At 44.6% G+C, this 72,089-nt stretch overlaps 3 protein-coding genes across 4 annotated transcripts; 2 read left to right on the forward strand and 1 right to left on the reverse strand.

Annotated features, from left to right (window-relative positions):
- Positions 1–23,880: 23,880 nt before the first annotated feature.
- Positions 23,881–32,683, forward strand: LOC123097818 (pentatricopeptide repeat-containing protein At5g02830, chloroplastic). The gene is made up of 12 exons (XM_044519648.1): positions 23,881–24,540; positions 25,927–26,014; positions 26,222–26,426; positions 27,420–27,527; positions 28,820–28,984; positions 29,066–29,623; positions 30,140–30,205; positions 30,311–30,391; positions 30,691–30,788; positions 31,465–31,675; positions 31,912–31,972; positions 32,078–32,683. Exons 1-12 carry the CDS (start codon positions 23,946–23,948, stop codon positions 32,359–32,361), a joined length of 2,520 nt encoding a protein of 839 aa, XP_044375583.1. The 5' UTR covers positions 23,881–23,945; the 3' UTR covers positions 32,362–32,683.
- A 353-nt stretch (positions 32,684–33,036) lies between these two features.
- Positions 33,037–40,020, reverse strand: LOC123097819 (DNA topoisomerase 6 subunit A3). 2 transcript variants are annotated; one of them, XM_044519651.1, is made up of 11 exons: positions 39,678–40,020; positions 39,428–39,578; positions 39,294–39,339; positions 38,865–38,924; positions 38,319–38,355; positions 37,397–37,476; positions 37,228–37,319; positions 37,063–37,123; positions 35,894–35,923; positions 33,757–34,986; positions 33,037–33,460 (listed from the first exon to the last, which is right to left on the reverse strand). In XM_044519651.1, the coding sequence occupies exons 1-10, from the start codon at positions 39,868–39,870 to the stop codon at positions 33,775–33,777; spliced, it is 1,962 nt and encodes a 653-aa protein (XP_044375586.1). In that variant the 5' UTR covers positions 39,871–40,020; the 3' UTR covers positions 33,037–33,460; positions 33,757–33,774. The 2 variants fall into 2 exon arrangements, with proteins under 2 accessions (XP_044375586.1, XP_044375584.1); XM_044519649.1 differs by lacking the exons at positions 35,894–35,923; positions 37,063–37,123; positions 37,228–37,319; ... (4 more) ...; positions 39,428–39,578; positions 39,678–40,020 and having other exon boundaries at positions 33,037–33,454; positions 33,757–35,220.
- A 50-nt stretch (positions 40,021–40,070) lies between these two features.
- On the forward strand, positions 40,071–46,643 carry LOC123097820 (uncharacterized protein YKR070W). The gene is made up of 11 exons (XM_044519652.1): positions 40,071–40,364; positions 40,947–40,982; positions 41,624–41,697; positions 41,849–41,889; positions 42,011–42,082; positions 42,428–42,629; positions 42,812–42,907; positions 43,715–43,782; positions 43,874–44,075; positions 44,280–44,363; positions 46,243–46,643. The coding sequence occupies exons 1-11, from the start codon at positions 40,148–40,150 to the stop codon at positions 46,300–46,302; spliced, it is 1,152 nt and encodes a 383-aa protein (XP_044375587.1). The 5' UTR covers positions 40,071–40,147; the 3' UTR covers positions 46,303–46,643.
- Positions 46,644–72,089: the final 25,446 nt, after the last annotated feature.

A 72,089-nucleotide genomic window follows, 5' to 3' on the forward strand; every position in this document is an offset into this window, starting at 1 on the left:
TGTCCGGCTTATTTTTAGAGGACGGGGAAAATTTATTTCGGGATTTTTGGAGTCCGTTTAGTATTTCTTTTCTTTCTTTTTCTGAACGTCGGAATTATTTAAAAAAATCAAACCGACTCCGGGCCGTACCCGAGCGGGACTCCGCCCGGGGGGCCTTTATAAGCCGCCCCGCCCCGAGCCGCCGAAGCCCACCAGCGCGGCGAGCCTGCCCCGCGCCCGAAACCCTAACCCTAGCCGCCGCCAACGCCGCCGCCGACCCGCCGCCCGCGTCGCCTCGCCGAAGCCGCCCGCCGCCACCGCCGTCGCCGGAGCCGCCGGAGGTAGCCGCGCCGCCGCCGCCGGTTTTCTTTGGAAAACCGTACGGTTTTTTTCAAGAACCGCGATTTTTTTTTTTAGATCGTTTTTTTCGGTTTAGTTATATAGCGAACGCTCGTTCGTTCGTTCGTTTTAATGAACGATTTTCACCGTTTAACCGCAGACAGCGAACGCTCGTTCGTTAGCCTGTTCGTCAGTTTTTCTTTTTCTCGGATTTTCCGCGATTATTTTCGATCGCGATTTCTGATCCGATTTTCGTTCTAATATAACTTTTCGCTCGTTTATCGGAATCAGGCGATTCAAGCGCCTAGAGTTTCTTCTCGAAACCCTCTTTCTGTTTAACCAACTTGAACAAGATTTTGCTACTGTAAAATTTGACTTTAGTTCAAATTAGTAAACGAAGCTTGTTTCTTTCGTCGTTTGAGTTTTGTTGTTTCGTTTGATTTGATTCTTTTTGCAAACTGGAGTTCTTAAGTTGAACTTTCTGGTTATATCTTTTATTTGAGTTTTACCCGTGCTTTTGCTTGATTGCTTATTGTATGCTTGTTTGTTTGCGATAGAGTACCCGGAGTGCGAAGCGTGCTACTACGAGTCTCTAGGTTTCGCGGATCATCAGCAAGGCAAGTAACACTTTGATCATACCTCTTACTACCCAGTTTTATTGCATTAGATCAATCCTCAAACAATTGCATGGTTAGGATCTGAATTAAATTGTGGGTTTGGGAAGTAGATGAGGTAGTACCTATTCACCTGTTTATTATCAAACCTTGGGAGTTACTTCTACGCTATGCTTATATTGCTATGCTATGCTCGTAGACGTGGATTGGGTTTGAGTGTATCCATGACAGTTGTGAGATTGTTAATTAATGGTTCAACTTAAGGTGGCAACTTAAATACACATCTGGGTGGATTGAGGCACCTGGGGAATCCAGTGATTGCCTGTATTTTTTTGGAAATCCCGGGGTACCGTGTGATTCTCCTATGGACTGCCACCCAGGCTCAAAGGGATCATGAGATTATTCATACTAGAAACTTCCGTGTGCAGCCACAAGCTATTATGGGCTCTAGCATAGTTGATTAAGTCGTGTGAACTCTTACAGTGGTAGACTAGCAGATGTAGGGGATGTAGGTGGTACGGTCTACCCATCGTAAGGTGCTAACGCTTCTGAAAGACTATGTCTCGGTCATCCGTTTCTCAAACATCATGTAGTGCGAGAAATCAAACGGAGGAGATCGAGTCTTGTGGGGAAAAGTGCGCAAACCTCTGCAGAGTGTACAAACTAATCATGGTTAGCCGTGTCCCCGGTTATGGACATCTTGAGTATCTGGTTCTTGGATTATCATGTTGATCTCATCACTACTTAATTAATTTGATTGGGTTGTTAATGATTACTTTTAATTGGGATTGAGAGGGGGTTTACCTTCTCAATATTTTTCAACAAACTTTGTAGTTAAATAAAACTTATTCCTTTGCAGTAGGGAAAAATTGGCTTTTCGCAAAAACATATTAACCCTACAGCCTCCACCAGCCATATATGCATGTAGTGATAGCATTATTCTGTTCATTATCCTTTGTGTTACATTGCCAGCATATTCCATGTGCTGACCCATTTGCGGGCTGCAACGTATCATGTTGCAGACTTTTTAGACGACGAGTAAGGAGCCTTAGGCCGTGGTCTTTCACTCAGTGATGCCGTTGGAGTTGATGGACTCACTTTATCTTCCAAGCCTTCCGCTGTTATCGTTTTAGATGGCCTTAAGCCATATTTATTGTAATAAGTTCTCTTTTGAGACATTCGATGTAATAAGTGTGTGATTGCTACTCTGTTATAAATCCTCCAAGTACTGTGTGTGTCAGCATTACCGATCCAGGGATGACAATTATGCATAGAGATCCGACTGTTTGAGGTCTGGTCGCTACAGAGGGCGAATAAAATGGCAAGGGTGAAGTGGGGGAGAGGAAAACGAGAGGCAAATGGCAAATAATGTAATGCGGGAGGTAAGGGTTTGTGATGGGTACTTGGTATGTTGACTTTTGCGTAGTCCTCCCCGGCAACGGCGCCAGAAATCCTTCTTGCTACCTCTTGAGCACTACGTTGGTTTTCCCTTGAAGAGGAAAGGGTGATGCAGCAAAGTAGCGTAAGTATTTCCCTCAGTTTTTGAGAACCAAGGTATCAATCCAGTAGGAGGCTACACGCAAGTCCCTCGCACCTACACAAACAAATAAATCCTCGCAACCAACACGATAAGGGGTTGTCAATCCCTACACGGTCACTTACGGGAGTGAGATCTGATAGATATGATAGGATAATATTTTTGGTATTTTGTGATAGAGATGCAAAGTAAAGTAAACAAAATAAAAACTTCGCCAGAAATAGCTTGTTGTCGGGAGATTAATATGATGGAAAATAGACCCGGGGGCCATAGGTTTCACTAGTGGCTTTTCTCAAGAGCATAAGTATTTTACGGTGGGCGAACAAATTACTGTTGAGGAATTGACAGAATTGAGCATAGTTATGAGAATATCTAGGTATGATCTTGTATATAGGCATCACGTCCGAGACAAGTAGACCGACTCCTGCCTGCATCTACTACTATTACTCCACACATCGACCGCTATCCAGCATGCATCTAGAGTATTAAGTTCATAAGAACAGAGTAACGCTTTAAGCAAGATGACATGATGTAGAGGGATAAATTCATGCAATATGATAAAAAACCATCTTGTTATCCTCGATGGCAACAATACAATACGTGCCTTGCTGCCCCTACTGTCACTGGGAAAGGACACCACAAGATTGAACCCAAAGCTAAGCACTTCTCCCATTGCAAGAAAGATCAATCTAGTAGGCCAAACCAAACTGATAATTCGAAGAGACTTGCAAAGATAACCAATCATACATAAAAGAATTCAGAGAAGATTCAAATATTGTTCATAGATAAACTTGATCATAAACCCACAATTCATCGGTCTCAACAAACACACCGCAAAAGAAGATTACATCGAATAGATCTCCACAAGAGAGGGGAGAACATTGTATTGAGATCCAAAAAGAGAGAGGAAGCCATCTAGCTAATAACTATGGACCTGGAGGTCTGAGGTAAACTACTCACACTTCATCGGAGAGGCTATGGTGTTGATGTAGAAGCCCTCCGTGATCGATGCCCCCTCCGGCGGAGCTCCGGAACAGGCCCCAAGATGGGATCTCACAGGTACAGAAGGTTGCGGCGGTGGAATTAGGTTTTTGGCTCCGTATCTGATTGTTTGGGGGTACGTAGGTATATATAGGAGGAAGGAGTACGTCGGTGGAGCAACGTGGGGCCCACGAGGGTGGAGGGCGCGCCCCCTACCTCGTGGCTTCCTGCTTGATTTCTTGACGTAGGGTCCAAGTCCTCTGGATCATGTTCGTTCCGAAAATCACGTTCCCGAAGGTTTCATTCCGTTTGGACTCCGTTTGATATTCTTTTTCTGCCAAACTCTGAAATAGGCAAAAAACAACAATTCTGGGCTGGGCCTCCAGTTAATAGGTTAGTCCCAAAAATAATATAAAAGTGAATAATAAAGCCCAATAATGCCAAAACAGAAGATAATATAGCATGGAGCAATCAAAAATTATAGATACGTTGGAGACGTATCACGGCTACTCCACCTCGGAGTACAGTAGCGACGACGATGATTTTGCGGAGCCCGCGTTGTCGACGGAGCAGAGGTTGCGGATGGTGCGGATTTGGGTTGCCAACCCTAGCACCGCCCATCAGTGGAGTCATGGCATCGGTGGTGTGCTGTAAGTGCTCCACTCTTCCATTTTTGCTAACTGAAATTGGGGATTAGGGTTAGGGTTTACTGCCTCCATGTTTAGCACTCTAATTGCTACTGCTGCATATGATTTACATTGTTGTTGCTGAGTCCAAATTAGGATTAGGTGTTAACTAACTAGAGCAGAGTAGCATTATTCTGTTAACTACTTCTTTGAAAATACAAAACTTCAGTTTGATGTCATAGGGTTAACTACCCATTCTGTAATTAGTTGTTTACACTGTATAGTATCATTATGCCTTGCTGTCATATTCTTAGTTTATTCATAATATGTTTGATTTGTAGTAATTGTGTTTATTGGAATTGTTGACTAGGGCTAAGGGTAAATAAAAGCTGTGTTTATATGTTAACTTAAACAAAGCTTTGTTTATATGTTAACTTAAACAAAGCTTTGTTAACATATCTGAGAATAGTAAAACAAAGCTTAAATGTTAACTAAAAAAGTCTTTTATGCTTATGGTAAACTTGGGTATTGAATATCTGTTAACCTATCTGTTAAGTAAAATTGTTTATTAGCCATGGTTAAATTGTTAACCATTTTTGTCTGTTATTTCATTGCAGTTTGTATGATGACATTTTGGATGTTAGGTTCCATTTTGATGCTTCAGAAATGTTTAGCTGAAGCTCTGCAGTTTAGATGTAACATATCTGAATATGATTGCAGTGATGGAAACCCAAGGATTTAGTGAATATGATATGTTGTTTCACATTGAGAATCCAGATTTAGGGGAGAAAGGATTGGAGATCGTAGAGAGTAATGCTGAGTTGCAAATAGTAAAGATGCAGGTTGAGGAGTGTAAGGTTCTAAATTTGCTAGTGAGGGCATGTCCTCCTCCTTGCAGCCAGTTTGAGAGGCAAGAATTGTCCACAGTTGTGTATGAAGAGCTTGTGTTATATGATCTCAGTGAGCCACCCATCTATGTTGTTGATCAAGAAGGAGTTGTCTTTGAAAGTCAGAGTAGCAGCTGTAGTGCAGCTCATGGTACTGGTGTTTGCACACAAGAGAGCAAGAATGTAAAAGGAAAGCTGAAAGCTGTTTTGGAGCTAGAAGAAGAAGAAGGATATGAGGGCAGTGGTGGTTCTGATTGTGAAGGTGAAGATGACAGTGATGGAAACCCTTTTTATATGGGTGATGCTGATGACATAGAGATGGATGAGGGAAAGAGACAGAGAGAGTATGATGAAATAGAAGAGGAAGAAACAGATGATGAAGAATCTGAGGAGGAAGAAGTGGTGCATTATGAGGGTGACAGAGAGGTTGAGGAACTTTTTCAAATGGATGAAGATGACAAAGTTGTTTCACAGGATGAAGAAACTATCATTGTACATGAAGAGAATAAGAAGAGGAAACAGAAGCTTCTAGTTAGGAGAGGGCCTACAACAAGGTCACATTCAAGTGTAGTACAAGAGGAGGAGCCTGATTTCAAACCTTCATCTGATGAAGAAGAGAAAGGATTGTTGAAGGAGGCTGATGATGATGGTTTTGAGCCATTGTCATTTGTGCTGCCAAAGTAAAGGAAGAGCAGGGCAAAGCAGAGGCCTCCTAGAAAATGGTATAATGAGAAAATGGAGCAACCTCATGAGCAATTATGTCTAAAGATGTGTTTCAAGGATCAACATCAATTCAGAGAGGCCTTGTTGAACTTACACATCACTCAAGGCAGAAACTTCAAATATCACAGGAACTTAGATCAAAGGATAATTGTAGAATGCACCCAAAAACATTGCAACTTCTTTATGGTGGCAGCAGTTATAAAAGGTGAAACTACATTTGTAATTAAGAAAATGAGAATTGAGCACACTTGCCCTATTAGTACAGAGACAACAAGGGTAAGTGCCAAGTGGCTTGCCAACAAGTATGAGTCACTGTTTAGATCTGATCTAACAACTGGCATTCAGACTTTGATTGATACTTGCATGGAGAAGTATGGTGTGGATGTGCCCAAGTCAATGGCATATAGGGCAAAGAACCTAGCTATTGATGTTGTGTTAGGAGACCACAAAAAGCAATACCCTAGGTTGAAAGACTATGCTCAGACAGTGATGGATACAAACCCTGGGAGTAGAGTAGTAGTCACTACTGTAACTCCAATACCCACTGAAAAAATCCACCATCTAGGCCCAAGATTCCATGCCATGTTCTATTGCATCAATGGAGCAAGGGAGGAGTTTCTCAAGGGGTGCAGACCCTTCATTGGTCAGTTTTTTCACCTTGTGCATTAGTTAAATATTGTTTTATCTTTAAATGCATTTCAGTGTTTTAGATATTGAATTTGCTTGCTCATTCAGGTGTTGATGGGTGCTTCATCAAGTTAACTACTAGTGCTCAACTACTTGCTGCCACTGGTAGAGATGGCAACAACAATATATACCCACTAGCATTTGGTATTGTTGGGCAAGAGGACACACCTAGCTGGTGTTGGTTTCTACACCAACTAAAAATCTGCCTAGGAGGAGAAGTGGGAGAGTTTGGTCCATATACAATAATGTCAGATAGACAAAAGGTATGTGCTTGCATCATCTCACCTTGTTCTTATATGGTTGTTTTGTGCTAGATAGTAGCTTAGCTAGTTTAACTGTGTGTCCTAGGGCCTACTAAATGCAGTGAATGTTGTCTTTCCTAAGTGCAACCAAAGGTTCTGCCTTAGGCATATATATGCAAACTTCCAAAATGCTGGGTTTAGGGGGGAAGATCTGAAGAAGTATATGGATAATGCTGCCTATGCATATAGTGAACACAAATTTAACATTGCAATGAATGACCCGAGAACTGAATGTGAGGAAGCTTGGAAGTGGCTTTGTGCAATACCCAAGAAAACATGGGCAAGACATGCATTTGACACAAACTGCAAGACTGGCCTTGTAGTTAACAATTTGTCTGAGGTGTTCAACAAGTATGTCCTAGATGTTAGGAAGAAACCAATTAGGACAATGTGTGATGGAATAAAGGATAAGCAGATGGTGAGGTGGCATAGGAATAGGGAGAGTGGAAAGAAAGCTAGATGGGAGATAACACCCCATTATAGTGAGACGCTAGAGGTTGAGAAGGAGAGGGCCAAATTTTGCAAACCTATTCAAGCTGGTGTGGACTTGTGGCAAGTTACAAGTGGGCACCAAACCCATGCTGTTAACTTGCAAGTTCACACATGTGGGTGCAGAAAATGGGACCTCACTGGCATCCCATGTAACCATGCCATCTCAGCAATAAACAAGGGCAAAAGAAAACCAGAGGATTATGTCAGCAAATTCTTCAAGAAACAATTCTATGTGGCAGCTTATGAACCAATGATCTATCTAGTTCCTGGTGAGCATGATTGGACAAGGACCCCTGGTCCAGACATTGACCCACCTGCATTTAAAGTGAAGAGGGGAAGAAAGAAAGAGAAGAGGATCAAGGGGAGATTTGAAGTTCCAAAGCCAAAGGACACATCAAGAATGGGGACTATAACATGTGGCAATTGCGGACTGCAAGGACATAGGTACACAAGCTGCATGAAACAGTTGAAGCCTGAGCTGGCTTTGAGGAAGAACAAACATGTGGTAAACCTCTTTTAAGTACTAACATGTTTTCCTTCTTGTACATTCCATTATTTTACTATTTGCTAACTCATTTCCATGTTTATGCAAGCCTCTTGCAAGGAATTCAAGTGCTGGTGCTGCTGCTCCTACACCAGCACCAAGAGCTTCTCATCAAGCTCCTACAACAGCACCAATTGCTGCAACAGGAGGTGCTGGAAGAGGTGCTCCAGCTGCAGCTGCTGGGAGAGGTGTTGCAACAGGTGTTGGGAGGGGTGCTGCAATAGGTGCTGGGAGAGGTGCTGCACCAAGTGGTGGGAGAGGTGCTGGGAGAGGGAGAGGTGCATTCTATGCCCCAAGGCAATCTGCTCCCTCCACATCTACTGCTCCTCCACCTTCTGGTGGTAGAAACAGTGGATGGAGGGCCTACTTCTATGCAAGTGGTAACCACTAAATGGCACATGTGCCATGTAATGTTCAAAACTAGATACTTCATGTGTGTTCTTGCATCCTATGGTACAATGTGATCTTGCTGGTGCTCTTAGTGTACTTTGCTGGTGCTCTTATTGTACTTTGCTGGTGTACTTTAAGAATCAATGCCATATATGGCTTTTGTTCATGTGGATGGATGGATCTATTTATTAGTTAATGTCATTTCTGGAGCTGGCTTTTGTTCATGTGGATGGATGTGATCTTGCTATTTATTAGTGGATGGATGTGGATGGAATGGACTATGTTCATGTGGATGGTTCTTTTTATGTCTTTTTATGATTGATATGTTGATGAGAATGGTGCATATAATTGGAAAGAGTAACTCTGTTGCTGGATATATTGCTCAATATATTGCTAGATACGTTGTTGGATATGTTGTTAAGGTCTAGGCTAAAAAAGAAGCACTTTGGGTTTTGGGTGGCTCGGGGTCGACGGAACCACCTAAAAGAATCAATTAGGGTTTTGGTGGCTCGGGGTCGACGAAAACACCTAAAACTATCATCTAGGGTCTAGGGTAGCTCGGGGTCGACGAAACCACCTAAACCTATCAATTAGGGTTTTGGTGGCTAGGGGTCGACGAGAACACCTAAACCTATCATCTAGGGTTTAGGTGGCTCTGGGTGGCCCGAGGTCGACGAAACCACCTAAACCTATCAATTAAGGTTTGGGACAATTGCATTTTTACCCCTAGTTGGTTCTTACCCACGGGTTTTGCCCTTACTTTTCGAGCTTGCTCAGTTTTGCCCTTACTTTTTCCGTCGAGGTCCCTCGAATGCCCTTTGACCGTTTGACCAAAACTTTGAAAATTCATAACTAATTCATATGAACTCAGAAAAATGCAAATAAGATATCAAAATGTTCAGATAAACATTACCTTTATGTGCATATCATTTGCATTCAGGACAAAAGCACCCTTTAAACTACATGAGGTAATTAATGTTATTAACATTATTAAAAATAAAAAGGTATAAACAATATTGTTTTCATGAATAAAAATTACATGCAAATGTAGGTGATGTTTTCTGAACATCCTGATATCTTATTTGCATTTTTCTGAGTTCGTATCAACTTGTTATGAAGTTTCCAAATAATGGTCAAAGTCGTTAGAACATTCTTAACAAGATGATACGAACTCAGAAAAATGCAAATAAGATATCTGGATGTTCAGAAAACATCACCTACATTTGCATGTAATTTTTATTCATGAAAAAATATTGTTTATACCTTTTTATTTTTAATAATGTTAATAACATTAATTACCTCAGGTAGTTTAAAGGGTGCTTTTGTCCTGAATGCAAATGATATGGACATGAAGGTAATGTTTATCTGAACATTTTGATATCTTATTTTAATTTTTCTGAGTTCATATGAATTAGTTATGAATTTTCAAAGTTTTGGTCAAACGGTCAAAGGGCATTCGAGGGACCACGATGGAAAAAGTAAGGGCAAAACTAAGCAAGCTCGAAAAGTAAGGGCAAAACCCGTGGGTAGGAACCAACTAGGGGTAAAAACGCAAATGTCCCTTAAGGTTTTGGTGGCTCGGGGTCGACGAAAACACCTAAACCTATCAATTAGGCTCTAGGGTGGCTTGGGGTTGACGAAACCACCTAAACCTATCAATTAGGGTTTTGGTGGCTCGGGGCGATGAAAACACCTAAACCTATCATCTAGGGTCTAGGGTGGCTCGGGGTCAACGAAACCACCTGAACCTATCAATTAGGGTTTTGGTGGCTCGGGGTCGACAAAACCACCAAAACCTATCAATTAGGGTTTTGGTGGCTCGGGGTCGACGAAAACACCTAAACCTATCAATTAGGGTTTTGGTGGCTCGGGGTTGATGAAAACACCTAAACCTATCAATTAGGCTCTAGGGTGGCTCGGGGTCGACGAAACCACCTAAACTATCAATTAAGGTTTCGGTGGCTCGGGGTCGACGAAAACACCTAAACCTATCAATTAGGCTCTAGGGTGGCTCGGGGTCAACGAAACCACCTAAACCTATCAATTAGGGTTTTGGTGGCTCGGGGGCAACGAAAACACCTAAACCTATCATCTAGGGTCTAGGGTGGCTCGGGGTCGACGAAACCACCTAAAAGAATCAATTAGGGTTTTGGTAGCTCGGGGTCGACGAAACCACCTAAACCTATCAATTAGGGTTTTGGTGGCTCGGGGTCGACAAAACCACCTAAACCTATCAATTAGGGTTTTGGTGGCTCGGGGTCGACGAAAACACCTAAACCTATCAATTAGGGTTTTGGTGGCTCGGGGTCGACGAAAACACCTAAACCTATCATTTAGGCTCTAGGGTGGCTCGGGGTCGACGAAACCACCTAAACCTATCAATTAAGGTTTTGGTGGCTCGGGGTCGACGAAAACACCTAAACCTATCAATTAGGCTCTAGGGCGGCTCGGGGTCGACGAAACCACCTAAACCTATCAATTACGGTTTTGGTTGCTCGGGGGCGATGAAAACACCTAAACCTATCATCTAGGGTCTAGGGTGGCTCGGGGTCGACGAAACCACCTAAAAGAGTCAATTAGGGTTTTGGTGGCTCGGGGGCGACGAAAACACCTAAACCTATCATCTAGGGTCTAGGGTGGCTCGGGGTCGACGCAACCACCTAAACCTATCAAGTAGGGTTTTGGTGGCTAGGGGTCGATGAGGGAGTCCTGGACTAAGGGGTCCTCGGGCGTCCGGCCTATTATCAATGGGCCGGACTGATGGGCTGTGAAGACATGAAGGCCGAAGGCTGTACCCGTGTCAGGATTGGACTCTCCTTGGCGTGGAAGGCAAGCTTGGCGACCAACTATCAAGATTCCTTCTTATGTAACCGACTCTGTGTAACCCTAGACCCCCCCGGTGTCTATATAAACCGGAGGGTGTAGTCCGGAAAGGATATACTCATTACCATAGTCATACAGGCTAAGCTTCTAGGGTTTAGCCATTACGATCTCTTGGTAGATCAACTCTTGTAATACTCATATTCATCAAGATCAATCAAGCAGGAAGTAGGGTATTACCTCCGTAGAGAGGGCCCGAACCTGGGTAAACATCGTGTCCCCCGTCTCCTGTAACCATCGACCTTAGACGCACAGTCCGGGACCCCCTACCCGAGATCCGCCGGTTTTGACACCGACATTGGTGCTTTCATTGAGAGTTCCACTGTGCCATCGACGAAAGGTTCGATGGCCCCTTCAATCATCGATAGTGACGTTGTCCAAGGAGAAACCTTCCTCCCCGGACAGATTTTCGTATTCGGTGGCTTCGTACTGCGGGCCAACTCGCTTGGCCATCTGGAGCAGATCGATAGCTACGCCCCTGGCCACCAGGTCAGATTCGGAAGCTTGAACTATGTCGCGGATATCCGTGGAGACTTGATCTTCAATGGATTTGAGACCACGGCGATCGCCCCCCCTCGCTCCTATGAACATGCCTTAAATCTGTCATCGGACCATATTCAGGAGATGGTTCCTGTAACTGCTGCGGCCTTAGATCCGGAGCAAATCACGCCATCCGAAGCCACGGAGTCCGCGGCGTTGGAGCCACACACAGACTCAACACCTGGGAATATCTGTGTCAACGGAATTCTGGACTTGTTTCCGGCTATAAGTTCCGAACCGCATACGCCTGCGGACACCGAGCTGGATCAGTCATCGATCTTTGAGTTCAGTGCCGCAGACGTCTTCCAACACTCGCCCTTGGGCGATGTGCTAAATTCATTGAAAAACCTGTCCTTGGCGGGGGACTCACAGCCGAACTATGTCCGGTTCGAACTAGAGGCTGATGATGGAGAATTTCGCTTCCCACCCGCCACCCACTTCATAGCCACCGTCGAGGACTTAACCGACATGCTTGATTATGGCCCCGAAGACATCGACGGTATGGACGACGATGCTGACAAGGAGCAAGGCCAAGACCCGCCATTCACTGGACGTTGGACGGCCACCTCTTCATACAATGTGTACATGGTTGACACACCTAAAAAAGCTAGCGACGATGACAAAGAAGAACCAGCTGCGAATAAACCTTCTGAGACACAGTCCAAGCGCCGGCGCCCTAAACGCCGTTCTAAGTCACGTCGCTCAAAAGACAGCAACACTGGCACCGGAGAAAATAGTACTCCGGACGACGCCGAAAACAATGAAGACCCTATTGGAGCAACATCCGAACAGGAGGAACAAGACAACGGGCAAGTTAACCCTGATAAACAGGCCATGCCCAACGACCCGGATGATGATAGTTACCGTCCACCCTCTGAGGATGAGGAGAGCCTCGGCAACGAGGATTTCATCATGCCTGAAGCACCCCTCGAGCAGGAGCGCTTCAAGCGCCAGCTAATAGCTACTGCAAAAAGCCTGAAGAAAAAGCAGCAGCAGCTTCAAGCCGATCAAGACCTACTCATTGACAGATGGACTGATGTCCTGGCGGCCGAAGAATACGGCCTCAAGCGTCCAGCCAAGAGTTACCCGAAACGCAGACTGCTACCTCAGTTCGATGAGGAGGCGCCGGAGCCCATACCTCCCTCGCGCAATGCGGAACGACCACCACGTGGTCGGGATAGTGCGGCGGACCGACCACCCCGCGGTCAGGGAAAAAGGGTAACTCAAGCCAAACAGCAGCCTGCCCCACCGCCTCGTAAAAAATAGAGACAAAACAGCTCGGGACTATACATACGACCTTCGGCAGGACCTGGACAGTAGAGCAGGTCACACCAGATCAATCTACGGGTCGCGAGGACGCCTCTCGACTCGCAACGACGGCTACCTATTCGGACGTGACAAACCTAGTCATGCCCGAGCCGACAACCACAGGCGGACTTCATCGGAGGTGCGCCGCGACGCGGCCCGATATAGAGGCGCCGCACACCCTCTCTGCTTCACAGATGAAGTACTAGATCATGAATTCCCCGAGGGGTTCAAGCCCGTCAATATTGAATCATACGACGGAACAACCGATCCCGCAGTATGGATCGAGGATTTTATTCTCCACATCCATATGGCTCGAGGAGACGATCTCCACGCCATCAAATACCTCCCACTAAAACTAAAAGGGCCAGCTAGACACTGTTTAAATAGCATGCCTGAAAATTCCATCGGCAGCTGGGAGGACTTGGAAGAAGCTTTTCTTGACAACTTCCAAGGCACTTATGTCCGGCCACCAGACGCCGATGACTTAAGTCATATAGTTCAACAACTTGGAGAATCAGCCAGAAAATTCTGGACTAGGTTCCTAACCAAAAAGAACCAGATCGTTGACTGTCCAGATGCCGAAGCCCTAGCGGCTTTCAAACACAGCATCCGTGACGAATGGCTCGCCCGCCACCTCGGCCAAGAAAAGCCGAAATCCATGGCAGCCCTCACGGCACTCATGACCCGCTTTTGTGCAGGTGAGGATAGCTGGCTGGCTCGTAGCAAAACCACAGCCAGCGAGGCAGGCCCCTCCGAGGCCAAAAACAGCACCGGCAAGCTCCGGCGCAATAGACACAAACGCCAAAGCAATGGCGATAACACCGATGACACTACGGTTCATGCCAGATTCAGTGGCTCCAAGTCTGGCCAGTGGTAGAAGCCCTACAAAAGGAACAGCGAGGGACCATCCATCTTGGACCGCATACTCGACCATCCGTGCCAGATACATGGCACCCCAGACAAACAAGCCAATCATACCAACAGAGATTGTTGGGTTTTTAAATAGGCCGGCAAGTTAAATGCCGAGAACAAGGAAAAGGGATCACAAAGTGAGGACGATGACGAAGAGCCCCGGTAGCCGAACACTGGGGGGCAGAAGAAATTTCCCCCTCAAGTCAAAACGGTGAACATGATATACGCTACACACATCCCCAAAAGGGAGCGCAAGCGCGCACTCAAGGACGTCTACGCGGTAGAGCCAGTCGCCCCAAAATTCAACCCGTGGTCGTCATTCCCGATCACCTTCGATCATCGAGATCATCCAACTAGTATTCGCCATGGCGGCTTGGCCGCACTGGTTCTCGACCCAATCATCGACAGATTTCACCTAACACGAGTCCTAATGGACGGGGGCAGCAGCCTCAACCTGCTCTATCAGGATACAGTGCGCAAGATGGGCATTAATCCCTCACGAATCAAACCCACAAAGACTACCTTTAAGGGAGTCATACCAGACGTAGAGGCCCGTTGTACGGGCTCAGTCACGCTGGAAGTGGTCTTCGGTTCCCCAGACAACTTCCGAAGCGAAGAGCTAATCTTCGATATCGTCCCCTTCCGCAGCGGCTACCACACACTGCTCGGACGAACGGCGTTTGCTAGATTCAACGCGGTGCCACACTACGCTTATCTCAAGCTCAAGATGCCCGGTCCACGTGGCGTCATAACAGTCAATGGAAACAACGAACGCTCCCTCCGCACAGAGGAGCACACAGCCGCCCTAGCAGCAGAGGTACAGAGCGGCCTTCTCAAGCAGAACTATAATCCGGCTGCCGAGCCCCTGGACACCACCAAGAGGGTCCGGACCACACTGCAACAGGACAGCTCGGCTCGTCAAGAGCTCGATTAGCAATACGGCCTCCGTCCCAGTCCCGATGAGGTAGCGGCATTCGCACCACGCGTACATAATTACGCACTCAAAATCCCATGGGCATCGACGGAGGCACAGCTAGCTTGTAGTCCATAGTTCGGCTACACCGATCCTGGACTCACTTTTATCTTTACTATTTCCTTTTTTAGGTCTCTTTTATACAGGCCTCCTTCGATGGCCTGATTACTGGTCCTGTCAAAGGACAAGTACACCAGATTGGCACAGAGCACATGCATACTGGGGAAGCCCTAGAGGACAATCCAACGATCACTCTACCTGTTTTTCAGTACCCAAATGCAGCTCTCCTTTGGTTATGGCATGTTAAATAGCCGGTTGCTTCTTGCACTATTTGTATAAATGCGCTTTGACGCATTAACCCAACTATAATGGAAACAGTTCACGGCCAAGTCAAGGGGCCCCAGATACTACCTCTGCTCTCTTTCTGTTTTCCTTTGCCATTAATTACTTATATTCTCGCACCTGTGCACTTTGGCACGTTTCATATTCGCCAGAGGCTCCCCATCGCCCCATAATACGGCAACAAAGTCCGAACACTTCTTATAGATAAGTTCGGCACCCCGAATTTAGCATTATATGCATTGGCTCCAAATCATGTCTTTGGTCAATAGTTGGGTTGCCCGGCTCCTGTGCTTGCTACCCTACGTTCTGCTACATCGGCTAGGGTAGTAAAGGGAGAACTACTACGATTGTGCCCTGGTCTAAACCAGATGAGCACCTCAGTAGAGAAAGCCGAAAACTGACTGTCATGATGCGGCGAGAGCTGGTCAGCTGTTCGGAGGTCACAAATCGTTGGAGATTTTTTCCGCATTCCACGAAGGATCGGTACTTCTCGATCAGACGCTGACAGCACTCTGGTTCGTATACCAGGTGCTGGGCCCATGTTTTATTATAAAACTCCTATGGCTAAGTGTGGGCGTTTAAGCCGCATAGTCTGATTGCCTGGTTCGTTGCGCTAGACAACTCCTTCAAGGACCATATAATTGGATAAAGATTGTTTAGATTCCATCCCGAACACCTCCGTACTACCTACGTGAGGGAAGAAGCTGACGACTGGCCAACCCTCAGATTTCATACAACACGGCCGCACAGGAGGAAACAATTAAAATATAGCAAGAATTATATTACAAACCGGCTTTGTTTTTATCATACAAGGCAAGGATAAAACACGAGTGTATTCATTCGAACACAATGTCCTGCCAGCATTGCGCTGCTGCAAGTCGAGACCCTTCTAGGACATCCGCAAAATATCGCTCGGGTGTGCGGTGCTCCTTGCCCTCTGGCGGCCCCCTGGCCACCTCGACGGCGTCCATCTTTGCCCACCACATCTTGCAACGGGCGAAGGCCATGCGGGCACCTTCGATGCAGACTGATCGCTTGACGATGTCTAGCCGCGGACAGGCTTCCACCACCCGCTTCACGAGGCCAAAATAGCTGCTAGGTATAGCTTTGGCTGGCCACAGCCGGATTATCAAATCCTTCATGGCCAGTTCGGCCACCCTGTGCAGCTCGACCAACTGTTTCAGTTGATCGGCAAAGGGCACTGGATGTTCTGGCACAACATACTGCGACCAGAACAGCTTCTCCGTGGAATTCCCTTCTCTGGCTCGGAAGAACTCCGCAGCATCGGACACGCTACGTGGTAGATCCGCAAAATCCCCTGGGCAACTCCGAATCCGGGTTAGTAAAAGGTACTTCCTCTCTGCATACTTGCTTTGCATGTTAAAAGCCTTACCCGCTGCGACCTTCTTGGCCTCCTGCATCTCTTGAAGAGCGTCCCGGGCCTCATTCGTGCAGTCTCCGAGCTCTGGCGAGCCTTGGTAAGTTCGGTCTCTTGAACCGACGCATCGCGCTCCAAGGCTTCACACTTCTTCACCGCGTCCTGGAGCTCCTGCTGGACCTCGCTGACCCGGGCCTTGAGCTTCTTACGGGCGGCTTGCTGCTGGACAGCCTTCCCCTCGGCTTCGGCCAGGGCATTTTTCAGGGCCTCGACCTCGGTCACCGCCCCTACACATATTATGACACTCCGGTCAATACTCACCGCTTATTCTTTCTGAATACACAGCAAGTCGTCACTCACCTTGCTTCTCCTGGAGCTGAATCTTCACCTCGCCGAGCTTGTTCTCAGCCCGCTCCAACCTCTGCTTCAGTTCAGAGACTTCGGCAGCATGCGAGGTCGCGGCCAACAGCGGCGCCTGCTCATTCATACATATCAAGTTAGTCTCCTACAAAGGGTTGATCCTCTGTCCGGCCTTTCTTTCCGAACACCGGACAGTGTCTCAGGGGCTACTGTCAGCACGGGGTGTTCTCTTTCTACGTGACTTACCTCAAAACCTGTCAACAAATTGTTGCAGGCCTCGTTTAGTCCGCTCTTGACAGACTGAACCTTCTCGATCACCGTACCCATAAGGACACGGTGCTCGTCCACAATGGAGGCGCCTCGTAGCGCCTCCATCAGGTTATCCGGTGCCCCTGGTTGGACAGGGGCCATCGGTGGAATTGGCGCACCCCCCTCCTTCGAAGAAAGGTGCGCGCTGGATTCTGGGGCTGCATCGGTCCCCGGAATCGTATTCGGCTGAGGGCCGAACTGAATACGTCCCTCCTCGCCAGTCTCCATGGGGACCTGCTCCCCCATGTGTTCGGCAGCGGAGGTCTCGCCTAGCGGTGCCTCCTGGACAGCGTCCTGGGCCCCTCCCCGGCTCGGAGCGGTCCTCCGGGACAACACTTCGGTGTCGTCCTTGGCCTCGGGGGAATAAGCGGGCGGCGGCGACATGCTGGCCATTTCCGCCGGATCCAACGAACCTCCAGATGAGGATCGCTGGATGCTGTCACGGGCCGGACTGCAATAGCACAATTAACCACGTCAAAACAATAAAAAGGAGAGGCCTGGTACACTTGTATACGTGAGTCATAGTACTTATGATGCGGCCCGACGCTTAGTGCGGAGGCGTCGCTCCGGACTGTTGTCAACGTCCCACGCGGTGTTGACCGCAAGGGCGCCCTTCCCCTTCTTGGGCGTTCCCGCCTCCAGATTCGTGGAGGCCCCCTTTTCTTCTTTCCCTCCTCAAGGGGAGGGTTCTTCTCCTCCTCCTCCTCCTCTTCCTCGTCATCGTCCTCAGGGACGGAGGAATGGGCTTCTTCATCTTCGGATGTCATGTCCGAAGCGCCCTTGCGATGGGGGCCACTTTTGGCCCCCTTGGCCTTCTTCTCCGGCGCCTTATATGGTCCCGGCACCAGCATCTTCACCAGACGTGGGATGACCGGTTCTTCAGGCAGCAGAGCCGGACACTGGATCTGCTTCGCCCTCTCCATCCAATCCTGAAAAAGTAAATGATAAAAGCTCAGACATCATTCTCGAAACAAACAAGTAGGGGATACGTTAAAAATAACATACCTCGCTGGCGAGGTGTTTAATGTTGTGCCCACGGTCTGAATTTGTGGCCGGCGGTTTCTCGTTGCCCTTGAAGAGCAACTTGCACCTTCGTGAGTGGTTTCGAAGAGCCTCACCAGGGTTTGATGCTTCTTCGGATTAAACTCCCACAGAGGGCAACTTCTGCGCTGGCACGGGAGGATCCGGCGAACCAGCATCACCTGAATTACATCGACCAGCTTGAGGTTCTTGGCTATCATGCTTTGAACGCGTGTCTGCAGTGCAATCAGCTCATCGGGCGAACACCAGTTCGGACTCTTCTCGACCCAGGAGGTGAGTCGCATGGGAGCGCCGGAGCGGAATTCGGCAGCTGCGGCCCAGGTGGTGCCGCGGGGTTCCGTGATGTAGAACCACTCTTTCTGCCACTCCTTTACTGTATCCACAAAAGTGCCTTTCGGTCAGGAGACGTTGGACGGCTTACTCACCATGGCTCCTCCGCACTCCGCGTGCTGGCCATCCACCACCTTCGGCTTCACGTTGAAGACTTTGAGCCACAGCCCGAAGTGGGGTTGGATGCGGAGAAAGGCCTCACACACGACGATAAATGCCGAGATGTTGAGGAAGGAGTTCGGGGACAGATCGTGAAAATCTATCTCGTAATAATACATCAGCTCGCGGACGAAAGGGTGGAGTGGGAACCCTAGTCCGCGGAAGAAATGAGGGATGAGTACCACCCTCTCGTTGGGCTTCGGCGTGGGGACGACTTGTCCCTCGGCCGACAGACGGTGGGCGATTTCCTTCGCCAAGTATCCAGCCGCCCGAAGCTCAGTAATGTCCTCCTCCTTGACGGAAGAGACCATCCACTTGCCCTGACCTCCGGATCCGGACATGGTTGAGTGCTAACTCGAGCGGAAAGGAGATGAGAACTTGAGCGCTGGAGCTCGAGATTAGAAGGGCGGAGATAGAGAGAAGGCGTGGGAGAGGGAGTCCTTATCCCCTTATAAAGGCAGTAAATATTGAACGCCTCCCCACTCGCCTTAGAATTCGCCTATTCCCAAGGGTTGTATAAACGGCACAGCTGGGTTACCCATGCCCGCATTGATAAAAATCCCACGATAAGGGGACACGATCTCTGCTTTGACAAGACGTGCCAATGACAACCGCGTCTCGGGACGTGGAGCGGCGGACACAAAAACGGTTCGGAATTATGACCGGTCGGGCATGATGTCATGCTACAAAAATTTGTCAGCGGATTAGATTCGTGTAAAATTATATTCTCTCTGTGGTTGAGTATGGTGTGTGTGACAGGTCCGGATACTATCATCGCGTCCGAATACTATCTTGGAGTTCGGAAAAAAGGGAACCCGCCTTGCAATGCCGAAGACAATTTGCGCGCCGGACTCCTCGTCATTGAAGCCAGGTTCAAGGGCTACTGAGGGAGTCCTCGACTAAGGGGTTCTCAGGCGCCCGGCCTATTATCAATGGGCCGGACTGGTGGGCTGTGAAGACATGAAGGCCGAAGGCTGTACCCGTGTCCGGATTGGACTCTCCTTGGCGTGGAAGGCAAGCTTGGCGACCAACTATGAAGATTCCTTCTTATGTAACCGACTCTGTGTAACCCTAGACCCCCCCGGTGTCTATATAAACTGGAGGGTGTAGTCCGGAAAGGATATACTCATTACCATAGTCATACAGGCTAAGCTTCTAGGGTTTAGCCATTACGATCTCGTGGTAGATCAACTCTTGTAATACTCGTATTCATCAAGATCAATCAAGCAGGAAGTAGGGTATTACCTCCGTAGAGAGGGCCCGAACATGGGTAAACATCATGTCCCCCGTCTCCTGTAACCATCGACCTTAGACGCACAGTTCGGGACGCCCTACCCGAGATCCGCCGGTTTTGACACCGACAGTCGACGAGATCACCTAAACCTATCAATTAGGCTCTAGGGTGGCTCGGGGTCGACGAAACCACCTAAAAGAATCAATTGGGGTTTTGGGTGGCAACATAACAAAAGAATGATGAGGAAGCATTTAAGCATAAGAAACTATTCCTTTTGCAAATGCATTTAAGCATTAGTATAACATAAGCATTTTCCAATGCTTTGTATGTCATCATTTTCAGCAACAAACTAGCAACCATTTTCAGCAACAAACTAGCAACCATTTTTCAGCATCAGTATAACATAAGCAAACAATACTTACTGGAGTTCAACACATTATAGGCATACACAACCATTGTTCACAATGCATAGTGGAGTTCAAATGCACAATCCATCCTTTTCTCACAAAAGGATGAATAGCATAACTACTAGGTACATAAACAGCCAGAGTTCACAATTACTAGAACCATACATTACACAACCATAATTCTAAGTTACTAGGTCATTGCACAACCATCCTTCCCAAAAGGTCTGCAATGCCCACTAATCTCACTTCATCTTGTTCAGTTCTGTAAGATGGCCTGGATCCCCTTGATCTTCCCCTTAAGCATTTCCTCTGCCTTCATGAGCTCACTAATCTTAAGCTCTAGCATGTACTTCTTTTCATTATGGGTTTCCTTGAGCTTCAGCAGATCAGCAACCTGAAACTTCAACTCTAGCTTCTCTTGGGTGAGCTTCTCCTCAAACTTTGTGAACTCTGCATTCTTCAACTCCAAATTCATCCTAGCCTCACTAAGCAATTCCTTCTCTGTCATATTCTTCAATTCCAGGTTCTGGATGACAGTTGCTTGAGCACTTGTCAGGTTGCACAGGAGTTCATACTTCTGTTGAAGCTTTTCTGTAACTGCATCTTTCTTTGCCATTTCTGCCTTCATACCAGCCACCAATTCAGCTCTGCATTGGTGCTGATATGTGATGTTGGACTACAGACAACTAAAATCCACAACCCTCTCCTCCTGCATATCCACAAGTTGATGCACATCTTTCACTAACTTGTCATAGTCTGCATCCAGCTTGTTCTTTTCTTCTGTCAAATGTTGAATAGTTAAAGCACTTTCAAGATTATCATTCACCCTAGCAGACTTGCTCTCTTCAACCATTGACCAAAGCTTCAACAATTCATTCTCCATTGTTGGGGGCCACTGCTCATCAACCCACTAAACAAACCCACAATTCTGACCTTCCTGGAAAAATAACAAGGGCAAAATTTAGTACAATACAACTACTATGAGTAGTAAGCAACAGTTAGTTCATGGCAGTAGCTAATGTTGGTACTGACCAACACTGAATTTGCACAGCCATGTGCTAAGCAACAGGAGCACATTGTAAAATAACTTAATGTAATCCTACAATGGGTGATTAGTATATATTTAGCTGAGTAACACTCCATTCAACTTAGCATAATAACCAACTTAGAATTGGCCATTAATATAATGGAATCCTACAATGTGCACTACCACTCTACCAGTGAACTACTTTGCCATATATCACTAACAAATGGAACATAGACATCACTGAATGAAGGTTATCAAACCAGACTACATTAGCCTAGCTAAATACACTACATTAGCCTGCAGCAACAAACTAGCTAGTGACAGTACCTACTGTCAGCAGTGAGCAATAGTTACTCATTAGGAGTAACACATCAGCTAATGGAGGGGCTAATGTGAGTACTAAGCAACACTGCATACAAGTATAAATAAATAGCATGTGCACACAACAGAGCATGCTTGAGCCTATATTTAGCAAAAATGCACTCCGCTGAACTTAATATTCAACATTCCTATAATGAGCACTACAGTAAGGCATATATGACTAACAAAATTACCATAGACATAACTGAGTCACACTTGGCAAACAACACGTGCCACTTTCAATGAACACATCCTGTGCATAATCTATAAGGCAAGAAAAATACTGGCTCTGCACATGCTAAGAACCTTCTCCTAGTCATTGTTCCTTCAAATGCAACAAGCCTCTCTGATGGCTTTCCATACTTGTCGCAGAACGACATCAGATCTAGCTCAAGGCCCTTGCAATCCGGGTCCTCAAGTGAGAAAGGCACCTGCCCAAGCAAAATCCAAGTTACCATCATGTGCAGAGGGCGAGGACAAAGCAAATCAAACGAAATCCTCACAACAAAGACCACCTACACAGAAAAATCGCCAAATTTTTTAAACCTAACCCTAACCCTAGCTCCAATGGAGTAACTGGCCTGGTTGAGCCCATCGGTGGAGGTTTCAGAGTACATGTACGGGAGGCTTGAGTTGTCATCGCTGCTCTCGTCCTCCAAAACCATGGTTGCGGCCACGTCGTGTGGCGGCCGGCGGGGGCGGGCGCAGGCGGTGGCGAGGCAGAGAGAAGGAAGAAGAAGGCAGAGCAGAGCGGGGGGAATGAGCGGGGGTTGGCTCGGGCTGCACCAGCCGCGCCTAAACGGTTCGACCTGGGGCTCGTCCGAGTCAGCGCGCGGGCACGCGCTCACTGGCCAGCGTGGCACCTGACGGGCGGGCCCAACCGGTCAGATTTCATGTCAATCTTTACCTAATAATAAAGCAAATTGGGTTTCTTTCGTCCGTCATGGCATTTTTCAGAAAAGTCCCTCTATTTCAGAGAATTCAACCCGCCGTCCGGATTTAAGTCACACCCGAACCGTTATTTTACATTTTTCGAAACCCCCCGATGTTTTAGGTAATTCATCTGCGGATCATATTTAAGTCAAACAAATGCTTTTTAAAATCATCCATATCTTTTAAACCGTAACTCCGATTTGAACATGTTATATATGAAATTTGATTAGAAAAATATGTAGAATATGAATATGAGATTATTTTTATCTGCTAAGTATTTTTAAATATTATTTTGGAATATATTTGAGTCAAACCAAATGATTTTTTAAATTATCTGTATCTTTTAAACCATAACTTCGATTTTAACATATTATATATAAAATTTTATTAGAAAAATGTGTGGAACCTAAATATGATGTTAATTTTACCTGTTAAATATTTTTTAAATATTGTTATGAAAGCAAACTTATAATTTATAGCGCAAGATCTTTTTTTCATACCGGCGGCGATCCAGGTTGCAAATAAACACCCCACTATAACCATATAGGGAAAAGAAAACATCGATAACTACACATGCATACCCCTGAAAAATGTCGCAGGGGAAAACAACAGATTTCTCATCGCGAGAATGAGAGAGAGCGAGCGGGAGAGAGAGAGGGGGAGGAGAGAGGGAGAGAGAGACGCCTTAGGATTAACCATATTCAACACACGTTTTTTATTGTTTTGTGTGAACACCGAGGCCATCGCCGGCGAGGGTGAGATGGAGGATAAGCGGCAACACAAATATGATGCCTCGCAAAAATAAAGGAGATGGACCTATTGTGGTCTTGAGTGATGGTTGTTGAGTTAAGAGCGTGTGTTATGTTTTCTCTCCCGTTGCAACACACGGGCTTTTTTGCTAGTATGTATAAAACGCACTTTTAGCCTCTTTTACAGCGTCTCGCCCTAAACTTGGTACCGACACGTAAAAATTATCAATCTTGGTACCAATCTGCTTCCAATGCCCCAATTGTGGTACTTCCGTGTAATTTACTCAGCGTGGCGTCTAGCTGTTGGACGCTACACAAAAGGATTGGCGGGATGAAATACTTTCACCAACAGTTCAATTTGTGAAATACTTTCGGTCATATTTGTCAATTGTGTCTAATGCCTACATTTTGTGCATTCGGAATCAGAGTTGTGTTCAGAGGCCGTCGTGCAGTGCAGACTGGAGACGGCAGTGCTGTGTTCAGCACCTATCCGAACGAAAATATCCGCGCCACTCCATGAAAGCCCCACCGTCCAAGTCACACTGCTCTGGCTTGGCTCTTTCATCTCCAATCCCCCAGCTCCTCAGCCTTCACCAGTCAACATGGGGATGGCCATGACCTCCTCCCCACAGCCACCACCTCCCCCGCGCCGCCGCCGCAGCCGCTTGCACTCGGCAACCACAATCTCCGCCCCCAGTGCCAACCCCAACCCCAACCCCAAGGCCAAGGTCATCCCCCTTCTATCCGACGTCGGCCGCCTTCAGTCCGCAACTCCCACTCCCACCCCAAATGGCAATCCTAGCTCCAACTCGAAGGGCAAGGTACTCCCGCTGCTCTCCGACGTCGGCAGCAACCCATCCGCCATCGACTACTACTCCCGCGTCGCCTCCAACCTCGCCGGCGCCGGCCGCCTCGGCGACTTCCTCATCGCCGCAGAGGGCCTCCGCGCGGCCTCCGGCGATGCCGGATTCGCGGCCCGCATCAACTGGCGCCTCCTCTCGCGCGGCGTCGTCGCCGCGCTCCGCGAGCACGGCCTGCCCCACGTGCTCGAGTTTCTCCGCGACGCCGACCGCATCGGCGTCCACGCCACCGTCATGCTCGACGCTGATGCGTCCGACGCCGTGGCGGCCGCCTGCCGGCAGCTGCTGGACGAGCGCATCATGGCGGAGTTTGTGGAGGCCATCGAGGCCCTAGCTAGTAAGTAATGTCGTCTCGAACCTCCTTATCCTGTGCGTTTCATCAAGCTTGGTGATACATCGATCGGGATCTGGTGCTTACCAATCATCACTCGTTTACCTGCTTTTACAATTGGTTCGTGCAGAGGCTGAAACCTCACAGTTACTGTTACTCCCTCCTTCCATCTATATAGGGCCTAATGCGTTTTTTCGAGGCTAACTTTGACCAAATGTTAGAGCAATAATATATGACATGCAACTTACACAAAGCATACGGTCAAATTCGTATGTGAAAGAAGCTTCCAATGATATAATTTTCACATTATACATCTCATGTGCCTACCCCAACTTGTTTGGGACTAAAGGCTTTGTTGTTGTTGTTGTTGTTGTTGTTGTTGTATTATACATCTCATGTACTATTAGTCCTGTCAATAGTCAAAGGCGGTCTTGAAAAACGTATTAGGCCCTATATAGATGGAAGGAGGGAGTAGGTTTTGCTCTTAGATGCTTTAATTCCTTGACTAAAAAGTAACATTCATAGACCGTACGTAATCGAGTTTATCGACTGATTCAGATGTTACATCAGCACGCTGTACTTGTCAGTTTGATATGGTTACTCAATAGTTGTTTTGTTTCAGAAGTACCGTTTCTGTTTGCCAAGTAGCAGTCCGTAAATCATGTAGTTGTTACTATTTTTTGTTCACGATGTTAATCCTGAAGACGGTGGTGTTATTTCTGCACGGCGTCCTGTTGGATTCATATAATGATATCTGTCATATGAATGTTTATATTACTTGTTAACATACAGTTATAGTAGCTTGGTATCTGGAATATCTGGAATCCATGAATTTTTCAACACCAGTTGGTACTTGGTAGCAGCACAAGGGATTGTGGTTTCATTCTAGCATCAGTCCTGTATCATGTTTCTTGATCAATATATATTTTCCCATCACTTGAGGTACAATTTATTCGTTTTATTTAGCAGTCGCACATCGAATGTTCAGTGCGCAGGAGGATAAATTCTTATGTATATGTTGAAGATATCTTTGTATTTAATTTGGCCCTATTTTAGTTACTTACTGAACTTTTAAGGAACTTGGTAGGGTAGGAACATAAATTCTCTGCCACGCTGAGTGTAGACATGATATGACTCTCACGGCCTGTTGGTTGTGTGTTTTTTAGTCACATGTTACATGTAAGTACGATTTAGCTATGAATTACGGATGGAGTGGCAGTGTGGCACTCACTGTTCTGCTGATTACTCCACTTAGGGCTTAACATTATTCACATGCAGTTTTCTTATTATGGATTTCTGCTATTTCATGCTTTGGATGGTGATGTACTTGTGAAGCCCATGTTAGTTTGAAGTTACCGCTGTTAATGTTTTTCTTTGTTATTTTTCTTTTAGACTGTGGATTCTTTGTTAAGGGCATCGTGGATCCAATGGATGTACTGAAAATATTCGTCAGGAAGCGAGATACAGATATGGCGATCAGGTGATCATACTTGCTACATTTCTCTTCATTCGGTTTTACTTTTGCCAATGACACTTTCTTGTGGCAGATTTTTGTATTTATAAAAATCGTTAATCAATTTGAAAACTATGCTTTCCGATGATCAGGAATTTCACTTTGTGATACATTAGATTTTCCTACTCTTTTGGGTATCTTCATACCTGCTCATGCATTGCCTTTGACATGTAGGTATGCACGTATCTTTCCGCACTCCCAACTTCTACTCTGCAATACTATGGAAGCTTTTGGGAAAAGAAAGGAATTGAAACATGCCCTAAAGGTCTTTGGAGCACTCAAGGACCAGTTGGGAGGTATCAATATGTTTGCGTGCCGAAGTATCATCGATATATGTAGTCATTGTGGTTCTTCTGTACAGGCTCGGATCATATTTGAGGTATGGGACTAGCGAATGCAGTTCAAATTTATACTTGCATATAGGCAAAAGTGGAAAAACTATATGAAGATCTAGGTGAACACATTCCTGATGAGGAACACTAGATGAGAAGAAAGAAAACACATGCCAGATCTGTTTGGCTACTTCTAGATGCTTCCACTCTAGTGTAGTATTTCTTTCCTTTTCTTTTCTATCCTACCTACTGTTTTCTAGAGTCTTCTAGTTGTGAGTAGCTATGAGTAGAATGGTGAAACTTACATAATGTTTTCTAGAGTATTCCAGCTATAAGTAGAAGTATGTGAAGGCTTCCCAAAGCCCTATAAATAGAGGTCCTCGCCTCTACTTTGGAGGAGACTATGTACCCCTACCTATAATAGAACTTGTTGTTCTTATCTAAGATCTTGGAGTAGATCTTGTGCCCTAGGAGTTCTGGATTGAACTCTTGCTGCCCTATCAACCTACATTCGCCTCTAGAGCGATATCTAGCGCAGCACGTTGAAGCTGTTCCTTCAACACTTGTGCTGTACACATTGTAGCAGCAAGGTGGAGCTGCTCCTCCACAAACTTTGTGCTGCTTCAATTCCAGAGCACCATAAATCACAGGTGCTGTTAGTTCCGCAATGATTCATCAATTGGGAAACTCCTAAACATAAATCAATAAAAATATCTTTCAAGCTGTACTATTTCTGGTAAAAGAAACTGTACTATCTAGGATGGTAAACCAGAAATTTTAGTACACCTGTAAATTTCTGAACAAATGGCCCTTCCTTAATCTTTTCAGTTTGTGTCGAAACCTCAGATGTTCCCCAGAAGAGAAATCTATGCATATTCCTTGAGTTGGACCATAAAAAGATATGAAGGAAAAAAAAACATCTGCAATTAACAATATGCATCTAATGAAATACTACTACCTTGTGCTCACCTTTTGTAAACAAATGCTATACTTTAGGTAGTCAGGTTCAGTATTCACTCATATGTATGGCTCTTACACAGGGGCTGCTTGCTGAGAAGATTACTCCGAATACACATGTCTTCAACAGCCTTATGAATGCGAATGCCCACAGCATGAGCTACAATTTTTCGGTCTACAAGCATATGCAAGTAATGCATCTTCTACCCTATTGTTGCTGTTCATAGGTAGGCTATTTAGCTTCAAGCGATTGTTTCCACTACATCATAATAAATCTTCCCTGCAACTCCACTTTTCCCAGTGAAGCTTCTAGAGGCTATCATATCCCCATTTCTTTGGCTACTATTTATTTGTTCTTACATGCTTGCTCAGGTTGTTTTGCATTATGAGGCTAATTCGTTTGCTGCCAGAATTTGACAAAACCAAAAGTTGGTAACTTTTTTGAGAGATGGGCAAGAACCAATTGATAGCCAATTTTTTGAACTTGCCGACCAAGTAGACTCTATATTCACTAGAATAAGCGTGTATGTTGTGCGTGCGTCTAGTCGCACCTTTCATTTTTGGAATAATTTCATGCTTGCCACTATAAAGGTTTGGGATTTGCCATCGAAATCTTGCTAATTGGCACCATAGTCATGCCATAGGAAAGAATGGAAATGAGTTTTTGATGTGCACTGTTGGCTCCAATTTCCATAAATTCCCAGTCTACCCTTGTACTTTCTTTCATCCTTGTTATGCTGTCTTCTTTCCTTTCAAGTTAGAACTGGATGAGCTGTTTGCTTTCATCGGCTTCGATGTCAGTGCCTGCAACTGTGAGGTTGCCGCTGCTGTGACCATGGCCCCTGGGATAGCCTGATCCTGTGTCTGCAGGGAGGTTTTGGTGAAGTTGTGACTGATGTGGAGCGTGACCGCATGGATATATACGGAGCTTGCGCTGGAGTCCCAGCCAGTGTCCCTGCACAGAGCCTGAGATGGGGCTGGGGTGCAAGGGGCTAGCATGAGTAGGCATGGTGGAACCGAACTCAGCCCGACTTGCCTCGAGCCATCATGGCACGGGACCAGCTCTGATTAGCGTTCGTCAATGCACCTGCATAGTCTGTCTCTCTGCACATACTTACAGCTAGGGCCTTGCAGTGGCGGGTACCTCCAAGACCGTACCCCAAGGTCATCATAGTTGTGCTGTCCACCCAATCTTAACTTGGGTGCACCACCTGCTTGATGAAATGCCTGAATGCTATGTTTTTTGAAAAAAAATAACGGGTTAAATGGTCATTTTCACGGGCCAACTCCGTTGACTCTTGTTGGAGTAGCAACTGGCCAATCGATCTCATTTCCCATCTTTGCAGTGGCAAGTATACAGTCAGCTCAAATCTAGAAGCAAACATGCAAATCAGAAACCCTAACAGAAAGTGTTCAGTCCTGGTGGATTAAATTACACAACTCATGTGCAGCAACCTAATGCTTCACATATTCCATTTTGCAGAAACTTGGTGTCCGTCCTGATTTGGCGTCATATAACATACTTCTGAAGACATGTTGCAATGCTAGAGAGTTCAACACGGCACAAGAAATTTATGAGGAAATGAAGAAAAAGGAACACGATGGGATTTTAAAGTTAGATGTTTTTACATACAGTACGATGATGAAGGTATGAGGCTTCTGTTGTTATTGTCTTAGTCCATATGTGTTTCCTTTTTATGCCCCCGTAATTCTTCTCTTTGAATTTCAGGTGTTTGCAGAGGCAAAAATGTGGAAGATGGCTTCCAACATCAAAGATGACATGCGGGCAGTTGGTGCTCGTCTTAACCTAGTCACATGGTCATCATTAATCAATGCTTATGCAAATTCTGGTTTGGTTGATGGTGCCATAGAGATCCTTGAAGAAATGATAAGGGATGGCTGTCAACCTACTGCCCCATGCTTCAATATTATCCTTACTGCTTTGGTCAAGTCATGCCAATATGATAGAGCTTTCCGCTTGTTCAATAGCTGGATAGAATTTGGAATCAAGGTATCTCTGTCGCTTGAACAGAAAGGATCCCTTCCAGACAACTTCACATTCTGTGAAGAGCATCCGGGCACCAATGGCGGCACTATCTTGGTGGTTCCATTTAGGCCAACAGTTACAACTTATAACATTTTGATGATGGCATGTGGTACTAATGATGAACGTGCAAAGTCTGTAATGAATGAAATGAAGCGGAATGGTCTTTGTCCTGACCGTATTAGCTGGTCCATTCTGATGGATATTTATGGAACATCTAAAAATAGGAATGGAGCTATTCAGGTTAGTACTAAAGCTTTAAGTTGATAAGTTGATATGTCTTGTTGTAGCAACTGATGAACGAAGTATGATCACTCCACACTGAATGCTGCTATGATATTTCCCTGATATCCTGTCGTAGCAACTAATGACCTAAATTGTCTCTTCATTAGTTGAAGTATTCCACTATATAGAGCTGACTGCGTCTCTTGTAGAATCAATAACTAATAATGAATTTAAAATACAATCTGCAAGATTTTGAACTATTTATTAGTACAGCCAATCAAGAGTCTTCAGTTTTTCTGCAGTTTAGATGGTGAATAGTCCCTCCTCCATCTAAGACCACAGTGCATACTACTTTACTGTACGAGTATATGACAGTGTAATCATGGAGAGAGAAGAGTTCCTAAAATTAGTGCATATCATGGAAGAGTTTTTATGTAACCATATGACAATTTGCAAGTGTTATCTCATGGTTTATTTCTACAAGTTGCTTCCTTGCTAAATGTGGACTAATGTCGTCTAATTTTCCGGGTACAGGCACTCAGAAGAATGCAACGTGTTGGAATAAAACTTAATGTCTCTGCATATACTGTAGCTATTAAGGTTGGCCATTAGACAATGTAGTTGACTTGGTTAAGATACAGGGCACCGCATCATGTTTGTTGTAAGCTTATAGTACCAGTAAGCTTATGTGTCAATTTCCTGCAGGCATGTGTAGAAAGTAAAGATTTGAAGTTGGCGTTGCACTTGTTTGAAGAAATGAAAGCACACCAACTGAAGCCCAATATGGTGAGTCTAAATTGTTGATTGTTATCGAGGATAATTTTGTTCTATTTGACGACTCAACTCTGTGGATGCATGCATATTTTCTTGCACTATTCTTTCTTATATTCTGAGAGTACAGATTTTTTTTCTTATAACTGATTGTTCATGTTAGATAGTATCATATGGCACCTGGTCTCTCTGCTCTTCACCGAACGTCCATGTTATTGTTAGAGGAATTAAACTTTTGATTCCTATGGTCAATTATCAAGAATTGCATTGATGTAAGGTTGCATCAGATACTGAGGTACAAGTTCATGTTCCAGGTGACATACAGAACTCTCCTGACAGCGCGCTCCAAATATGGATCTTTAAAGGAAATCCAGAAATGCTTGGCAATCTATCAGGAAATGAGACAAGCAGGGTATGTGACTAGAACTTCTGTATACTGTTTCTTTGGCATTCCTTTGCTTTTCTTCTCCAGTTCTTTTAGTTTCGAAATTTGTGCTTGTTTAGATGGATGTGTCTACTATGCCGCCCATGAAATGTGCCTTGAGATCCACACACGTTCTCTTACCCTATCTGAATAAATGTAGGCAATCAAGTGATAATGTGTGCGCATCTGAAGTCACATTTCGTGCCGAGAAAATGTGCCTTGAGATCCCGCACATTGTATTGCCCTATCGCAATAGATGTAGGCAATCAGGTGAGAGAGCGTGTGCTCATCTCAAGTCACATTTCATGGTTGAGATATTAGGAGCATCCACCCATACAAGGACAAAATCCAATCTCTTCTTTCTAGAAGAGAAGGGGTTTAAAAGGTTTATTTGATATACAGGTTTCTGTATAGAAGCGCTTTCATAACAGAGATATGTATAGTAGAAATTCCTTCAAGTTACGAAGTTATGATTTATAAATAATACCAACAAATATCAACAGAGGAGCAATCGTGCGAGCATTTTGTTGTTGTTGATAATCCTTCTATTGTTCCATGATAGGAAGCATGCCGAGCTCAGCGGATAGAGTGATACTATCACAGCAAAGGGTATATAAGTATATGTTTTGTTTCTGGGTTAAATTTGTTGTTTTGCCCGTGACAGGTATCAAGCATATGACTATTATCTCAAGGAATTGATAGTGGAATGGAGTGAAGGAGTTTTGTCTAGTGATGGTGGGAATCGAAATTTTTACCATTTAGATCGAAAAGATGAGAGGAACGAATCATTCAACCTTTTTCTTGAAAAAGTGGCAAGATTCTTGCAAAAAGATGTTGATCAAAATCAAACTGTTGATGTTCGTGGGCTTTCAAAGGTAATCTGAGATTGAGAGTATCTGTCTACTAATGTATCATATGCTAGTGTTTCAAATCTTTGCATTAATAGAAGGGAAGTTACAACCCACAGACCTTACAATCTGTTGTACTAACTGGAAGTGTCATCTTGCATCAAAGTGATAAATGATTCTGCATGAGTGATGTAACTCCAGTGGCATATTTTGAGCTCCGTTGAATATATTCTAAGCCGTCTACTCAACTGTATGTTTCACAGGTTGAAGCTCGCATAGTTGTTCTCTCAACTCTCCGCAAAATTAAAGAGAAGCATCTTTTAGGTAACCTTCACCACTGTAACTTTATCTGTATGACTATTAGAGTCAAGATGGTGTATATTCTACTGACAATTCAAGCATCCTACTTGGTTATTCTTATTTTTTCAGGAGTAGGAAGAGCAGTCCAGGATGATTTGGTCATCATCACGGGGCATGAGAAGACATCATACACTGATGTTGAAACGACTGCTACCGACGTCGAGCATGCAATAACTGCTGTTTTGACGGATGAACTGGGTCTTGAAGTTTTTGTTGGACCAGAAAGCCGTCCTCCTGTTTCATCCAAACTCAGAGCCCCTTCACGCCCTAGGAGACCACAGGGAATGATAAAAATAACTGTCAACTCACTGAATCATTGGCTGAAGAGGAAATCTGCGAGGGATGTACAGTGACATTTCCTTGGGGCATTTCTTTGGCCAATTTACCTGCAAGACTATCCTGGATGGATGATGTACATACAACAATAGGGCTGTTGCTCTGATGTCCCCGGGACTCGGCACAGGAAGATACCAGAAGGAAAGATTTGTTGGTGGCCAATGTAGTCTGATTTGGTCCAGTATATCAGATATATGGAAAATCACATTATTTGGGGCTGTAAATGTAACCACGTCAATCCTCAACCGGGTAGTATCCCAGGTTAAAATTTTGAAGTGATTAGATGATTGTTGTAATCGCCAATCTTCCACATCAAATGATAAACATTTTGACACAGTACTGATTTGTCCATCTTTTCTCAACAGATTTATGGGCCTCTTTAATTCACAGGATTCTCAAAACACAGCAATAGGAAAAAAAATACAGGATTTGAATGTCATGCCTATTCCAACCTTGCATTATTTTGGTTTGTTTGATTGGGAAACAAAGGGTTCGTTTCAAGAGGTTTGAGTGGATGCTAACTTTGATATGAGATGTAGTACAGTGGAATCCTTAGGAAAAGTTCCTATAGGTTCCAATCCTAACCAATCCACAAATAATTTCTGAAGAATCAGAACAACTAATCGGGAAATAATTTCTAAAGATTCTAATCCTCCAAACAATCTACGAAAATCATTTCAACCAAAGATAAATATTGAAACGAACTACATTTTGTTTTAACAAGATATACAGATAAACATAAGTATCCCCACCAAAAAAAACTAAAGTATGGCAGTAGCTCTCTAATCTCTTGCAACCCATTTTCCAGATGCGAATGCTAGCTTCTAAATACAGGCATCAGAACTTACACCAAATTCTATCTTCAGCAGTACAAGAAAAACGCAACATACAAATTTTCAAATACACATAAGTCATATCTAATTCCACAGATGCAGATACTTCTAAATGCAGGTCTCACAAGTACACAACATACGGTTTTTCAAATACATAAAATCATACAAAGGGACTGCCGCACAAATGTAATGCAGCACAGATGAGGTATTTTTAAGCTAGCCCCCCGCGGGTGTCAAATTGATGCTCCTAGATCAAGCTGCTCTTTCTCTGTATCATCTGCAGCTGGAAACATGATACCAGGTTTAGTAGCAATATTGGTTAACTCGTGCATCCTGATTGAATATTCTACGCTTTGTCAGTCGACTAGTCATGAGGAAGGATGCCCTTATGTAATGCCAAGGTACACTGAATACTACGTAATTCTCAGTCACAGATCATAACATTTTTCTACTAACTTGCATAAGGCTTATGTCCTTGGTAAAATGCATCAAGAAGATGAGAATGTATTGGATCACTAATGAAATCAACCAAACTTAACATGAACACAAAGATAAAGAGCAACGCGACCATCTATTCACCTGCCATCAGAAGAGATCTCAAATCCAGTCCTCCTGCTGCAGCTTGAGGGGTAGATATACCTCAGTCAGGTACTGGAACCCAAAGGAGCTGAGAGCCTGAATCTCAGCCTTTTGTTTTGTTCGCAACATCGTCTCCAACTCCTTCACCCACCCTTCATTTTGCTTCACGAAGTCTTCCTCTAGCATCTCTTTTCCTACCTTGATATCGTGATCAGTCATGGGAAGCCGGCACTGCTCCGGTACCCTGTACTTGTCCAGATCACTTGGCCGCACGCCGAGCCACTTGATATCCGGCGTTGTAAGATTGGCACTGTCATACGACATGTTCTTGGAGCCACACATGTACACTGACAAGATCTTCAGCCCATATGGATCAGAGTCCACCAATGCGAGAACGGGCAGCTTCAGCTCTACCTTAAGCCGGCGCAAGAACAACCTGGTGGCAACATCCGGCTGCCCCTTTGCTGTCAATATGATGCATGGAAAACGGTTGTAGAACCGGTCCTCGGCGAGGCGCATGAAAGCGGCATCTTTCTCCACAAGCAAGATGAACAGAGCGTCGCTCTCGATGCCTGACACCCTGTCGATGTTGGGCGGGATGGCCTTACCGCCGACGCCCATTCGCGTGCAGTCGATGACGTCGCCGTCATCAGCAAAAATGAGGCGGCCAACCACAACGCCCTTCTCAGAGGCGACGACATGGAGCGACGAGCGGGTGCACCCAAGCATGCAGGAGACGTCGTCGAGGATGGCATCCGACTGGGACTGGTCGCCGAAGAGCTTCACGTCGGTGTAGAAGAGATCCCTCTTGGTGACGTGGATGCCCCTGCGCAGGACGGCGTGGACGAGGGAGAGGACGCGCGCGGTGACGGTGGCCTTGCGCGCGGTGGCGACGTTGGCGAAGGGCCTCGCGGACTCGCGGCGGAGGAGCACGATGCGGTCGAGGTCCGGGAGGTATACCTGGTTCGAGGAGGCGCGGGAGGGGACGGCGAAGGAGAAGCCGCGGCCAGCCAGGATGCTCCGCGCGACGGAGAGGACGAGGCGGTTGATGCGGGAGGTGACGGAGGTGGTGTCCTGGTCGGCGACCACGATGTAGTTGGAGGAGGCGGAGGTCGGGTCGTCCTCGGAGAGGGCTTTCGCTCCGGCTGAGGACGCGGCCGCGGGCTTGGATTTGGAGGCGGCGGAGGCGAGGGCGCGGAGGGAGGCGAGGATGGAGGCGTCCGGGCGGAGCTTCGAGCGGAGGGATTGGGCGTAGGATGCGGCGGCCGAGGCGCCGCGCGGTTTCTTCGAGGTCGAGCCCCCCGCGGCCGCATCTGCCCCAGCCCGGCGCTTCCTCTCCGACATGTGGAGAGATCTGAAGGCGGAATCACCGGGGACGAGGGGTGGGGGACACTACGGCGGAGACGGCGGCAGGATTCGAACTGGAGTGTGGCTGTGGCTTTGGTTGGGGAGCATGGGAGGGACGGAGACGGTCCGCACTCCGCACCTACCCTATGCGCCAAGCGCGCGGCCCACGAAGCCCGTAGAAGCTCGGCCCAGCAACACGTCTCGCTGACGTCTTTTTTTCTTGTGCGCCAGATGTCTCCGTGAAGGTTAAAAAAAAAAAAAAGATGTCTCCGTGAAGTTTTTTTACTCGCTGTCCATCTACACCCGGCGACAATAAATTCAAAAAAATAGTAAAAGATATCAAAGAATCTGAAAATTTTAGGCATCCAAAATGTTCATATACGCAAGATTCGTGCAATTTTTTGTGGTATTTGGACATCCGAGGAGCTTGTGATATTTGGACATCTGAAAGGAACACTATTCAGAGCCGAGAGCCGATTTTGTTTTTTTATGAGCTCCTCGGATGTGCAAACACTCAAAATTTACATGGACATGAGCATCTTGGATGCCTAAAAGAGATTATATTATTATTATTCCAAATTTACTGTTCATCTGTTGTAGATGAACCTAAGCATCGTTTTGAATTATTAGATGACAGACCCCTATTTTATTCTTGTTACAGCATCTTCAACAGCCTCCCTTTCCCTAATAAAATTCATATATTGGGGGAGTTAGGAAAAAAAAACCTGTCCTATCCGTTTGGACAAATAGGGAGGATTTAGGGGCGCTCTTGGAGATGCCTTGAGCGTACCTTTTGCATCAAATACCGTGTGTGCCCCATCTGTCAATATTATAGAGTTTCATTTTCACTGTACATCTTATTTTTGTGCGATCTAAATTTTAAATCGAAATATGTTTTGCTAGGCATCCAAATTATGAACTATTTTCACCGTTGAGGTTTTCGCATTGATATCTTGAAACTAGATTCAATTGATAGACTAGTGTACAATGTTTCATTAATAGCACGCTATAGTATGATATATCACGCCAATAGCATATTTCAAGACCAGCGCTATTTTGCCAATGGCGCATTATTTTTTTTCGTTGGAACAAACACATGTCTATATACATCTGACTCAAAAAATAAAAATTCCAAATATCTTACATTTATGAACGAAGGAAGTACTTGTGTAACAAAAGACCTTGCTTAGTTACGTGATCTTAAGTATAAAATACTTCCTCTGTTCCTAAATACAAGTCTTTTTAGAGATTCTAATATGGACTACATACGGTGCAAAATGAGTGAATTTGCACTCTAAAATATATCTACATTCATCCATATGTAGTCCATATTCAAATCTTTTAAAAGACTTATATTTAGGAACGAAGGAAGTATATGAGAGTGCATGTTGGGGATGCGATTTGGAGGTTTTGCTGGAGCGGAAGTATAGGGTATAGGGATATAGGGGTGAGGTGTTTTGCTGGAGATGCTCTTTCGTTTGACGCTTGAAAGTACTGATGCAGGTGAAAGCAATGTTACCTACAAAAAAGAAAGGTGAAATCACAACAAGTGCAATGAACATCATATTTTTATAAGCTAATGCAGTAGGTTTACTAGGCTTTATACAAACACAACCAAAGCATCGCACGCGCTATGCTCCCTAGTTCATATGAACATATCTTGTTTTCACCGGCGCTGGACAAGTGTTGCTGGACTCATCATCTATGCACTGACTAGTACGACTATACACGAGAACATTTGATAGTGGGGATACTAAAGGAGTTCTACTCTTATTTTCGAGATCAAAGCAATACTAAAGATCTAGGAACAACAAGCTCTCAAAACATCCTCCATTTCAGGGTCATCTCCAGCTTCTTTGTCCTGTTGCACGATCACACAACACAAAGTTACAACCATTAATTCACCATCCAGCGAATGATCAAATAGAAAATGTTGTCACGAAGGGCTTGCTTATTGACCTTGTGGATGTAGGAGATGTTGTCGATGCCTGGGCCTGCAACAAGGAGCCCCCCTTGATACCTAAGAAAGAATAGACAAATGTTCCTAAACTGACCCATGACTAACCAATGCCCCGAAGAGAATTATATCAGAGCTCCAACAGCCAAAGCAAGGCCGAAACATACCATCCGCCTTTTGTCCTGGTGTTCTTTTCAAATGACAGTTCCCAGTCCTGCCTGTATCCTTCCCTGTACAGTTGTATAATCTTCAGACCCGCCTGCGACATGATGAACGTTTACGTATCTGTAGATGAACAGAAACTACACAATAGGAAAGTTATCCAGCAGGACTTACCGATGGAGTAAATGTTGAGAATAAGCCATTGGCAAATTCCAGAGCCTTATATGATGAGTAATCTGGATCGGCATATACTTCTGCGAAGTGTTATTGTCAGATTTGTATAGTGGAACAATTCCCACAAATTGTCCAATCTGAATCAACATCAGTACTCCCTCCGTAAAGAAATATAAGAGCGTTTACATCAATACTTTAGTGATCTAAACGCTCTTATATTTCTTTACAGAGGGAGTATGATTTATACAGTCAAATACCTTTAACGAGGGATCCAAATAATTTTCATTTCCAGTTTTTAAGAACTATTAATAAACCAAAATGTTTCGTCAACAACTCATCCCCTTTCCCCAAAAGACTACTTAAGCTGCCCTTGTTGCATAGTTACTGGGAATTTGTAAACTTTGAGCTTCAGGAGCACTCTGTGCAAAGCGTTTCATGAGAAAAGGTTCATAATTAAGAAAACTGGTTTCACGCGACACTGATTATTTTGAAGGCTAAAATACTTCCGCACAAAAAAGGTTCCACATACTTTCAGAACCTAAGTGGAACATGCTTTCAAGATATACTGATGCATCACAACACTGAATCATTGCTACAAGTGGCGGAGCCTGAACCAAAATGTAGAGACGGCCAATAAATTATGCTACATAATTCAAACAAACTATTGCTAACTTCCTTTTGGTTGGTGTATAACTAGAAAGTAATGATACTTAGTAGTGAGACTTATATTTAGAAGGGACACTAGGGCCCACTCATCACAACTAAACTCCGGCCCCATGCTACCACTTTAATATATATACTAGAGGACAATTTATTTAGATAATTATTTAATATTTATTTATGTCAATGCATATACTCGCATGTTAACATTGTTCTAGGTGTAAGTCATACGGGCTAGAAAGAGATGATTTAATAATATTACCTCCTTTGAATTTCGTTTGATCAGAAAACGCCTTTGCCTGGATCAATACAAAAACAGTATTATTTCATCAATTATTGACATGATAGATTATCTACAATTAAAATGGAGTCCATCTATCAAATAACTAATTTAATCAACCACCGGAATACTATGTGAGTATGCAACTTTTCTTCGCAAGTTATACTCAATTTCAAGGGCCTTAGTTTTCCTTATACAGTAATAAATCAAACTTCAAAGAAAGTACAAGATCAGGGGTCAATATATATCACAATCAAGGCAAATAAAGCAAACAGACCCTTAGAGACAACTACATGCCAATTTGTTCATGAATAGAAGTACATGTAGTATTAAAGACTATGGCATATGCCCATCAAACCATGATAATAACGCATCGGTGGATTCGTGGTTACTTCAGGAATAGGTGTCTACCACAATATCACATCAAACACCAGTACATATTATCCTTACCCTCCACATTAGCCTTTTGTATTTCACAACCACCGAGTGCACCAAAAAAATGAAGTGTTCTCATACTAGAGCACATACCTGTTCAACAGTACCTGGTCCGATTAAAACAAGAGAAACTCCTGCAGCTTCCATTGCCTCCTGGATATGGGAGTTAAGCCCAAAAATTAAGATTAGAATACAAAAAAGGACAGTTTACAAAAGGTATACGCCGTATTTAGGAGCTACATAAACTAATGAAACTGAACGCATCACGTTGACTTTTGCAAGCATTAACTAACTTAGGAAGGCCTTATGATGTGCCGAATTACTGAAACATCTGGGCAGCCAACAGATATTCAGCAGGTGTTAGTATGTTACCCACGGCCTCTGAAAAAGGGAGTTTCATTTTAGTTCAATGGCAAATGGCAAGCAACAGATTGTATAGCTTTGAGCAATTGACGGCATTTCTCATGTTCCTGTATCACTAGTAATTAACAAAGTGAGGAATCAATGAGACATCGATTTAACCTGCTTAGCCGCCAGAAGGTCAGCCCTCTTCCGGCAGAGCACACACCTGCAAACAACCAGCACCAACAATCTCAGCTACACAAAATAATCACCGTAGCTCGACAAATTATCCCGTCAGAAGCAGTGAAATCCACCCGAAATGGCGGGCGAACGCAACCACAGCCTTCCTGTCCTTCCATAGATCAGCGACGCGCACCGCCTTCCCGCTCAGGTCGAACACCTCCACCCCCTGCAGCGACCTCACGAGCCCCTCCGCCGGCGCTGCAGCAGCCTCCGCGGCGCTCCCTGCGAATGGCGCCGATCATGTCGTGCGTGTGGCTTTCACAGATCGAGCTGAGAGCATCACCAAAGCGACCAGTGTGAGCGACGGAGGTCGCGGGATACCTATGGCTCCGGGCTTGGTGGCCGCAGCGGCAGGGTGAAGGTGGCGCAGCCGTTGCTGCTGGTTGGTGAGGGAGCCGGACCGGCAGTTCGCGCGGCAGAGGCTCGGCGAGGTCGCCGCCGGGGTGAAAAGCGGTGCGGCCAGTCGCGGGCCGGCGGTCGCGTGCGGCACGGTGAGCAGCGCGTGCGCCACCATGGTGGTGGGCGCCGGTGGCGAGTGGAGTTTGGGTGGTGACCAACGGGCGGTTGTGCGGCTGTCACTGCCCCGAGAGTTGGCCTTGGAACCGGAGCTGGAAGAAGAGGGCGCGGCGCTGTAGCGGGACGTCGGTCCGCCACGTCTTGTGCTGCGGCACACACAACGGGTGGTGGCCCGCGTACGTCAGCGAACCCGGAAATAAAGAGTCCGGAACTCTTTTTTTGTTGCGAGAAAAAGAGTTCACAATTCGCCACGCCACGTCGCGTTCTCTGACGGCATGAGGGGCTTCCGCTCCGCTCTCGCTCTCGCTCGCGCGGCGGCGCGGACGCGGGCGGAGCTCCAGGGCACGCGCGGCCGCCGACTGTCCCACTGCGCCGCGGCGCCGGCGAGGCCTTCCTTCGGCATCGCCTTCGACATCGACGGGGTCATCCTGCGCGGCCGTAGCCCTATCGGGGGCTCGCCGCAGGCCATCCGACGCCTCTACTCCGACGATGGTAATCCCGTGCTTCTCGGAACCTGCTGCATTTGCTTGAATTACCTCGGTGCTTGTAAAGGACGTTATAAGGGAAGTGTTTCGTCCGTATTTGTGCCGGCGGATTGGCGACATGTGCTAGGCGCCTTTGCGTTATTTCATCAAATAGGTCGTAGGCATTAGGTTTGTGTTCGGCGTGGTGTTCATGCGGACTATGTCAATTTGACTACAGATCATCGATTGTTGTGCTGTGCACTACTAATAGCTGTGTTTGTAAATTGATGACTTCCTAGAGAGCATGTGGTCAAACAGTCAAACTTATAATAGTATAGTACATAAAAGATATTTAGGTTGCTCAAGTGGAAATAACTCCAGTACATCTTCATGAAATATACTTCATAGCAACATGATTTTCTAATTTTCTTACTAACATATTCATACTGGAAGTAAATGGTCAAAACTGCAGGGAGGTAGTAATAGGTTGGTGAACTCTTAGGCTGCATCAGTATGTTGTTTTTTAGTATACATGCTGGCAATGTAAATTAATGCCCTACCATCTGTTACTTAGTAGCTTGTGGATCATCATTTGTTGCCTCTTTTCCAGGTACCCTGAAGATTCCTTTTCTGTTCTTAACCAATGGTGAGTAGTTTACTATGTGCTATAGCACATCCTATTTATCTCCAATGGCCGCCAATTAATTTCTATACAGAGTGATGGATTGCTTTCGTTGTTTAGACCAAAACAAGCTGGATGTTGGCTTAACTCTTATAATGAGCTTAATATCTTCCTGTACTACAACAAAACCAGTTGCATGCGTGATGTTTTTCAATATATGCCACTATATTGTAGGCAGTGGCGGCGGCGTGTCGCAATCCTGTGGGGTCACATACGCAATTATTTATGAAAGTTACACCATTCATAGTGTTAATTTCTTGAAATTTCACGAGCATAATGTGGTTTAAAACAAACATCCCTAACATGGCACCATCTGTATTATCATCTTAACTCACATGGATTCAGCCTTATAAAGATTGAAATGCCGAGGTTGACCTGTGTATTTTGCTTAGACAAGAATAATGCTGAACGATCTGGATAATTAAGAGGAAAAATGTTTTCTATAGGAAGAATGGTTTACAATGTTGAACAGTTAGTTTTTCATACCCATCCTATGTTTAATGGTTTGTACTTTTTACAGTGAGGCACCGTGATGCTTACCAGTTCTCAGTTATATTACTGAATCTCTTTATTGATATTATTAAGATTTTTCAATTTGTTGGCAGGAGGTGGTGTTCCAGAGCATAAACGAGCCCTGGAATTAAGTGAGCTTTTGGGAGTTAACATCTCTCCAGCACAGGTATTTACACTATCATCATGGCTCATTACTCATTGCTTATGAACAGTCATACACAACCTAGACTTTTAACTAACAACTAACACAACAAAGTTTAATGAAAAAGAATATCGCATCTATTTCATTTCTGCAAATTTTTGTGATGATGATGCAGGTTGTGCATGGCCATTCTCCTTACAGAGATCTGGTGAAGCGGTAATGATATTGAAGTACATAAGTAGTCTTTATAAGTTCTGTTCTATAGATAATGTTTGTGATTTTCACCCATGATTTTTTATTCCTGAATGGAATATACAACTTTTTCCTGTTACTACAGTTTTGAAGATGATCTTATTGTTGCTGTTGGAAAAGGAGAGCCTGCATCAGTGATGGCTGAGTATGGGTTTAGGTACTCCCTCCGTTCCTTTATATAAGTTGTATTTGTTTTTTCAAAAGTCAAACTAGTGCATGTTTGACCGTGTTTTTAGAAAAATATATCAATATCTAGAATACAAAATTTATATCGTTTGATCCATCCTGAAAAGTAGTTTCATATTTTATCTATGAGGTATTGCAGCTGTTGTTATTTCATTCTATAATCTTGGTCAAACATTGAAACGGTTGACTTGCACGGAAATCAATACACCTTATATTCTGAAACGGAGGGATTAATCCTTAATGTTGCTTTTAGGCTATTACGACCGTAGGTGAATTATGTTGTGTGTATTTCTCATGAATTGTCTGTTATGTGCAGAAAGGTTCTGTCCATAGATGAGTATTCATCACTTTTTAAGGAAATTGACCCCCTAGCTCCTTTCAAGAAATGGAAAGTGGGACAACCAAACTATAAAGACTTTATGTCTGAGAAAATGCATCCACCATATGATGTTTACCAGGAGAAAGTTAAAGGAGTGTTTGTTGTCAGTGACCCTGTTGATTGGGGTAGAGATCTACAGGTAGTCTACTGTATGTTCAATTATTGTAAAATCTTCAGCAATTTTTTTTCAATCTTCCTTGTAACTGCGTGAGTCGTAAACCTCCTCTTCTATAGACATGTATGCAAAGTGCCATGTTTATGTTTTTCAGTTGAAGTGGTTGGCATGCATAAGTTAAATTGTTTGTTAATTATATCTTAAAGGTACTTTGTGACATCTTGTCAACTGGTGGACTTCCTGGAAATGGAAAAGGAGATCAACCTCCTTTATATTTTTCGGCTGATGATCTTGAATATCAGGTATGAGGAGATCATATTGTATAGCACGTTTCTAAAATGTCATATTTATGAACAGAGGAAGTATCAAATCTTAATCTATAGTTTGGTGTCATGATAGAAACTGGGGCATCCCAGACATTCTTTCTCCATCAAATGGGCTCATATTTTACTGCAGATTAGTAGATCTGTAAACTCACTTTCAGATTTAGGGACTTAGTCGTGCTTTCGTACAGGTTCAAGGATTTCAGTTCAGTATCTCAATTAAAGGCCCTACTTGTTTAGCCTTGACTTTAATGGTAGAGGAAATAGATTTAAGTTCATTTGCATAGGTGGAGGAGTGTTTGTGTGGGTTATTAGTAGATTGAAAACAAAATAATACCAGATTTGTTTTTTTGGGTAGGGGCTCCTACTTCCCTAACTCTACACATACATCAAGTTGAATTTATATCTGGGGGAGAGATGTATATATGAGGGGTATCTTGCCAATAGACCATGTTCCATGCATAAGGAGGTAGATGTAGTTAGGTTTAGGACACTTGTGTCATGCCTATATGTGGAAAAGGAAAGGAGACAAAACTTTTAGTTTCCCTGGGGGTCCCTGTTGGTACCCAGAGTCATGTGCAAATGGAGTGAATAAACTCGGGTGTTTGAGGTATTTTACATTTTTACAATGATTTCACAGTGCTACAAAATTTGGTGTTGTAGTTTGATGGTCCTATGTTACGTGGATGACTATATTGAGCAATGGTCAAATGAATAAAGTATTTTTTTAGGGAAAGCCATCATGGCGCATATTGATAATAACTTGTTTGGGACCTCCTATGGCAGGCTGCATTTCCTTCTGAGCGGCTTGGGATGGGTGCCTTCCGGATAGCACTCGAAAGCGTCTTCAATCAGTAAGCCATTATATTATATAATTAATCAACTGTACTTCTAAGCGCATACATGTTAAATACTTATCTGTCTCCTGTTAACTTAAATTTTCAGAGTTAATGATGTTCCGCTGAAGTATACATCTTATGGGAAGCCTAATCCATTTGTGTTCAAGAATGCAGCTAATATACTAGAAAAAATTGTTATGGGTATCTATCCAAATTCACAGCCGAGGAATGAAGTACAAGACCATCAGTTCTCTACTATCTACATGATCGGTGATAATCCTAAAGTTGATATCAATGGAGTTTTGAAGGTTAGCCTATGCTATGATTCCACTGATTCTTCCAATAAAGAAAATCACTGTTTCCAGCAGTTGACAGCGTTAGGAAGTTGTGCAGTTATGAACTCAGGGTTGAACAGTTAGCATGCAATCCTACAAAATATCCGAAGACAGCGTTTACCTTGTTGTTTGCATTCTGGCAAGAGATGTGAACATTGATGAATTTACACTTTGCAGGCTGGCCCCCCTTGGTCGTCCGTCCTTACTAGGACTGGTGTTTTTAGGGGAAATGATAATGATCCAAAGTTTCCTGCTGATTTGGTATGTATTTACCGCTGATTCTCTAGTTGGACCTTACAAATGTTGTCAACTGTAACAAATGTTGTCAACTAAATTTATGTATAACTGATAGTAGTTTCAGTCTGAAATCTGAATAACCATAAGGCAGTTGTCATGTTTCTTGACCTCAATGTCTTCTACATTTTATTTGACTTCACCCTAGAGTACATCAGCTCACACAACTAGCAACTCACTTTGGAGTTCTGTTCTTCATACAGTGATGCCACCACACAATCATATACTATGTTTGAAATCAAGATTAGCGGGTCTTCGGCCGGCTTTTGCCCATTTCTTTTACATGCTGAAAACAGGCTTTCACCCATTATTTTAGGTTAGATAGATTCAGTCAATTTCATTGCTTAGTCCACCATTCTTTGTCACGTATTGGTTCTTGGTTTGATGATATAAACGAGTAGTGAAAGCATGAAATACCAACTTAGAAATTGTTTAGTACTGTCTTGATCAGTCAAATCTACTTTGTGACAGCGAACAACAACGGTCAAATCCTGTCTATTACTCCCTTGATTAATCCCACCAAGAAGTAATCAGTATCCTGCTGCATGACCCTGCCTGCAACCTACTGTGTTTACTTTATTACCTCCATGTACCATTCATTTGCATGCATAGCTAAGACTACTATTACATGTCGCATCAGTTGATTAGCCTTTTTTTGGGGAGGGGCATCAGTTGCTGGACATGATAAATTGGCTTTTCTTCGCAGCTTCAGTATGATGCCGTGGATTTACCTGTACAACCTACAGCTTGATGCTTTCGCCTTTTACATCGTTTGTTTCAAAATATAAGCCGTGTTGGACTTAAACAGTCTCCAGTGCATCCGACTACTATTTAAATCTTAGCATGCTACTAAAAATAGTACGCAGATCAGTATATAACATGAAATGGTTTCACAAAGATGCACGTAATGACATAATTTTACATCATCAATTATTTACCTTTGCGTAAATTAGTGGTCAAAGTTTTATAGCGTTGACTGCAAGCATAATAATGCACCTTAAATTTTGGGCTGGATGAAGTAATATTTTGTTACTGCACAACTATTATTGTCACTGCTTAAGGGCCATATGGTTAGCTTTAAAGTTTTAGACTAGAGCAAGCCAAAGAAATTATAGTTGTTAAGATTACTATGGCTCATCATATAATTCAATCCGCTATTTAACTTCAATATCTATTTTATGCTAGTCTGATTCCAAAGTAAGATAGTTATCTTACCATGCTTCAATGAGTGTAAAGGTAGTTGTTTTGTAAAACTAGATAATTTGCCCGCCCAAATGTGAAAAGATAACTCATAAAAGGTTAGTTTGGTATTTTTGTGATATATACAAGCAGCTGGTTATGGTTCTGATCCCAAAGGAGGTGTAACGCACTCCCTCTGTCCCATAATATAAGAACGCTTTTGACACTAGTGTAGTGGCAAAAACGTTCTTATATTATGGGACGGAGGGAGTAAATGTTTGTGGGGATGTTGTCTTCTGTAGTTTATTAACAATATGTACAATGTTTAATTTACAAGCACCGCGATGCCATCTCCCATCATACATGTGACACATCCAGTACTCGATGTTTTGGACTTTTGGGAGCGTATGATGGCAGCAGAACCATAAGCACAAACTAATGCTCTAAGCCATTAAGCATCGGAAGTACACCAAGTTTGATGGGAGATGGCATAAAAGAAGAATTTGCAGTAGTGGGTAAATAAAACATAGTAGACACGTTTGATAAACTACAGAAAACAGCATCCACTCAAAAACTTTGCGAACCATAACGACGAACTATCCATTGCTGTGATGTCATGTTTGTGTATTGGCTTGCTGTTCTAACTGCACTTGTTTATTTCTTACAGGTTGTTGATACTGTTGACGATGCCATCAGCTGTATTTTGGAAAAGGAATGTATACGGTGACATTTTTGCGATGGAGCCTGCGCATATATTCTCACAGCGTTATTATTTGGCACGCTTGGCAACACATTTTGCCATTTTTTGTCTAGCAAAGTTGGAACAAGTGCTGGCTGGAGTCCCGTCTCTAAGTCATTGTACCATACAGATATGCTCCGGAGAGGAAAAGGCACCAATCATTTAGTTAGTGCACCCGTCGGTTAAAAAATTAAAGAATCTGTCTTTAAAACATCCACCAAATTGTCATAGTCTTGCAACATACTATAAATCTTTTTAGATCTTGTGCAAAAACATTACTGTTATATTATACTACACTATAAAGGACACGCATGATAACATCTCTTTCATATTTTCCTTTTTGCAAATGTATATAGGAGTATTTATTATTTTCAAATGTACGTATGATTTTCAAATGTATATATGATTTAACATAAAGGTGTATACCAACCGTTCGTCAATTAGACGGGGTGAATAAGGCTGGCGAGTCAGAACTGAAGAGCGAAACATAAAACCTACAATTTTTATATAGTACTCCTTCCGTCCTAAAATTCTTGTTTTAAATTCGTCTAGATACGGATGTATTTAATACTAAAACGTGACTTATACATCCGTGTTTAGACAAATCTAAGACAAGAATTTTGGGACGGAGGGAGTACGAGTACAACCTCCGTCCAGAATTACCTGTCGTTGAAATGAGTGAAATGAGTGTGTCACTTAATTTCGGACAGAGGGACATCTCCAACGCCGACCTGCAACTGTTCGGACCGTGCTGTTTGGATCGCGGAAACCATCCAACGTGGTCCTGTATCGGTCCGCTAGGCGGTCCGGACGCGATTTCTCCCGCAAACCAGAGACAAAAATGGGGGAGGTTTAAGGGAGTGTGGACACGTGAAACGTCGCTCTCTGCCCCCCGGGCCCACCCAAAAGGAAGGCGGAGCCTGCACTTTTGTAGCATCCTGCATTGTTTCCGTGCCAAAATCCCCCACTCTCTTCTTCCACTCCCCGAAGCTCTTCGCCCAATTCACGCTCTTTTCTCCCACTCTCTCCTTCCCTCCACCATCGACGCATGGAACCGTCGGAGAACCTGTCGGAGATGGAGCCGGCGGAGGTGCCCGAGGATCCGAGCATCATGCTCGCCCAGAAGATCAGCTCGGAGACGTCGCAAAATCGTCGCGTCAAAGCAAAGGCCGCAAAGGAGGAGAAGCTGAAGAAACGGCTGACCGTCGGTGCGCCTGGTGGTGGTGATGGGCGTGGAGGGCGTGGTAGACGAGGCGGTCGACAAGACCGTGGCTGACACCTCCAGACGGGCGCATCCACAGTACAGACGGCGCCGTGGTCGGAGCCTTATAAGGCTCCGTACTACTACGCCACCAAGCAGCTTGCAACCCCCGATGATATAGTTCCTTACATCGTCGACGTTAACGCGGCGCCGCTTTTCTCCGAGTATTCTTCATCGCAGCTCGTCCGGGCGAGGACGGCGGGCGGGGAGCAGATGGGTGCCCACACGCTGTTTGCTGCAATGCCGAGAGCGGGGGAGTCAGTCTACGACGCGGATAGGGAGATGCTCGATATCATCCACGACGGAGGCGAGGGAGGAGGGGGCTATGAGCAGCAGTCCTACACCCAGATGACCACACAACAGTCCTACACCCTGACCGGCGATGGCACACAGCAACAACAACATTGGGCCGCCGGAGAGCAGCATCCAGAGGGGGAGAGGGGGAGGGGAGGAGGAGAACAGCGACGACGATGATCCTGATGATACAACCGGCGATCCAAAGAAGAAGGGTAGAGGAGAAAGCTTCAACATGCGGGAGGACGAGCTGTTGTGCGATGCATGGTTGGCCACTAGCCTTGATCCTGTCCATGGCACGAAGCAAAAGAGCACAACCTTTTGGACGAACATTCACATATGGTTCCATGAGCACAAGCATTTCGAGCCCTACTCCGACGCGTTGATCCGCAACCGTGAGGGGAAGTCCCTCAACCATCGATGGTACACCATCCAAGAGGTCGTCTCCAAATATTGCGGGCACTTAAAGCATCTCATCGCACAGTGGCCTAGCGATGCACAAATCACCGAGCAAGTAAGTTGATCACTAGCCGGATATGCTTTAGTTTTGTTGAACACTAGCCGGACATGTATTATTTTGTTGCTCACTAGACGGATACGCATTGTTTCACTTTGTAGCCTACTTGTGCTTATGTGATGTACAAGAAGTTGGAGAAGAACTCCTTCACCGTCATGCATTGTTGGTTGAAGTTGAATGGGCAACCGAAGTGGAACCTTTTCATTGTCAAGACCGCCACCCAAGCGAACGAGGAAGAAACCGGTGACCGTAACGACCCAGCCCAACAATCGCCGAAGAAGGTTAGAAGAAATTTATGGGGTAAGAAGTGGGAGGAGGAGAGGGCGGAGCGATAAGGTACGACGGCCAAGCTGACAGAGAGGTTCGAGGAGATCTTGGTGAAGAAGGAGGAGGCATGCGTGCGACAGTCGGACATCAAGCAGGAGAGGAAGGCGGAGAGGTTCAAGCAGTTGATGGAGGCGACGGAGAAGAAGATCAAGCTCGAAGAGAGGAGGACCATGATTGAGGAGAGAAAGGCAGCGCTCGAGGAGAAGAAGGCCACGCTTGAGGAAAATAGGGTGAAGATCGCCGCCAATGCCGAGGACACCAATATGTTGACCTTGAGTATTGACTCCTTGGATGCCGACGCTAGAATTATCGTGTAACCCATCCACTACAAGATGTTGGAGCAGCAAAAAGATGAGTTAGTGGCGGCGGAAGATGAGGACGCGGCGGAGGTGGAGGCTGCCTACGCTACAACGACGTCACCTTCTTGGTCGGGGAGTAGCTTGCTGGGATGGCCGGTCTGGCAGAGGAGAAATGCACAGACTGTTGGATTGATATTCTTTTGGCTTCGCACATGTAAAAACTAAGCATATTTGCCTCTTTTGGGTTGTGATCGGAGATGCGATCCGGCGCGGGTGTGATCTGACGCGTTGTGTGGATCAGCATACATTTGAATTTGAATTTGCTGGCGGACATATACAAGCTAGGGTTGGATGGCGTCTCCCGCATCGCGGACTGGTTCCCCTGTCTGCAAATGTATGCGGAAGGAAATTTGCGGGTCACCGTTGGAGATGCCCTAACTATACGTGTTGATATGGCGTGATATCTCCAATACCAACTCTCAAACCACCCGCAACCATTCGGACCACATGGTCCAGACGTGTTTTGCAATCTAATGCGGGCCAACATCAATCCGTCGACCGGTCCAGATGCACTTTTTCTCGCAAACTAGAGACAAACTAGGGGGAAGGCTTTGCGGGCGTCCGGATCGCTGCCACGCCTGCGTGTGACTAACCCGACCCACCCAAAATCCCTCCCGTGCCCGTGCGCTTTCCCATTCAAAGTTAGCTGACTGCATTCATGCCGCTCTAGAGTAGCCGCTCCGCATTGACACCGCCCCAGAGTGGGCGTGACCTCTCGCCGACGCCAGCATTGAAGCAGCTCGCCAGACGAGGGCGCCGGCCGTGTTGCGTCACCGGTGTTTGTGCTTGTTCAATGTCAAAGAGACGTTTACTAGACGGGACGTGACAGTTATCTACCACGCCCGTTCAATGCCCCGCCCCTTAGTCTGCTACCATTAAACATGCTTGTCGACCGAGAAACCAACTCCAGCGCCCACGCATTTGTTGGGAATCGTAGCATAATTTTAAAATTTTCCTACGCTCACCAAGATGCATCTATGGAGTATACTAGCAAAGAGGGGAAAGGAGTGCATCTACATACCCTTGTAGATCGCGAGCGGAAGCGTTCCAATGAACGTGGATGACGGAGTCGTACTCGCCGTGATCCAAATCACCGATGACCGAGTGCCGAACGGACGGCACCTCCGCGTTCAACACACGTACGGTGCAGCGACGTCTCCTCCTTCTTGATCCAGCAAGGGGGAAGGAGAGGTTGATGGAGATCCAGCAGCACGACGGCGTGGTGGTGGATGTAGCGGGATGCCGGCAGGGCTTCGCCGAGCTTCTACGAGAGAGAGAGGTGTAGCAGGGGAGGAGGGAGGCGCCCAAGGCTGAGATATTATGCCCTCCCCCCCTTTATATAGGCCCCCTGGGAGGGGGGCGCCGGCCAAACCCATCTAGGGTGGGGGGCGGCGGCCAAGGGGGGTGCCTTGCCCCCCAAGGCAAGTGGGAAGCCCCCCCACCCTAGGGTTTCCAACCCTAGGCGCATGGGGGGAGGCCCATGGGGGGGCGCCCAGCCCACTAGGGGCTGGTTCCCTTCCCACTTCAGCCCACGGGGCCCTCCGGGATAGGTGGCCCCACCCGGTGGACCCCCGGGACCCTTCCGGTGGTCCCGGTACAATACCGGTAACCCCCGAAACTTTCCCGGTGGCCGAAACTTGACTTCCTATATATAATTCTTCACCTCCGGACCATTCCGGAACTCCTAGTGACGTCCGGGATCTCATCCGGGACTCCGAACAACTTTCAGGTTTCCGCATACACATATCTCTACAACCCTAGCGTCACCGAACCTTAAGTGTGTAGACCCTACGGGTTCGGGAGACATGCAGACATGACCGAGACGCCTCTTTAGTCAATAACCAACAGCGGGATCTGGATACCCATGTTGGCTCCCACATGTTCCACGATGATCTCATCGGATGAACCACGATGTCGAGGATTCAATCAATCCCGTATGCAATCCCCTTTGTCAATCGGTATGTTACTTGCCCGAGATTCGATCGTCGGTATCCCAATACCTTGTTCAATCTCGTTACCGGCAAGTCTCTTTACTCGTACCGCAATGCATGATCCCGTGACTAACGCCTTAGTCACATAGAGCTCATTATGATGATGCATTACCGAGTGGGCCCAGAGATACCTCTCCGTCATACGGAGTGACAAATCCCAGTCTCGATCCGTGCCAACCCAACAGACACTTTCGGAGATACCCGTAGTGCACCTTTATAGTCACCCAGTTACGTTGTGACGTTTGGCACACCCAAAGCACTCCTACGGTATCCGGGAGTTGCACGATCTCATGGTCTAAGGAAAAGATACTTGACATTGGAAAAGCTCTAGCAAACGAAACTACACGATCTTTTATGCTATGCTTAGGATTGGGCCTTGTCCATCACATCATTCTCCTAATGATGTGATCCCGTTATCAATGACATCCAATGTCCATAGTCAGGAAACCACGACTATCTGTTGATCAACGAGCTAGTCTACTAGAGGCTTACTAGGGACACGTTGTGGTCTATGTATTCACACATGTATTACGATTTCCGGACAATACAATTATAGCATGAACAATAGACAGTTACCATGAACAAAGAAATATAATAATAACCATTTATTATTGCCTCTAGGGCATATTTCCAACAGTCTCCCACTTGCACTAGAGTCAATAATCTAGTTACATTGTGATGAATCGAACACCCATTGCGTCCTGGTGTTGATCATGTTTTGCTCTAGGGAGAGGTTTAGTCAACGGATCTGCTACATTCAGGTCCGTATGTACTTTACAAATATCTATGTCTCCATTTTGAACACTTTCACGAATGGAGTTGAAGCGACGCTTGATATGCCTGGTCTTCCTGTGAAATCTGGGCTCCTTCGCAAGGGCAATAGCTCCAGTGTTGTCACAGAAGAGAGTCATCGGGCCCGACGCATTGGGAATCACCCCTAGGTCGGTAATGAACTCCTTCATCCAGACTGCTTCCTGCGCTGCCTCCGAGGCTGCCATGTACTCCGCTTCACATGTAGATCCCGCCACGACGCTTTGCTTGCAACTGCACCAGCTTACTGCTCCTCCATTCAAAATATACACGTATCCGGTTTGTGACTTTGAGTCATCCAGATCTGTGTCGAAGCTAGCGTCGACGTAACCCTTTACGACGAGCTCTTCGTCACCTCCATAAACGAGAAACATATCCTTAGTCCTCTTCAGGTACTTCAGGATATTCTTGACCGCTGTCCAGTGTTCCATGCCGGGATTACTTTGGTACCTTCCTACCAAACTTACGGCAAGGTTTACATCAGGTCTGGTACATAGCATGGCATACATAATAGACCCTATGGCTGAGGCATAGGGGATGACACTCATCTTTTCTCTATCTTCTGCCGTGGTCGGGCATTGAGCCGTGCTCAATTGCACACCTTGCAATACAGGCAAGAACCCCTTCTTGGACTGATCCATATTGAACTTCTTCAATATCTTGTCAAGGTATGTACTCTGTGAAAGACCAATGAGGCGTCTTGATCTATCTCTATAGATCTTGATGCCTAATATATAAGCAGCTTCTCCAAGGTCCTTCATTGAAAAACACTTATTCAAATAGGCCTTTATACTTTCCAAGAATTCTATATCATTTCCCATCAATAGTATGTCATCCACATATAATATGAGAAATGCTACAGAGCTCCCACTCACTTTCTTGTAAACACAGGCTTCTCCATAAGTCTGTTTAAACCCAAACGCTTTGATCATCTCATCAAAGCGAATGTTCCAACTCCGAGATGCTTGCACCAGCCCATAGATTGAGCGCTGGAGCTTGCATACTTTGTTAGCATTCTTAGGATCGACAAAACCTTCCGGCTGCATCATATACAACTCTTCCTTAAGGAAGCCGTTAAGGAATGCCGTTTTGACGTCCATCTGCCATATCTCATAATCATAGTATGCGGCAATTGCTAACATGATTCGGACGGACTTCAGCTTCGCTATGGGTGAGAAAGTCTCATCGTAGTCAACCCCTTGAACTTGTCGATAACCCTTAGCGACAAGTCGAGCCTTATAGATGGTCACATTACCATCCGCGTCTGTCTTCTTCTTAAAGATCCATTTGTTTTCTATGGCTCGCCGATCATCGGGCAAGTCAGTCAAAGTCCATACTTCATTTTCATACATGGATCCTATCTCGGATTTCATGGCTTCTAGCCATTTGTCGGAATCCGGGCCCGCCGTCACTTCTTCATAGTTCGAAGGTTCACCGTTGTCTAACAACATGATTTCCAGGACAGGGTTGCCGTACCACTCTGGTGCGGAACGTGTCCTTGTGGACCTACGAAGTTCAGTAGTAACTTGATCCGAAGCTTCATGATCATCATCATTAACTTCCTCCCCAGTCGGTGTAGGCACCACAGGAACATTTTCCCGCGCTGCGCTACTTTCCGGCTCGGAAGGGGTGACTATCACCTCATCAAGTTCCACTTTCCTCCCACTCAATTCTTTCGAGAGAAACTCCTTCTCCAGAAAGGACCCGTTCTTGGCAACGAAGATTTTGCCTTCGGATCTGAGGTAGAAGGTATACCCAATAGTTTCCTTAGGGTATCCTATGAAGACGCATTTCTCCGACTTGGGTTCGAGCTTTTCAGGTTGAAGTTTCTTGACATAAGCATCGCATCCCCAAACTTTTAGAAACGACAGCTTAGGTTTCTTCCCAAACCATAATTCATACGGTGTCGTCTCAATGGATTTCGACGGAGCCCTATTTAAAGTGAATGCGGCAGTCTCTAAAGCATAGCCCCAAAATGAGAGCGGTAAATCGGTAAGAGACATCATAGATCGCACCATATCCAATAGAGTGCGATTACGATGTTCGGACACACCATTTCTCTTAGGTGTTCCAGGCGGCGTGAGTTGTGAAACTATTCCACATTTCCTTAAGTGTGTACCAAACTCGTGACTTAAATATTCTCCACCACGATCTGATCGTAAGAATTTTATTTTCCTGTCACGTTGATTCTCAACCTCACTCTGAAATTCCTTGAACTTTTCAAAGGTTTCAGACTTGTGTTTCATTAGGTAGACATACCCATATCTACTTAAGTCATCAGTGAGAGTGAGAACATAACGATATCCTCCGCGAGCCTCAACACTCATTGGACCGCACACATCGGTATGTATGATTTCCAATAAGTTGGTTGCTCGCTCCATTGTTCCGGAGAACGGAGTCTTGGTCATCTTACCCATGAGGCATGGTTCGCACGTGTCAAATGATTCGTAATCAAGAGACTCCAAAAGTCCATCTGCATGGAGCTTCTTCATGCGCTTGACACCAATGTGACCAAGGCGGCAGTGCCACAAGTATGTGGGACTATCGTTATCAACTTTACATCTTTTGGTATTCACACTATGAATATGTGTAACATCACGTTCGAGATTCATCAAGAATAAACCATTGACCAGCGGGGCATGACCATAAAACATATCTATCAAATAAATAGAACAACCATTATTCTCGGATTTAAATGAGTAGACATCTCGAATTAAACGAGATCCAGATACAATGTTCATGCTCAAAGCTGGCACTAAATAACAATTATTGAGGTTTAAAACTAATCCCGTGGGTAGATGCAGAGGTAGCGTGCCGACGGCGATCACATCGACCTTGGAACCATTCCCGACGCGCATCGTCACCTCGTCCTTCGCCAGTCTCCGTTTATTCCGTAGTTCCTGTTTTGAGTTACAAATATGAGCAACCGCACCGGTATCAAATACCCAGGAGCTACTACGAGTACTGGTAAGGTACACATCAATTACATGTATATCACATATACCTTTGGTGTTGCCGGCCTTCTTGTCCGCTAAGTATTTGGGGCAGTTCCGCTTCCAGTGACCACTTCCCTTGCAATAAAAGCACTCAGTCTCGGGCCTGGGTCCATTCCTTGGCTTCTTCCCGGCAACTGGCTTACCGGGCGCGGCAACTCCCTTGCCGTCCTTCTTGAAGTTCTTTTTACCCTTGCCCTTCTTGAACTTAGTGGTTTTATTCACCATCAACACTTGATGTTCTTTTCTGATCTCCACCTCCGCTGATTTCAGCATTGAATATATCTCAGGAATGGTCTTTTCCATCCCCTGCATATTGAAGTTCATCACAAAGCTCTTGTAGCTTGGTGGAAGCGACTGGAGGATTCTGTCAATGACCGTGTCATCCGGGAGATTAACTCCCAGCTGAGTCAAGCGGTTGTGCAACCCAGACATTCTGAGTATGTGCTCACTAACAGAACTATTCTCCTCCATTTTACAGCTGAAGAACTTGTCGGAGACTTCATATCTCTCGACCCGGGCATGAGCTTGGAAAACCAATTTCAGCTCCTCGAACATCTCATATGCTCCATGTTTCTCAAAACGCTTTTGGAGACCCGGTTCTAAGCTGTAAAGCATGCCGCACTGAACGAGGGAGTAATCATCAGCACGCTGTTGCCAAGCGTTCATAACGTCTTGGTTTTCTGGGATTGGTGCTTCACCTAGCGGTGCTTCTAAGACATAATCTTTCTTGGCTACTATGAGGATGATCCTCAGGTTCCGGACCCAGTCCGTATAGTTGCTGCCATCATCTTTCAGCTTGGTTTTCTCTAGGAACGCGTTGAAATTGAGGACAACGTTGGCCATTAGATCTACAAGACATAGTGTAAAGATTTTAGACTAAGTTCATGATAATTAAGTTCATCTAATCAAATTACACAACGAACTCCCACTCAGATAGACATCCCTCTAGTCATCTAAGTGAAACATGATCCGAGTTAACTAGGCCGTGTCCTATCATCACGTGAGACGGACTAGTCAAGATCGGTGAACATCTCCATGTTGATCGTATCTTCTATACGACTCATGCTCGACCTTTCGGTCCTCCGTGTTCCGAGGCCATGTCTGTACATGCTAGGCTCGTCAAGTCAACCTAAGTGTATTGCGTGTGTTCCGAGGCCATGTCTGTACATGCTAGGCTCGTCAACACCCGTTGTATTCGAACGTTAGAATCTATCACACCCGATCATCACGTGGTGCTTCGAAACAACGAACCTTCGCAACGGTGCACAGTTAGGGGGAACACTTTTCTTGAAATTATCATAAGGGATCGTCTTACTTACTACCGTCGTTCTTAAGAAAATAACATGCAAAAACATGATAAACATCACATGCAATCAAATAGTGACATGATATGGCCAATATCATTATGCTCCTTTGATCTCCATCTTCGGGGCACCATGATCATCTTCGTCACCGGCATGACACCATGATCTCCATCATCATGATCTCCATCATTGTGTCTTCATGAAGTCGTCACGCCAACGATTACTTCTACTTCTATGGCTAACGTGTTTAGCAACAAAGTAAAGTAATTTACATGGCGTTATTCAATGACACGCAGGTCATACAAAATAATAAAGACAACTCCTATGGCTCCTGCCGGTTGTCATACTCATCGACATGCAAGTCGTGATTCCTATTACAAGAATATGATCAATCTCATACATCACATATATCATTCATCACATCTTCTGGCCATATCACATCACATAGCACATGCTGCAAAAACAAGTTAGACGTCCTCTAATAGTTGTTGCAAGTTTTTACGTGGTTTGTAGGTTTCTAGCAAGAACGTTTCTTACCTACGTATGACCACAATGTGATTTGCCAATTTCTATTTACCCTTCATAAGGACCCTTTTCATCGAATCCGTTCCGACTAAAGTAGGAGAGACAGACACCCGCTAGCCACCTTATGCATCTAGTGCATGTCAGTCGGTGGAACCTGTCTCACGTAAGCGTACGTGTAAGGTCGGTCCGGGCCGCTTCATCCTACAATGCCGCCGAAACAAGAAACGACTAGTAGCGGCAAGAAGAATTGGCAACATCAACGCCCACAACTTCTTTGTGTTCTACTCGTGCATAGTAACTACGCATAGGCCTGGCTCATGATGCCGCTGTTGGGAATCGTAGCATAATTTTAAAATTTTCCTACGCTCACCAAGATGCATCTATGGAGTATACTAGAAACGAGGGGAAAGGAGTGCATCTACATACCCTTGTAGATCGCGAGCGGAAGCGTTCCAATGAACGTGGATGACGGAGTCGTACTCGCCGTGATCCAAATCACCGATGACCGAGTGCCGAACGGACGGCACCTCCGCGTTCAACACACGTACGGTGCAGCGACGTCTCCTCCTTCTTGATCCAGCAAGGGGGAAGGAGAGGTTGATGGAGATCCAGCAGCACGACGACGTGGTGGTGGATGTAGCGGGATGCCGGCAGGGCTTCGCCGAGCTTCTACGAGAGAGAGAGAGGTGTAGCAGGGGAGGAGGGAGGCGCCCAAGGCTGAGATATTCTGCCCTCCCTCCCCCCCTTTATATAGGCCCCCTGGGAGGGGGGCGCCGGCCAAACCCATCTAGGGTGGGGGGCGACGGCCAAGGGGGGTGCCTTGCCCCCCAAGGCAAGTGGGAAGCCCCCCCCACCCTAGGGTTTCCAACCCTAGGCGCATGGGGGGAGGCCCATGGGGGGGCGCCCAGCCCACTAGGGGCTGGTTCCCTTCCCACTTCAGCCCACGGGGCCCTCCGGGATAGGTGGCCCCACCCGGTGGACCCCCGGGACCTTTCCGGTGGTCCCGGTACAATACCGGTAACCCCCGAAACTTTCCCGGTGGCCGAAACTTGACTTCCTATATATAATTCTTCACCTCCGGACCATTCCGGAACTCCTCGTGACATCCGGGATCTCATCCGGGACTCCGAACAACTTTCGGGTTTCCGCATACACATATCTCTACAACCCTAGCGTCACCGAACCTTAAGTGTGTAGACCCTACGGGTTCGGGAGACATGCAGACATGACCGAGACGCCTCTCTAGTCAATAACCAAAAGCGGGATCTGGATACCCATGTTGGCTCCCACATGTTCCACGATGATCTCATCGGATGAACCACGATGTCGAGGATTCAATCAATCCCGTATGCAATCCCCTTTGTCAATCGGTATGTTACTTGCCCGAGATTCGATCGTCGGTATCCCAATACCTTGTTCAATCTCGTTACCGGCAAGTCTCTTTACTCGTACCGCAATGCATGATCCCGTGACTAACGCCTTAGTCACATAGAGCTCATTATGATGATGCATTACCGAGTGGGCCCAAAGATACCTCTCCGTCATACGGAGTGACAAATCCCAGTCTCGATCCGTGCCAACCCAACAGACACTTTCGGAGATACCCGTAGTGCACCTTTATAGTCACCCAGTTATGTTGTGACGTTTGGCACACCCAAAGCACTCCTACGGTATCCGGGAGTTGCACGATCTCATGGTCTAAGGAAAAGATACTTGACATTGGAAAAGCTCTAGCAAACGAAACTACACGATCTTTTATGCTATGCTTAGGATTGGGTCTTGTCCATCACATCATTCTCCTAATGATGTGATCCCGTTATCAATGACATCCAATGTCCATAGTCAGGAAACCATGACTATCTGTTGATCAACGAGCTAGTCTACTAGAGGCTTACTAGGGACACGTTGTGGTCTATGTATTCACACATGTATTACGATTTCCGGACAATACAATTATAGCATGAACAATAGACAATTACCATGAACAAAGAAATATAATAATAACCATTTATTATTGCCTCTAGGGCATATTTCCAACAGCATTGACGCACCCGGACACTGGGCCTCACTGGCATCCGCTATTTAAAGGCGGCCACACCCGGCTCACAACATGCCACAACACATTCGCTCCAGATTTTCCTCCCGAGCACCAAATCTGCTATGATTGCGAGCGGGGATGCTCTGTGGGAGAGCTTATCGAGTGTCGACGAAGATGAAGCACGAGGTGGCCGCCCTAGCAGCCGCCTGGCAGAGCCGCCGCGCCAGGAGGACTGAGGCCCGCATGCCAGCCAGCTCCCCCGAGGTATCTGACGACGATGCCACCATGATGGAGACATGCTCCAACGACGACTCAGCGACGGACCCTGCGCCGGTGCATGTCGGCTTGACCATGGAGGAGGCGCCTGCACACCTCAACGCCGCCATGACGGAGGAGCAGCGTGCGACGGCGCCTATGTCGGTGTTCCGGCTGGCGCAGGAGGAACAATGGTACAACTGGTTTCTCCTCAAGCAGCATAGGCTCGCGGATGACCAAAACTACGGCGAGCGCGCGAGCTAGAAAGCCATGGTGGCCATGGCCGCTGCGAATCCCAACTTCGTCACTGAGTAGCATGCTCTATGAGGCCGCCCACGCTCAAGCCGTTGTTCGCAACGCACAACCGGACGCGAAGGCGGCGCTGGCTGCGCAGGTGGTCGCGGACAAGAACGCTGCCAGCGGCGCGTCCTATGCACTGCCAAACACTGTTTGGCCGCGCCGGCCCCTCCGTTTCCATCATGGACCTCACATCCACCGGCGACGGACAGGTCGCAGACTCCGCCGAGGTTGAGTAGGGCATGGGAGGCGGCAGGGGCCTGTGTCCTATGTGGGCCGGTCTGTTTCCCATGTTATACTCTTCCTCGCCGACCACACCTTCACTTCACAAGTCTTGTCGCCACCGCTCATGGAGACGGCGGATGCAGGACAGGGTTGCCGGAAGGGAACGCAAGACTTAGACGATGGGTGCCACCATAGTTTAGGTTTAGGCCCACCCCCTCCCTTTTTAATGCAAACTGTCCGAAATGTAATGAATGTACTCCGATTTGTATGAATATCATCCGGCTTGCATGAATTTCATTCGGTTATTTTAAATCTACTTTGAAATGTATGCGGATAGCATTAGATTGCCAGCTCCCACATCTGTGTCCACGGCGTGACCCCATGTCCCGCGGATGGATGAAGTGTCCAGTTTGCAGGTCCGCGTTGGAGATGACTTAATGTATTTATTTGGTATTGTAAATATCTGTAATTTTTCTATGAACTTATTCAAAATTAAGATTTTTTTTTGCAGGAAAAGTTTCAATTTATTCATCTTTAGTCATGCAATACAACAAACACTAGAAATAATAAAAGGAAAAAGCTCTCCTTCACCCGACCGATCACTCGCGCCGCATCCGCCGGCTCCGCATCCGTCGGATCGTCTATTGATCGGACAGACGACAGCCTCCCTGCTTCCGCATGACGCGCGTGCGTTTCTGAAACAGAGCCATTGTTTCAGTACAGTTATTCTTGCAACTGACCAGCTCTATCGACTCTTGTCTCTGAGAGGGCTAGGGATACGTTGCTGGATTCGGGAGGGCGGTGGCGGCAGGCGGCGGGGCCGACGGCGGCGCATATCCTCCGCGGTGGCGATGACGACGACGGGTTCGGCGGTGGCCGACAGGTATGGATCGGACAACCGCCCTCCCCCCAAACAAGATGCTCCGGAAGACGGGTGGCAGCCGGAAATTAGCGCGGATTTTCCTGCACTTATTGATTTTGTTTCCCTGTTCAATTTCTTGAGCATGCATTTGCCCGAAGTGGCACCAAGCTTCTGGCATTCTCTGTGACAAGAGAGTGCCACAAAAGCTAAAAGGCAAGTTCTACAGGACGGCGGTTTGACCAGCAATGTTGTATGGCGCTGAGTGTTGGCCGACTAAAAGGCGACATGTTCAACAGTTAGGTGTGGCGGAGATGCGTATGTTGAGATGGATGTGTGGCCACACGAGGAAGGATCGAGTCCGGAATGATGATATACGAGACAGAGTTGGGGTAGCACCAATTGAAGAGAAGCTTGTCCAACATCGTCTGAGATGGTTTGGGCATATTCAGCGCAGGCCTCCAGAAGCTCCAGTGTATAGCGGACGGCTAAAGCGTGCGGAGAATGTCAAAAGAGGGCGGGATAGACCGAATTTGACATGGGAGGAGTCCGTTAAGAGAGACCTGAAGGATTGGAGTATCACCAAAGAGCTAGCTATGGACAGGGGTGCGTGGAAGCTTGCTATCCATGTGCCAGAGCCATGAGTTGGTTGCGAGATCTTGATACGTCTCCAATGTATCTATAATTTATGAAGTATTCATGTTGTTATTTTATCATTCTTGGATGTTTTACAATTATTTTATAGCAACTTTATATCATTTTTTGGGACTAACCTATTGACCCAGTGCCCAGTGCCAGTTGTTGCTTTTTGCTTGTTTTTTACATCGCAGGAAATCAATACCAAACGGAGTCCAAATGCAACGAAACTTCGCGGAGATTTTTTATGGACCAGAAGACCAACAGTGGGCCAAAGAAGCACCTGGGGGGTGCCCCGACGGGGGCACAACCCCCTGGCGCGCCCAGGTGGGTTGTGCCCACCTCGGTGGCCTCCCGCACCCCTCTTTACCCTATAAATTCACAAATATTCGAAAACCCTTCGGGGTTAACCTATATCAGAAGTTCCGCCGCCGCAAGGCTCTGTAGCCATCAAAAACCAATCTAGACCCATTCCGGCACCCCGCCGGAGGGGGAATCATCTCCGGTGGCCATCTTCATCATCCCGGCGGCCACCACGATGAGGAGGGAGTAGTCCACCCTCGGGACTGAGGGTTTGTACCAGTAGCTATGTGTTTGATCTCTCTCTCTCTCGTGATCTATATCATGGGCTTTGTTAATATAGATGGATCATATGATGTTTCTCCCCTCTATACTCTTGTTGTGATGAACTGAATCTTTACCCTTTGAAGTTTTGTCTTGTCGGATTGAATATTCAGATATGAGAACACATGATGTATGTCTTGCGATATGAATACTTGAGGTGACAATGGGGTATCGTATTGATTCACTTGTTATATGTTCTGGCACTCAACTCGCGGATTCCCCGAGTGACATTGGGGTAATCTATGCATAGGGGTTGATGCACGTTTTTATTATCTTTTCTCCGATAGAAACTTTGGGGTCTCTCTATAGTTCTTTGTGTGGATTGAGTATTATGATTATGAATTTGCTTTGGTGTTATTTTAGTACGAACTCTTGATTAGATCGATCGGAAAGAATAGCTTGCGTTATTTTAGTACGAACTCTAGGATAGATCGATTGGAAAGAATAGCTTTGAGGTGGTTTCGTACCCTACAAACAATTTCTATCTTCTATTCTCCGCTAATAGGAACTCGGGAGGGATTCTTTATTGCACTTTGAGGGATAATCATATGATCCAACTATGTTAGCATTGTTGAGAGATTGCACTAGCGAAAGTACGGACCCTAGGCCTTATTTTCAAGCATTTCAATACCGTTTTTGTGCCCATTTACTATTTGCTACCTTGCTGTTTTTATTTATTCAGATTATAAAAATATATTTCTACCATAAATATTACAGTTTTATCACCATCTCTTCGCCGAACTAGTGCACCTATACAATTTGCCATTGTATTGGGTGTGTGGGGACACAAGAGATTTCTTGTATTTGGTTGCAGGGTCATTTGAGAGAGACCATCTTCATCCTACACCTCTCACGGATTGATAAACCTTAGGTCATCCACTTGAAGGAAAATTGCTACTGTCCTACAAAACTCTGCGCTTGGAGGCCCAACACGTGTCTACAAGAATAAAGTTGCGTAGTAGACATCAAGCTCTTTTCTGGCGCCGTTGCCGGGGAGGTGAGTGCTTGAAGGTATATCTTTAGATCTTGCAATTAAATATTTTAGTTTCTTGTTTTTCACTAGTTTGGTTCATAAAACAAAACTACATAAAAAATGGAATTTAGGTTGCATCATATTATTGATCTTCTTTATAATATCTTTCTTGAAAATGATGGTTAGGAAAATTGTGCTCAATTGTTAGAAGAAGAAGTCAATAAAATGCTTGGCACAAAATATTTGAATGATGAGCATGATTGCAATGTTGTTAGTATGAATTCTTTGAAAATCCAAAATGCTAATGATGATTGCACAAGTCATGACAAAAATGTTTCTTATAAGCATGTCACTTTTTGCGGAGTGAATTGGGAGTGCAATTGCACATCAAAAAGGGAAGATAGATTTTGTAACAAGCATAAATATTTAGAAACGAAAAAGTTGCAAGAGAGGCTAGATGATTGTGCTGAAAGATGTAATTTTTTCGCCATCCTTGTGAACTTTGCAATGAACGTGGTCATTTAAATCTCCAATGCAAATTATATCATGATCAAATCGTGTCCAAAAATTGTGATAACTTGATTACCCTTGAGCATCATAAATAGCTTAGTCTTCTTTTGGGGTATGAAGAAATGAAACGTATAACTAAGGGTTTTCCATATCCCGAGAGATTTCTTGATTTTGATCTAGAAGAAATTTATATGTTTTGTGAGGTAAATTGCATTGATAATCCTTATATTGCCAACTACCTAAAGACAAGAAAACAAATGGAATATGAAGAGAGTACTAATGAAAGGGAAAATGTTTCCCAATACCCTCCTAGCTAGTGTTTATTATGATGAATCGGGTAACGAGGAGGAGCTTCCTATCCAATCAATCTCTTCAACAAGAAGCTTGAAAAAATTAATTAAACCCACACATGATGTGGTGAAGAAGAAGAAAAGAATAAAGGTAAAAGGTATCTCTCCCAAATAATGTTGCTCCTATCACCATTGTGCCTCATGAAAGTGAATCAAATATGTTGATGGAGGATGATGATATTGAGTATGATTTTGTGATACCTACTACTTTTTGTAATGATTATGATTGGGAAGACAACGATATCCCTTATGATCTTGAAAATCCTTTTAGCACTTGCTTGGAAGAATATGATAATAATTTTTGCTATACTATTGGTGCCATTCATGCTATTGATAAGAATGATTGTGATGATATGCAAAACCACAAGCTTGGGGATGCTATGTTTAATGAGTATGATATGTTTGAAGATTTATTTGCTGGAAATAATGCTTGTCCTAAGCTTGGGGATGCTTTGCTTAATGAATATGATCCTTTGATTCCTTCTACTTTCGATAAGAAAATTTATTTTGATGATAGCATGCTTCCTATTTATGATGATTACATTGATAAAAGTGGGTTTGGAAGAGTGCCAACTCTAGGTAGTAGTGATCCCACTATTTTGGAGGGTGTTGAATCTTATTACAATATTGATGAAAGTGGATTTGGAGAGGTCATGACTTTATTTAGTGATACATCCACTATTTTGGAAGAGGTTTCAATTGACTATGACAATAAAGTTGCTATCTATGATGATTATTATGATGCCATGTATGCCATAAAGGGTGATAAATCTTCTATGCTTGTGCATCATGAAAAGAGTGTTGTATGTGATAGTTATATTGTTGAATCCACTCATGATGTTTTCTGAAAATTATTATGAGGAAGGAACTTATGCTCTTACATATCTCAATAATATCAAGTTTCTTCTCTATGTGTTGATTGTTTTGAAGTTGCACTTGTTTTGCCTTCCTATGCTAGTTGATTCTTGTTCCCATAATTTGTTTGATCACAAAATCCCTATGCATAGGAAGTGGGTTAGACCTAAATGTGCTAGTCATATGCTTCATGATGCTCTTTTTATGTTTCAATTCTTATCTTTTATGCGAGCATCATTGAACTCATCATGCCTAGCTAAAAGGCATTAAAGAAAAGCGCTTGTTGGGAGACAACCCAACACTCTTACTTACTGTTTTTGTGTGTTCACATGATTATTCTACTGTATTGATCATGTTTTATTGCTTTTGTTTCAATAAAGTGCCAAGTAAAGCCTTTGGGATCATGTTGGGTGATAGTTGATTTGATCTTGCTAAAAAACATAAACTTTTGCGCTCACGAAAATAAGTCTCATTTTTAATAGAAGAGTGCTTTTGAGTTGATTATTTTTGCAGAAGTTACAAATTGCTCACGTGGTCCTAATTTTTTCATAATTTTTTGAGTAGCAGAAGTATGGTAGTTATCCATATCATTACAGACTGTTCTGTTTTTGACAGATTCTGTTTTCAATGCATAGTTTACTTGCTTTCTAGTTTCTATGGCTTATATTTCTCAATATAAATTGTGGAAATGATATGCTACAGTAGGCATTGTGTGGAAACAATTATGAATCTTGTCTTTGACAGTACCAAAGTGAAATGGTTTGCTCTTTATCATACTAACCTATCTCACGAAGTTCCGTTAAGTTTTGTGTGATTGAAGTTTTCAAGTTTTGGGTGAGATATCGATATGAGGAGAATAAGGAGTGACAAGACCCTAAGCTTGGGGATTCCCCAGGGCACCCCAAGATAATATTCAAGGAATATCCAAGCAACTAAGCTTGGGGATGCCCGGAAGGCATCCCCTCTTTCGTCTCCAACATTATCGGTAACCTCACTTGGAGCTATGTTTTCATTCGTCACATGATATGTGTTTTGCTTGGAGCATCATTTTATTTTGTTATGATTTGCTTGCTGTTATTTAGAATAATGTTTTGCATCTTTTATTTTAATAAAAGTGGTATTGATAGCCTTTACTATGCTTATTTTGCAAGTATACATGTTGCTGTTTCAAAACAGAAAGTTTATCGATGTTGCAAAAATTCACTAGACAATTCAGAATGTGATAAAATGTTGAAACTTTTTGCAAAATAAGCTCTGATAAATTTTCTACAGTGTGGTAGAATTTAATAATGTTTGGAGTTGAATAAGTATTGATACTCTTGCATTCTTTACAGATTGTACTATTTTGGCAGATTGTTGTTATGTTTGCATATGTTTGCTTGTTTAATCATTCTATTTGAGGATAGGAGTATTAAATATGCAGAGGCATTTAATATGCAATGTTGAATAATAATTTTAGTGATTTGCTACAGTATAGAATGATAAAGCTTTTGCATTGGTTTATACTAACTTATCTCACGAGTTCTTTTTGAGTTTTGTGTGGATGAAGCTTTTGAGATTTAGGAAAACCGTGATGTGAGAGGAATTAAGGAGAACAAAAGCTCAAGCTTGGGGATTCCCAAGGCATCCCAAGATAATATTCAAGAAGTCTCAAGCATCTAAGCTTGGGGATGCCCCGGTAGGCATCCCACCTTTCTTCTTCAACAATTATCGGTTAGTATCGGTTGAGCCTAAGTTTTTGCTTCTTCACATGAGTTGTGCTATTCTTAGAATGTCATTTTATTTTTGTTTTACTTACTGTTTTAATAAAAATACTTAGATGTGAAAGTTTTTTTTAAATAGAGTCCTCAAATAGTTGCCAAGGAGCTAAGTAAGCGGCATTCACATCCCGTCAACGAAGCTCTTTTCTTTGGAATTGCTCTTGTGCTTCACTTATATCCTATGAGTAAATTGTTGAATAAATTGAATGTCATGAAGTTGAAATCATATCATGCCTAGTGGTAGCTTCACATTGGGTTTAGAAAGTGAAAATCTTTTGAGGCTTGACAATCACAATTTTGGTCATACAAGCAATTCACGAATAATTAGTATAAGGAAGAGAACTTTCACATGCAAATACACTATCATGGAAATCTTTTGTGATTGTGAGCCCCCATCAAAATATTATATGCCAAAATTGTTGACGTTGGACAAGGAAGACAACGTAATGATTTATGTTTGTTCATATTCACATAGAAGTTATGTTGTCATAGATCCTTCAACATTTGGTGCTTGCCCCCCATCTTTGCTAGCCAAAAATTCCGCACCAAGTAGAGATACTACTTGTGCATCTAAAAACCCTTAAACCCAAATTTTATTTTCAAGAGTCCACCATACCTACCTAAGGATTGAGCAAGATCCTTCAAGTAAGTTGTCATCGGTGCAATAAGGCAATAAAAATTGCTTCTAAAAGTGTTAGATCATTTAGTGTAAGAGAAAATTGAGCGTTGTACGAACTTGTGATGGCAAAGCAATAAAAGCGACGGACTGCATAATAAAGGTTGCTATCATAAGGGGCAATATAACGTGACGTTCTTTTGCACTAAGGGGTTGAGCATACAAACAAATAAGCGCATGGCAACCCCTGCTTCCCGCTGCGAAGGGCCTATCTTTTAATTTTCAGTATTTATTTTTATGCAAAGAGTCAAAGTTATTCTCTCTATTCCTTTTTCTTTTTCTTTTTTGGCAAGCATCATGTGGTGAGGAAAGATCTAGGCACATATGTCCAGTTGAATATGGGTAGCATGAGTTATTATTGTTGACATCACCCTTGAGGTGAATACGTTGGGAGGCAAAACAATAAGCCCCTATCTTTCTATGTGTCCGGTTGAAATGTTTTGCTCATGTGTATGCGGTGAGTGTTAGCAATCATAGAAGACTATATGATGGTTGAGTATGTGGAGCTCTTACTTAAACTCTGTTGAATAAGTTGAATTGCAATTGCTTGGTGACTAAGAACATAGGTTGTTGAGTTTCAAGAGAGTTCATTGTTTGAACCTTAACATGTGAATTGGTTGCCACTATAACATGAGAAGTTTTATAAGAAAGAATTGTTGTTATGATGCTAGGAAAAGTGATTGAAATTGTCATTGATCAAACTTGTGCACTTTGCTAGCATTGACACTTCATAAATTATTTCTATTATCATTTACCTACTAGAGGACGAGTAGGAATTAAGCTTGGGGATGCTGATACGTTTCCAACGTATCTATAATTTATGAAGTATCCATGCTGTTATTTTATCATTCTTGGATGTTTCACAATCATTTTATAGCAACTTTATATCATTTTTTGGGACTAACATATTGACCCAGTGCCCAGTGCCAGTTGCTGTTTTTTGCTTGTTTTTTACATCGTAGGAAATCAATACCAAACGGAGTCCAAATGCAACGAAACTTCACGGAGATTTTTTATGGACCAGAAGACCAACAGTGGGCCAAAGAAGCACCTGGGGGGTTGATGTCTACTACGTAACCTTCTTCTTGTAGACGTTGTTGGGCCTCCAAGTGCAGAGGTTTGTAGGACAATAGCAAATTTCCCTCAAGTGGATGACCTAAGGTTTATCAATCCGTGGGAGGCGTAGGATGAAGATGGTCTCTCTCAAACAACCCTGCAACCAAATAACAAAGAGTCTCTTGTGTCCCCAACACACCCAATACAATGGTAAATTGTATAGGTGCACTAGTTCGGCGAAGATATGGTGATACAAGTGCAATATGGATGGTAGATATAGGTTTTTGTAATATGAAAATATAAAAACAGCAAGGTAACTCTTGATGAAAGTGAGCACAAACGGTATTGCAATGCGTTGAAACAAGGCCTATGGTTCATACTTTCACTAGTGCAAGTTCTCTCAACAATAATAACATAATTGGATCATATAACTATCCCTCAACATGCAACAAAGAGTCACTCCAAAGTCACTAATAGCGGAGAACAAACAAAGAGATTATTGTAGGGTATGAAACCACCTCAAAGTTATCCTTTCTGATCGATCTATTCAAGAGTCCGTAGTAAAATAACACGAAGCTATTCTTTCCGTTCGATCTATCATAGAGTTCGTACTAGAATAACACCTTAAGACACAAATCAACCAAAACCCTAATGTCACCTAGATACTCCAATGTCACCTCAAATATCCGTGGGTATGATTATATGATATGCATCACACAATCTCAGATTCATCTATTCAACCAACACAAAGAACTTCAAAGAGTGCCCCAAAGTTTCTACCAGAGAGTCAAGACGAAAACGTGTGTCAACCCCTATGCATGAGTTCACAAGGTCACTGAACCCGCAAGTTGATCACCAAAACATACATCAAATAGATCACGTGAATATCCCATTGTCACCACAGATAAGCACATGCAAGACATACATCAAGTGTTCTCAAATCCTTAAAGACTCAATCCGATAAGATAACTTCAAAGGGAAAACTCAATCCATTACAAGAGAGTAGAGGGGGAGAAACATCATAAGATCCAACTATAATAGCAAAGATCGCGATACATCAAGATCGTGCCGAATCAAGAACACGACAGATTGACATCAAACACATAGCTACTGGTACATACCCTCAGCCCCGAGGGTGAACTACTCCCTCCTCGTCATGGAGAGCGCCGGGATGATGAAGATGGCCACCGGTGAGGGATCCCCCCTCCGGCAGGGTGCCGGAATGGGGTCCCGATTGGTTTTTGGTGGTACAGAGGCTTGCGGCGGCGGAACTCCTGATCTACGTTTCTTTTCGGGGGTTTCTATATTTATAAGGATTTTTGGCGTCGGGAACAAGTCAGGGGGGTCTCCGAGGCGTCCACGAGGTAGGGGCGCGCCCAGGGGGGTAGGGAGCGCCCCCCACCCTCGTGGGTGCCTCGGGACTCTTCTGGCCCATCTCCGATACTACGTGGGCTTCTTCTGGTCCAAAAATAATCTCCGTCAATTTTCAGGTCAATTGGACTCCATTTGGTTTTCCTTTTCTGCGATACTCAAAAACAAGGAAAAAGCAGAAACTGGCACTGATGACCCACAAGTGTAGGGGATCTATCATAGTCCTTTCGATAAGTAAGAGTGTCGAACCCAACGAGGAGCAGAAGGAAATGACAAGCGGTTTTCAGTAAGGTATTCTCTGCAAGCACTGAAATTATCGGTAACAGATAGTTTTGTGATAAGGTAATTTGTAACAGGTAACAAGTAATGAAAGTAAATAAGGTGCATCAAGATGGCCCAATCCTTTTTGTAGCAAAGGGCAAGCCTGGACAAACTCTTATATAGAGAAAAGCGCTCCCGAGGACACATGTGAATTATCGTCAAGCTAGTTTTCATCACGCTCATATGATTCGCGTTCGTTACTTTGATAATTTGGTATGTGTGTAGACCGGTGCTTGGGTGCTGCCCTTTCTTGGACAAGCATCCCACTTATGATTAACCCCTATTGCAAGCATCCGCAACTACAAAAGAAGTATTAAGGTAAACCTAACCATAGCACGAAACTTATGGATCCAAATCAGCCCCTTACGAAGCAACTCATAAACTAGGGTTTAAGCTTCTATCACTCTAGCAACCCATCATCTACTTATTACTTCCCAATGCCCTCCTCTAGGCCCAAACAACGGTGAAGTGTCATGTAGTCGACGTTCATATAACACCACCAGAGGAGAGACAACATACATCTCATCAAAATATCGAACGAATACCAAATTCACATGACTACTTATAATAAGACTTCTCCCATGTCCTCAGGAACAAACATAACTACTCACAAATCATATTCATGTTCATAATCAGAGGGATATTAATATGCATAAAGGATCTGAACATATGTTCTTCCTCCAAATAAACCAACTAGCATCAACTACAAGGAGTAATCAACACTACTAGCAACCCACAGGTACCAATCTGAGGCTTTGGGACAAAGATTGGATACAAGAGATGAACTAGGGTTTTAGAGGAGATGGTGCTGGTGGAGATGTTGATGGAGATTGACCCCCTCCCGATGAGAGGATCGTTGGTGATGACGATGGCGATGATTTCCCCCTCCCGGAGGGATGTTTCCCCGGCAGAATAGCTCCGTCGGAGCCCTAGATTGGTTCCGCCAAGGTTCCGCCTCGTGGTGGCGGTGTTTCGTCCCGAAAGCTTGCTTATGATTTTTTTCCAGGGTAAAAGACTTCATATAGCAGAAGATGGGCACCGGAGGCCTGCCAGGGGGGCCACGAGGCAGGGGGCGCGCCCCCCACCCTCGTGGATGGTGGGTGGACCCCTCTAGTTGATTCTTTGACCAGTATTTTTTATTAATTCCAAAAACTGACTCCGTGAAGTTTCAGGACTTTTGGAGCTGTGCAGAATAGGTCTCTAATATTTGCTCCTTTTCTAGCCCAGAATTCCAGCTGCCGTCATTCTCCCTCTTCATGTAAACCTTGTAAAATAAGAGAGAATAGGCATAAGTATTGTGACATATCGTGTAATAACAGCCCATAATGTAATAAATATCGATATAAAAGCATGATGCAAAATGGACGTATCAACTCCCCCAAGCTTAGACCTTGCTTGTCCTCAAGCAGAAAACGATAACGAAAATATGTCCACATGTTTAGAGATAGAGGTGTTGATAAAATAAAAATACGGACATGAGGGCATCATGATCATTCTTATAACAACAACATATGTAAATATTGTCATATGATTTCTTATGCTCAAGTAATAATCTATTCACAGTGTCAAGTATGAATCAAAAACTTCACTGAAAACCAATAAACTATAATCTCGGTCATTGAAGCAATTGCAATTTATCATAACATCGGAAAGAGTCATTATAAGAGCTTTTCAGCAAGTCCACATACTCAACTATCATTTAGTCTTTCACAATTGCTAACACTCACGCAATACTTATGGTTATGGAGTTTTAATCGGACACAGAGAAAGATAGGGGCTTATAGTGTTGCCTCCCAACCTTTCACAGCAAGGGTAATGTCAACAATAATAATTCATGCTAACTTACATCCAATTGGATATATATATCAGGATCTTTCCAACACAATGTGCTTGCCAAAGGATAAAATGTAAAAAGAAAGGAAGGGTGAAGATCACCATGACTCTTGTATAAGGTAAAAGACAAAAGTGAAAGATAGGCCCTTCGCAGAGGGAAGCAGAGGTTGTCGTGTGCTTTTGTGGTTGGATGCACAAAATCGTAATGCGAAAGAATGTCACTTTATATTGCCACTTGTGATATGGACCTTTATTATGCAGTCCGTCGCTTTTAGTGCTTCCACATCACAAGATCGTATAAAGCTTATTTTCTCCACACTAATAAATCATACATATTTAGAGAGCAATTTTTATTGCATGCAACATGACAACTTACTTGAAGGATCTTACTCAATCCATAGGTAGGTATGGTGGAATCTCATGGCAAAACTAGGTTTAAGGATATTCGGAAGCACAAGTAGTATCTCTACTTGGTGCAAAGAATTTGGCTAGCATGAGGGGGAAAGGCAAGCTCAACATGTTGGATGATCCATGACAATATACTTTATTTCGGATATAAGAAAACATAACCCATTACGTTGTCTTCCTTGTCCAACATCAACTCTTTAGCATGTCGTATTTTAATGAGTGCTCACAATCATAAAAGATGTCCAAGATAGTATATTTATATGTGAAAACCTCTCTTTCTTTATTACTTCCTATTAATTGCAACGATGACCAAAACTATGTTTGTCAACTCTCAACAACTTTTA

Source organism: Triticum aestivum, chromosome 4D (genome assembly GCF_018294505.1).
Source record: "Triticum aestivum cultivar Chinese Spring chromosome 4D, IWGSC CS RefSeq v2.1, whole genome shotgun sequence".
Lineage (NCBI taxonomy): Eukaryota > Viridiplantae > Streptophyta > Magnoliopsida > Poales > Poaceae > Triticum > Triticum aestivum.

Coding starts and splice junctions, on each gene's coding strand:
- LOC123097818 (XM_044519648.1), top strand. CDS start 23,946: ATGGGGATGGCCATGACCTCCTCCCCACAGCCACCACCTCCCCCGCGC. Junction 26,427..27,419: donor AGGCTCGGATCATATTTGAG/GTATGGGACTAG, acceptor GCTCTTACACAG/GGGCTGCTTGCTGAGAAGAT. Junction 30,789..31,464: donor CAGGAAATGAGACAAGCAGG/GTATGTGACTAG, acceptor TGCCCGTGACAG/GTATCAAGCATATGACTATT.
- LOC123097819 (XM_044519651.1), bottom strand. CDS start 39,870: ATGGTGGCGCACGCGCTGCTCACCGTGCCGCACGCGACCGCCGGCCCG. Junction 37,124..37,227: donor ACCAGGACAAAAGGCGGATG/GTATGTTTCGGC, acceptor ATTCTTTCTTAG/GTATCAAGGGGGGCTCCTTG. Junction 34,987..35,893: donor CACGGTATTTGATGCAAAAG/GTACGCTCAAGG, acceptor CTCCGCTCGAAG/CTCCGCCCGGACGCCTCCAT.
- LOC123097820 (XM_044519652.1), top strand. CDS start 40,148: ATGAGGGGCTTCCGCTCCGCTCTCGCTCTCGCTCGCGCGGCGGCGCGG. Junction 40,365..40,946: donor ACGCCTCTACTCCGACGATG/GTAATCCCGTGC, acceptor CCTCTTTTCCAG/GTACCCTGAAGATTCCTTTT. Junction 44,076..44,279: donor ATATCAATGGAGTTTTGAAG/GTTAGCCTATGC, acceptor TACACTTTGCAG/GCTGGCCCCCCTTGGTCGTC.